Genomic DNA, 52,888 nt, shown 5'->3' on the forward strand with positions numbered 1-52,888 from the left:
CTCAAGGAAGCTAAAAACCTTGAAAAAAGGTTGGATGAATGGCTAATTAGAATAAACAGTGTAGAGAAGGCCTTAAATGACATGATGGAGCCGAAAACGATGGCACGAGAACTTCGTGATGCATGCACAAGCTTCAATAGCTGATTCGATCAAGTGGAAGAAAGGATATCAGTGATTGAAGAACAAATGAATGAAATAAAGTGAGCAGACAAGTTTCAAGAAAAAAAAGTAAAAAGAAACGAACAAAGCCTCCAAGAAATATGGGACTATGTGAAAAAACCAAATCTACATTTGATTGGTGTTCCTGAAAGTGACAGGGAGAATGGAACCAAGTTGGGAAACATCTTCAGGATATTAGCCAGGAAAACTTCCCCAACCTAGCAAGGCAGGCCAACATTCAAATTCAGGAAATACAGAGAACATCACAAAGATACTCCTTGAGAAGAGTCACCCAAAGACACATAATTCTCAGATTCACCAAGGTTGAAATGAAGGAAAGACAGCCAGAGAGAAAGGTTGGGTTACCCACAAAGGGAAGCCCATCAGACTAACAGTGGATCTCTTGGCAGAAGCCCTGCAAACAAGAAGAGATGGGGGCCAATATTCAACATTCTTAAAGAAAGGAATTTTCAATCTAGAATTTCATATCCAGCCAAACTAAGCTTCATAAGTGAAGGAGAAATAAAATCCTTTACAGAGAAGCTGAGAGATTTTGTCACCACCAGGCCTGCCCTAAAAGAGCTCCTGAAGGAAGCACTAAACATGGAAAGGAACAACTGCAACCAGCCACTGCAAAAACAGGCCAAATTGTAAAGACCATCAAGGCTAGGAAGAAACTGCATCAAGTAACAGGCAAAATAATCAGCTAACATCATAATGACAGGATCAAATTCACACATAACAATATTAGCCTGAAATGTAAATGGGCTAAATGCTCCAATCAAAAGACACAGACTGGCAAATTGGAGAGTCAAGACCCATCAGTGTGCTGTATTAAGAAGACCCATCTCATGTACAGAGACACACATAGGCTCAAAAATAAAGGGATGGAGGAAGATCTACCAAGCAAAAGGAACACAAAAAAAGGCAGGTGTTGCAATCCTAGTCTCTGAGAAAACAGACTTTAAACCAACAAAGATCAAAAGAGACAAAGAAGGCCATTACATAATGGTAAAGGGATCAATTCAACAAGAAGAGCTAATGATCCTAAATATATATGCAACCAATACAGGAGCATCCAGATTTATAAAGTAAGTCCTTAGAGACCTACAAAGAGACTTAGACTCCCACACAATAATAATGGGAGACTTTAACACCCCACTGTCAGTATTAGACAGAACAATGAGACTGAAGGTCAATAAGGATATCCAGGACCTGAACTCAGCTCTGCACCAAGCAGACCTAATAGACATCTACAGAATTCTCCATCCCAAATCAATGGAATATACATTCTTCTCAGCACCGCATCACACTTATTCTAAAATTAACCACATAATTGGAAGTAAAGCTCTCCTCAGCAAATGTAAAAGAACAGAAATCACAACAAACTGTCTTTCAGTCAACAGCGCAATCAAATTAGAACTCAGGATTAAGAAACTCACTCAAAACCACACAACTACATGGAAACTGAACACCTGTTCCTGAATGACTGCTGGGTAAATAACGAAATGAAGGCAGAAATAAAGATGTTCTTTGAAACCAATGAGAACAAAGACACAATATACCAGAATATCTGGGACACATTTACAGCAGTGAAGGGGTGGCCTGCCCCTCCACACCTGTGGGTATTCCTAGTCAGGTGGGATGAGATACTGAGAAAAGAAATAAGACACAGAGACAAAGTATAGAGAAACAATAGTGGGCCCAGGGGACCGGCACTCAGCATACCAAGGATCTGCATTGGCACCGGTCTCTGAGTTCCCTCAGTTTTTATTGATTATTATCTTCATTATTTCAGCAAAAAGGAATGTAGTAGGAGGGCAGGGTGATAATAAGGAGAAGGTCAGCAACAAACATGTGAGCAATAGAATCTATGTCATAATTAAGTTCAAGGGAAGGTACTGTGACTGGATGTGCACATAAGCCAGATTTATGTTTCTCTCCACCCAAACATTTCAGTGGAGTAAAGAATAACAAGGCAGCATTGCTGCAAACATGTCCCACCTTCCACCATAGGGTGGTTTTTCTCTCATCTCAGAGTTGAACAAATGTACAATCAGGTTTTATACCAAGACATTCAGTTCCCAGGGGCAGGCAGGAGACAGTGGCCTTCCCCATCTCAACTGCAAGAGGCTTTCCTCTTTTACTAATCCACCTCAGCACTGACCCTTTATGGGTGTTGGGCTGGGGGACAGTCAAGTCTTTCTCATCCCATGAGGCCATATTTCAGACTATCACATGGGGAGAAACCTTGGACAATACCCAACTTTCAAGGGCAGAGGCCCCTGTGGCTTTCCGCAGTGCATTGTGCCCCTGGCTTATTGAGACTAGAGAATAGCAATGACTTTTACCAAGTATACTGCTTGTAAACATTTTGTTAACAAGGCACATCCTACACAGCCCTAGATGCCTTAAACCTTGATTTCATACAACACATGTTTTTGTGAGCTCCAGGTTGGGTCAAAATGGCTGGGGCAAAGTGGCTGGGGCAAAGCTACAAATTACCAACATCTTAGCAAAACAATTATTTAAAGTACAGGTCTTTTTCAAAATGGAGTCTCTTATGTCTTTCCTTTCTACATAGACACAGTAACAGTCTGATCTCTCTTTTTTTTCCCTACATATCCCCCTTTTCTTTTTGACAAAACCTCCATCTTCATCATGGCCCATTCTCGCTGGTCGCTGTCTCTCTGGAGCTGCTGGATACACCTGTAGACTAACAATAGAGAGGACAGACATAAAAGGATTAATACAAAGTTTGCAATAGTGGAATTTCCAATGGTTTTAACCCAAGTGACAGGGTTGTGAGGCTATCAACAGCTTTTACCATTGCCTCAGTTTCTGGCACCAGATTTAACTGGGCTTTTGATGTTTCAAAAATTTGTTCCTTCAATTTTGAAATATCTAAAGTAAGATTATCTTCTCTTCCTTGTAGGTGGCATGTAACCATGTCACAGTGATGTTCAGATTTATTATAGGCTTGATGTGCAATACAAAAATCTGACGTATTCCCGTCACATTGAAACTGAAAAGATATTCCAAACTTATGAGCCTATTTCCCATCCAAATGACAGTATGGCTAAGATCATTAATTTGATTTGCCAATTTTTGATCTATTTGAGTCTGAGAATTCCACAACTTTGAGGAATTCTTTTGCCAATTATTTACATATTTTGCAGTTTGAACAGAGGAGTGTAAAGCAATTCCAGCAGCCCCAGCAGTAGCTGTGACTGCAAGAAGATATCATTGCAATCAAAGTAAAAATGAATCTTTTAGATCTAGTTAGAACTCCTTTAAATACTTCTGTTAAGATATGTATGGATGGAGAAGCCTCCCATGGTTGGTCTATGGACACAGGGATCTACACGCTCTCTTTTGCCCTTACTAACAGAATATGATGCTGCCAATTAAAAGTTGAATCAATGCAAGTAAACAATCTACAATTTTCACAGGTTATAGTTTGGGAATCTGGTTTAATAACTATGTTTCCTACAACTAGCATATAAGGTGATTTTACACAGCTTTGCAAAGGAATTGTCAGATTGGAATTTAGGTTAATAGTATAATATGGCTTCTGATTTTTTGTTCCCATAAATTGATTTCCAGACCAAATTTTAATGTAGTACGAGGCCACAGTGTGCTTCCATAATTTTGGGTGTTTAGGACTAACAACAGGACTAACTAACTTTGGTCAGGGTGATGAAATTCCCTTTTCACCCCATTTCCATGAATAGGGTAATTCTAGCCTTCTATAAACCTGGTCTAGCCTTTTAGTTAAATCACTATTATAGGCCGGATTAGTGGGCCAGACAGATGGAGCCTGTGAACATGAGTGGGTCTGGCCCGTACAATCATAATATAATTGGTCTCGAGGGGCCCAGTCTATAATAGTTTCAAATTTATTGTTTTGTAATACCACTGCAGTATTAGCTATGCATTCTTCCCAAACTAAGACTTCTGGGTCTTTTGATACTTTTGGAATTTCCTTGGGGCAAGGTTTTCCATTAGGCCTAAATTTTAATGATGTTTGATAGGAAGAGTCCTGTAAATTATTCATTTGTGACCCAAGTGACATTCCACTTACCATGTGATAAGTAAATTTACTGGTGGCACTGACAGTAGGTACTTCTACCATCCAGTTTTGGTTTGTAGGCATTAAGCATCCTGGTGCTTTTCCCAAACAAACAGGAGGATAATGATACTCAGTGGAAATGTTTATCATCATTTCTTCTTCTTCAGGTTGGGCAGGGCCACAGTCATCTGTGGGGTCTCGTACCCATGTACTATTGTTAACATATACTTCAATAGGGTTATCTCTCCATGTGACTGCCTGAATTAAGGGTGGGAAAGGCACATAGGCCCAGTAAGTATAGTTAGCTGTAGTGGCTCCTGCAGACATACAGAGACTTACCACCATTGATACAATCATTAAAGCTGCAAGCAGCGTATTCTCTGGAGTTTGTGTTACCCTTGTGTTTTTCAGGCTTTTCTCAGCTGTCAGCTTCTTTAGCTGGGCCCAGGTTGGCAGCTGCACTTTCTTGGTGGATGGCAACTTTATCTGTTTTTCTGATATTACCATTTTGTTCACCTGGTGAGCTGATGATGCTCTATTGCAGGTTTTCTGTCTCTGCAGAGGCATCTTCATTTGCATCTCTGATGGGTTTATTGTAGAACTTTAAATGTCTAGTGGGTATCCAAACAGGAAGCTGATTTTCTCCTGGTGAAACGCAAGCAAAACCTTTCCCCTATGTTATCACCTTACTTACTTTCCATGTTTTATTTTTGTTGTTTTTCCACCAAATCAGTTTTCCCTCATGTGGGCTGTTCTTTTTACCATGTTGTGCTAGAGAAGTAGTGGTCTGATTTCTATATATATTAAAAAAATTTAAAGTATAGAGTGCTAGATTAAGTTGCATCTGGGGAATGTTATACTCCTTACTGTATTTTTTCTTTTTTTGTTTAACCAATTGGGCTTTGAGTGTTCTATTAGTTCTTTCAATTATGGCCTGTCCTTGGGAATTATAAGAGATTCCTTTTCTATGTGTAATTTTCCACTGATTTAAGAATTTTTGAAATGCTTTACTACAGTATCCTGGCCCATTATCTGTTTTAATTTTTTTTGGAACTCCCATGACAGCAAAACAAGATAATAAATGTCTTTTAACATGGGAATTACTTTCTCCTGTCTGGCAGGCTGCCCACATGAAATGTGAGTAAGTACTAACTGTCACATGGACAAATGACAATTTTCCAAATGAAGGCACATGTGTGACATCCATTTGCCACAATGCATTAGGACATAAACCTCTGGGATTAACTCCTGCCTCCTGAGTGGGCAGGTGTAAGACTTGACATTAAGCACAGTGTTGTACAATATTTTTTGTCTGTTTCCATGTGATATCAAATTTATTTTTTAATCCTGTTGCATTTACATGAGTCAGGGTGTGAAGTTCTTGTGCTTCCATGAAAGCAGATGATACTGGCAAGTCAGCTTGTTCATTTGCCTTAGTTAAAGGCCCTGGTAAATTAGTATGTGCTCAAATATGAGTAATATAAAATGGGAAATTTCTTTTTCTTACAGTTTGTTGTAACAATTTAAGCAGCTGATTTAACTGATCATCCACACCATATTTGATTAGGGCTGTCTCAAGATCCTTTGTAGCCTGTACCACATATGCAGAATCTGAAACAATGTTAATAGGCTGATTAAAATCTTGTAACACTGAAATGACAGCAACCAATTCTGCTCTTTGAGCTGAGTGATATTGAGTTTCAATTACTCATTCTTTTGGCCTGGTGTAAGCCACTTTCCCTTTGCTGGAACCATCAGTAAACACCATCAGAGCATTTTCTAAAGGTTTTTGCCTGGTAATTTTAGGTAAAATTCAAGTAGTCAATTTTAAAAACTGGACTATTTTTGTTTTTGGGTAGTGATCATCAATAATTCACACAAAATCAGCAAGACCAATCTTCCATGCAGCAGAATTGATAAAGACTTGTCTAACCTGTTCCTTGTTTAAAGGGACAATGATTTTATCTGGGTCACTTCCACACAATTTTACTATTCATAGTCTTGCCTGACCAATTAATGTAGCCATTTGATCTCAGTACAATGTAAAAGTTTTAACTGTACTGTGAGGAAGGAATGACCACTCCACAAGATCTGTATTTTGAACAATAATGCCTGCTGGAGAATGTGCAGTAGCAAAAATCAAAAGTTGAAGTGGGGCTAAGTGATCTATTCTATTTTCTTGTGCTCACTGAATTTTTTCTTCAACTAACTTAATTTCTTTAGTTGCCTCTGGAGTTAATGTTCTTTTACTATTCAAGTCTGGATCCCCTTTCAAGACAGAAAACAAATTTGACATGGCATAAGTAGGAATGCCTAGAGTTGGCCAAATCCAATTAATATCTCCTAGCAATTTTTGAAAGCCATTTAATGTTCTTAATGTGTCTTTTTTTCTTTTTATTTTTTGTGGTTTTTCTTTCCTCTACCTGCATTCCCAAATAATGAAAAGGAGTGGAGGTCTGAATCTTATCAGATGCTATTGTTAAGCCTCCATTTGCAACCTCTGTCTGTAGAAATGTGTAACTGTCAATTAATTTGTCTCTTGTTTCTGCAGCACACAAAATATCATCAACATAATGAATGAGATAACAGTCTGAAAACTTGTCTCTAACTGGTTGAAGAACTTGAGCTACAAAAGTCTGACAAATAGTTGGACTATTAAGCATTCCCTGAGGCAACACTTTCCACTGAAATCTGGTGGCTGGTTCTTTATTATTTATGGCTGGTATAGTAAAAGCAAATTTTTCAAAATCTTGTTTTGCCAAAGGAATGGTAAAAAGGCAATCCTTTAGATCAACTATAATTAAAGGCCAGTCTTTGGGGATCATGGCCAGAGAGGGCAGCCCAGTTTGGAGAGGCCCCTTGGGTTGAATTACTGCATTAATGGCTCTAAAATCAGTTAGCATGTGCCATCTGCCTGATTTTTTCTGAATTACAAACAGGAGAATTCCAAGGTGAAAATGAAGGCTCAATATGTCCCTTTTCTAATTGTTCTTTTGCCGATAAGTGTAAGGCCTCCAGCTCTTGTTTTGGTAGTGGCCACTGATTTACCCATACAGGCTTTCCTGTTTTCCAAGTTAATGGAATGGGTTTTGGAGGCTCTGCAGTGGCCACTCCTAAAAAGGACATCCCTATTCCTTTTCTTTCTGGATTTCCCTTGGCCTCAATTGAGACTTTAATGCCTTCTCCATTTTTTCCTAGTCCTTTGCCAGGAGATATCCCATTTTAGTCATGATTTTTTGACTCGTGGGGCTGTATAGGGACACTGGAATAGTAATCTCTGCATGCCACTGTTCTAACAAGTCTCAGCCCTATAAATTAGTTGGAATAGAAGTAATCATAGGCTGAACTGTACTCTCTTGATTGTTAGGTCCTAAACAATGTAAAATCATGGCACTTTGATACACTTCTGAGGCGGTGCCCACACCAACGAGTCCTGTAACAGACTTTTATTAGGCCAATTTTTTGGCCATTGATTTAAGGCAATGATAGAAACACTAGCCCCAGTATCCACTAATCCTTCAAACTGCTTTCCCTGAATAGTGACTGTACACACAGGTCTATTTTCTGGGAGCTGACTAGCCCAATAAACAGCTTTTCCAGCAGGGTTGGTACTTCCAAACCCTCCTGTTCTTTCTGTTTTGCTATCCCCAATTTTAATATAAGGCAAAAGCAATAATTGAGCAATTCTATCACCTGGATTGGCACTGCAGGGAACAGTAGAGCTGATCACTAACTGAATTTCCCCTTTATAATCTGAATCAATTACCCCAGTATGAATTTGGACTCCCTTCAAACTTAGACTTGATCTTCCTAAAATAAGGCCTATGGTCCCTTCTGGCAGTGGGCCATATACCCCTGTAGGAATCTTTTGCGGGGGCTCTCCAGGGAGTAAAGAAACCATTTGAGTAGAACATAAATCTACTGCTGAGCTGTCTGCTGTGGCAGGAGATAACTGTTGTATTGTTGTAATTGGCTGATTTCCTGAAATGGTGGTATTTACTGTGGGGCCATTGTCCCTGTAAACCCTGAGGAACAAATGGCTGAATTGGGAATGCCTCACTTTGTTGCAGGGCCTGGGGCTGGCCCCTCTTCCCATTTCCCTACAATGATTGCCCATTTTTATCAAATTTAGAATGACATTTCTTAACCCAATGTTTTCCTTTCCCACATTTTGGACACAGGCCAGGTGGCTCTTTATTTTTGCTCTGTTTATTTAAGACTGAGCAATTCTTTTTTAGATGACCAATTTGACCACAATTATAACATTTTCCCCTAAATGTTTTAACTTGTCCTCCTAAAGCAACCCCCATAATTGCTTGAGCCAATAGCATTGCCTTATGCATAGCTTCTCCAGTCTTATCACAAGCCTTCACATATTCTGTAATTACATCAACTCCTGCTGAAACCTTTCCTCTTAATGGCTTTATGGCCGATTGACATTCTGGATTTGCATTTTGATAAGCCATTATTTCTACAACAACTTTTCGGGCGTTATCATCTGCAATAGATTTTTGAGCTGCATCTTGCAACCTTGCTACAAAGTCTGGATATGGCTCTTTAGAGCCTTGTCTGATTGAACTAAAAGAAGGGCAGAAAGTTCCTGGGTCTTGAATCTTTTCCCAGACCCTGAGGCAAATAGCCCTTAGTTGTTCAATAGCCTCATTTTGCATTACTGATTGTTGGTTAATAGTGCTCCAATTTGGACCTGTTCCTAGCAATTGGTCTGCATCTATATTAACAACAGGATAAGTAGCCTGATTTTTCCATACCTGTTCTTGTACTCCATCAATTCATCAGGTTTTAAACTGTAGAAACTGAGAGGGTGAAAGGGAAGATTAAGCCAAACTTTCCCAATCATAAGGAATAAGTCTATTTCCATGAGCAATGGAATCTAATAATGTTCTCATATAAGGAGAGTTGGGTCCATATTGTTTAACTCCTTCCTTCATATCTTTTAACATTTTCATGGTGAAAGATTCATATCTAGCCTCAGTTCAGACACTCCTGCTCGAATCCCTTTCCCGGCCAGTGTGGGTTGTAAAATTACCGGGAACTGCCATGCCTCAAGATCTCCCTGTTTTCTGGCTTTATCAATGATTTCATGCAGTGCACTATCTTGTCCACTAGGTGGTATTGTAGGATCAAACACCATCGCCATGGGCTGTTGATATAGTGCCCTGCTATTTGGCGCAGCATGCACCGCCTGAGATCTATACTGAACCTCTGGAGATGGCTGAGTCTCTTATGTCTTTCTTTTCTACATAGACACAGTAACAGTCTGATCTCTCTTTCTTTTCCCTACACAGCAGTGTGTAGAGGGAAATTCATAGCACTCAATGCCCACAAGAGAAAGCAGGAAAGATCTAAAATCAATAACCTAACATCTCAATTAAAAGAACTAGATAAGCAAGAGCAAACACATTCAAAAGCTGGCAGAAGGCAAGAGTAACTAAGATCAGAGCAGAACTGAAGGAAATAGAGACCCAAAAAAATGATCAAAAAACCAGTGAATCCAGGAGCTGGTTTTTTGAAAAGATCAACAAAATAGATAGACTGTTAGCAAGACTAATAAGAAGAAAAACTGGAAGAAGAAAAGCTGGAAGAATCAAATAGACACAATAAAAAATGGTAAAGGGGATACCACTACCGATCCCACAGAAATACAATCTACCATCAGAGAATACTATAAACACCTCTATGCAAATAAACTAGAAAATCTAGAAGAAATGGATAAATTCCTGGACTCATACACCCTCCAAAGACTAAACCAGGAAGAAGTTGAATCTCTGAATAGACGAATAACAGGCTCTGAAATTGAGGCAATAATTAATAGCTTACCAACCAAAAAAAGTCCAGGACCAGATGGATTCACAGCCAAATTCTACCAGAGATACAAAGAGGAGCTGGTATCATTTCTTCTGAAACTATTCCAATCAATAAAAAAAGAAAGAATCCTCCCTAACTCATTTTATGAGGCCAGCATCATCCTGATACCTAAGCCTGGCAGAGACACACGCAAAAAGAAAATTTTAGATCAATATCCCTCATGAACATCGATGCAAAAATCCTCAATAAAATACTGGCAAACAGAATCCAGCAGCACATCAAAAAGCTTATCCACCAAGATCAATTTGGCTTCATCCCTGGGATGCAAGGCTGGATCAACATATGCAAATCAATAAACATAATCCATCACATAAACAGAACCAAAGACAAAAACCACATGATTATCTCAATAGATGCAGAAAAGGCCTTTGACAAAATTCAACAGCCCTTCATGCTAAAAACTCTCAATAAATTAGGTATTGATGGAATGTATCTCAAAATAATAAGAGCTATTTATGACAAACCCACAGCCAATATCATACTGAATGGGCAAAAACTGGAAGCATTCCCTTTGAAAACTGGCACAAGACAAGGATGCCCTCTCTCACCACTCCTATTCAACATAGTGGTGGAAGTTCTGGCCAGGGCAATCAGGCAAGAGAAAGAAATAAAGTGTATTCAATTAGGAAAAGATGAAATCAAATTGTCCCTGTTTACAGATGATATGATTGTATATCTAGAAAACCCCATTGTCTCAGCCCAAAATCTCCTTAAGCTGATAAGCAACTTCAGCAAAGTTTCAGGATACAAAATCAATGTGCAAAAATCACAAGCATTCCTGTACACCAATAACAGACAAACAGGGAGCCAAATCATGAGTGAGCTCCCATTCATAATTGCTACAAAGAGAATAAAATACCTAAGAAGGAGATATAAGAACACTTTTAAACTGTTGGTGGGAGTGTAAACTAGTTCAACCATTGTGGAAGACAGTGTGGCGATTCCTCAAGGATCTAGAGCTAAAAATACCACTTGACCCAGCAATCCCATTACTGGGTATATACTCAAAGGATTATATATCATGCTACTATAAAGACACAAGCACACTTATGTTTATTGCAGCACTATTCACAATAGCAAAGACTTAGAACCAACCCAAATGTCCATCAATGATAGAATAGATTAAGAAAATGTGGCATGTATACACCATGGAATACTATGCAGCCATAAAAAAGGATGAGTTCCTGTTCTTTGCAGGGACATGGATAAAGCCAGAAACCATCATTCTCAGCAAACTATCCCAAAGACAGAAAACCAAACACCGCATGTTCTCCCTCATATGTGGGAATTGAACAATGAGAACACTTGGACACAGGGCAGGGAACATCACACACCAGGGCCTGTCAGGGGATGGGGGCTTAGGGGAGGGATAGCATTAGGAGAAATCCCTTATGTAAAGGACGAGTTGATGGGTGCAGCAAACCAACGTGGCACATGTATACGTATGTAGCAAACCTGCACATTGTGCACATGTACCCTAGAACTTAAAGTATAATTTAAAAAAAAAAATAGCCAGGCATGGTGGCTCATGCCTGTAGTCCCAGCTACTTGGGAGGCTGAGGCAGGGGAAATCACTCGAACCTGGGAGGAGGAGGTTGTAGTGAGCTGAGATCACGTCACCACAATCCAGCCTGGGTGACAGAGTGAGACTCTGTCTCAAAAAAAAAAAAAAAAAAAAAAAAAAAAAAAAAGAAAGAAAGAAAGAAAGAAAAGAAAAGAAAATATTTAAGATGGCAAATTTAATGGTATGTATTTGTTACCACAATCAAAGAAAAGGTTAAAAAGAAGTAAAGGAATGAAAGGAATGATGACAATATTATAGCAAATAGGGAATATATTTAAAAAGATAGAAATAATTAAAAACAACTAAATGGGAATGTGGAGTTGAAAAGTACAACTGAAATGAGAAATTTTTCAGAGGGAATTTATCTAGAGAGACTTCTCAATAGTAGGTTTAAACTGGCAAAAGAAAGAATCTGTGACTTGAAAATAGATTAAGATTATGCAACCTGAAGCATAGAGAAAAATTAAGAATGAAGAAAAATATACAAGGCCTCAGAGAAATGTGGGACTCAAGTGCACCAATCTACACATAATGGGCATACCAGAAGAAGAGAGAGAAAAAGGGGCCAGAAAAAATATTCAGAGAAATAATGGCAATAGCCTACACATTCATTAAGCACAATAATTCCAAGTGGTTAAATGCAGATATCCACAAATGGACACCCCATAATAAAAAATATTGGAATTCAAAAAGAAGCAGGAGATCTTGAAAGCAGAAAAGAAATATGACTCATCAGTTTCAAGAGAACCCCATTAATATAACAGCCTATTTCTCAGCAGAAACAACGGAAGCCAGAAGGTAGTGGGATGACATATTCAAGGTACACAAAGAAGAAAAAAGTGTTAACCAAGAATTTTTTAACCAGAAAAGCTAACTTTCCAACAAGAAGATGAAATATTTTCCAAGATAAAAAGTGAGAGAATTCATTGCTAACAGACCCGCCTTACTAGAAAAACTAAAGGAAATTCCTCAGGCTGAAAGCAAGTGACTCCAGATTGTAATTTGAATCCATGTGAAAAAACAAACAGCACCAGAAAGGCAATTATGTAATGGTAGAAGACAGTATAAATGTATATTTATTTTGCTTCCAACTGATTTTAAAACAACTGTATAAAATATGTGTATCTAATACATTGTTGGGTCTATAACATATGACAAAACATGACACAGACAGTCCTCAACTTACAATTGTTCAACTTACAATTTTTCAACTTTCTGTTGGTGTGAAAGTGATATACACTCCATGGAAATTGTACATTGAATTTTAAATTTTGATATTTTTGTGTGCTAGCACTGTATGCTATGATACTCTCTTGTGATGCTGGGAGGTGGCAATGAGCAGCTCCCACTTAGTCATGCAATCACAAAGGTGAACAACTGATACTATATAATATACTATATTTAATAAATTACATGAGCTATTCAACACCTTATTGTAAAATAGGCTTTGTGTTAGATGATTTTGCCTAACTGTAGGCTAATGTAAGTGTTCTGAGCATGGCTAAGGTAGGCTAGACTAAACTATGATGTTTGGTAGGTTAGGCATATTAAATGCATTTTTCACTTGATATTTTTAAATTACAATGGGTTTATCAGGATGTAACTCCATCATAAGTCAAGGAACATCTGTATATGTATAGTATATTTGCCAATAGCCACACAAAGGAGGCAGGTGACAGCAAAGCTGTATTAAGCTAAGGAAATGACTACAGATAATGAGCTAATAACTATAGCAATATATTGTTGTGTTTGTGATATTAATAGTTGTAATATGTACACAATAATGCTACTAAAGGGGGGAAAATAAATAGAGCTGTGTAGCAGTAATATTTTTCTATATCATTGGAGTTGAACTAGTATAAATCTGGATGTGATTCTGATAAGTTAAGATGTATATGGTAAAACCTAGATCAAACATACTTTATATTATGTTCACAAGAAACTCAAAATATAGTACAAGAATCATTTAAAAAATTAAAACTCTACACTAGGAAATATTCATTTAATGCAAAAGAAAGCAGTAAAGGAGGACTAGAGGAAGAAAAAAAGACAAGGCATATATAGAAAGCAAAAGTAAAGTGGCAGATGTAAATGTAACCATAGAAATAACATTAACTATGAATGAATTCAACAATCAAATCTAAAGACACAGTTTTTCTGACTAGGTTTGAAAAATGTGATTCAGCTATATGCTGTCCACCATAAACATACTTTAGATTCAAGGATACAAATAGAATAAAAGTTTAAAAATGGAAAAGATATATACAGTGCAAATAGTAACCACAAGAGAGCTGGAATACCTATACTAATACCAAACAAAATAGAAATCAAAACAAAAATATCAGTAGAGAAAAAAGACATTTTATTATGATAAAAGGGTCAGTGTTTTAAAAAATTGAACAAACTAGGAATAGAAGAGTATTTCCTCAACCTGATAAAGGTCCTCTTTGAAAAACCCATAGATGAAACCCATAGGTGAAAGGGCCTACTCTTCCCCACTAAGATCAGGAACAAGACAAGAATGTCCACTCTCATTACTTCTACTTAACATTTGTATTGGTGGTTCTAGCCAGGACAATAAGACAAGAAACAGGAATTAAAATCATGCAGATTGGGAAGGAAAAAGTAAAACTCTCTCTAGTCAAAGATGACATGATTTTGAATATAGAAAATTCTAAGGAACCCACAAAAAACCTATTATAACTAATAAAAACAAGTTCAGCAAGGTTGCAAGATATGAGATCAATATACAAAATCAATGGAATCTTTTACACTTGCAATAAACAATCTGAAAAACGAAATTAAGAAAGCATTCATTCATAATCACTTGATAAAGGAATGAATTTAACTAAAGGAAGTACAAAAACAATTAGGAAAGAAACAGGAATAGCAAGAAACAGCTATAGATTGCATGGTTCTTTCCTGCCAAAATCAATATGTTGAAATCCAATCCCCAATGTGATAGTATTTGGAAGTGGAGCATTTGGGAGACGATTAGGTGACAAGTATGGAGCCCTCATGAATGGGATTCGTGTCCTTACAAAGAAGCCCCAGAGAGCTCCCTTGTTCATTTTACCATGTGAGGACACAGCACAAAGATTATGAACCAGGAAACAGGCCCTCACCAGACACAAAGCATGCCAGTGACTTGATCTTGTTTGTTTGTTTGTTTGTTTTTGAGATGGAGTCTTACTCCATTGCCCAGGCTGGAGTGTAGTGGCATGATCCTGGCTCACTGCAACCTCCGCCTCCCAGGTTCAAGCAATTCTCTTGCCTCAGCCTCCTGAGTAGCTGGGACTACAGGCACCTACCACTATGCCTGGTTAATTTTTGTATTTTAGTAGAGATGGGGTTTCACCATGTCGGCCAGGCTGGTCTCAAACTCCTGACCTCAAGCCATCCACCCACCTTGGCCTCCCAAAGTGTTGGGATTACAGGCGTGAGCTATTGTGCCTGGACTATGACTTGATCTTGGACTTCCCAGCCTCTAGAACTGTAAGAAATAAACTTCTTTTCTTTATTAAAAAAAAAAAAGGACCAAAAAGTTTTAAAAAATGGGGTGTCTCCAAGTGAAATAAATAAATGGCCAGTGAGCACATGAAAAATCCTACACATTATTAGTCATGAGGAAAGATGCAAATCAAAACCACAGTGAGGTACCCCGTCAAATATATAAGGGTGACTGGAATAAAAAAGTAGTAAAACAATAATACCAAGTGTTGGCAAGGATAGCAAGAGAATGGTACCCTCATAAACTGCTGATGGGCATGCAACAGTTGCAGCTGCTGTGGAAAACAGTCTGGCAGTCCCTGGAATGGTTAAACGAAAAGCAGATGACACAGCAATTCCACTCCTAGATATGTAGCTAAGTGAAATGAAAATATATGTTCACAAATGAGAATACATGGACACAGGGAGGGGAACATCACACACCGGGGCCTGTCGGGGGGTGGGAGGCAAGGAGAGGGAGAGCATTAGGACAAATAACCTAATGCATGTGGGGCTTAAAACCTAAATAATGGCTTGATAGTTGCAGCAAACCACTGTGACACATGTATACCTATGTAACAAATCTGCACATTCTGCACATGTATCCCAGAACTTAAAGTAAAATAAAATAAAACAAGAAAATATATGTTCACAAAAATTTCTACATGAGTGTTTATAGCTGCATTATTCACAATGGTCAAAAGGTGGAAAGAACACACATGCCTATTGTCATCGGTGGAATTGTGTCCCCTAAAAATACATGTTGATGTACTAACCTCCAGTTTCTCAGAATGTGACCTTATTTGTAAATAGAGCCATCACATATAATCAGGTTAACATGAGGTCATTGGGGTGGGTCTTATTCCAGTCTGGCTGGTGTCCTTATTGACACCAGAGGGAATCAGGGAGACACACAGGGAGAAGAAGGCCATATGTTGACTGTGGCAGGGATTGGAGCAATGCATCCAAAACCAAGAAATCCAAACCAAGAAATTCTAAGAATTATCAGCAAATACTAAAACTGGAAGAGTCAAGGAAGATTGATCTCCTATGGGTTTCAGAAAGAGCATGGCTCTGCTAACACCTTGATTTTGAACTTCTAGCCTCCAGAACTATGAGACAATATATTTCTGTTGCTTTTGCTTTTCTTTTGTGGGTTTTTCTTTTTGTTTTTGAGACAGAGTCTCACTCTGTCACCCAGGCTGGAGTGCGTTGGCACAATCTCAGCTCACTGAAACCTCCACCTCTTGGGTTCAAGAGATTCTCCTGCCTCAGCCTCCCAAGTAGCTGGGATTACAGGCACGCACCACCATGCTGGGCTAATTTTTGTATTCTTTTAGCAGATATGGGGTTTCACTATGTTGGCCAAGCTGGTCTCAAACTCCTAAACTCAAAAGACCCACCCACCTCGGCCTCCCAAAGTGCTGGGATTACAGGTGTGAGCCACTGTGCCCAGCCCATTTCTGTTGTTTTTTTAAGCCACTAAGTTTGTGGTACTTTGTTATATGTACCTAGGTTCCCAGGCAGCCCTAGGAAGCTAATAAACCCATCCCTGGATAAACTGATAAATATCCATACAATGCAATTTCATTCAGCCACAAAGGGGAATGAAGTAGAACTTCATGCTATGACTAGCATGAACCCTTACAAAAGTGTTAGTGAAAGAAGCCAATCAGAAATGACCACATAATATATGACTCAATTTATATACAAGTCAAGAATAGAGAATCTAGGCCAGGCACGGTGGCTCATGCCTGTAATCCCAGCATTTTGGGAGGCCGAAGCAGGAGGATCATTTGAGGTCAGGAGTTCAAAACCAGCCTGGCCAACATGGCAAAATCCCATCTATACTAAAAATACAAAAATTAGCCAGGCATGGTGGTGAGTGCCTGTAATCCCAGCTACTCAGGAGGCTGAGGCAGGAGAATCTCTTGAACCCGGGAGGCAGAGGTTGCAATGAACAGAGATCATGCCATTGTACTCCAGCCTGGGCAACAGAGCGAGGTTCCATCTAAAAAAAAAAGAGAGAGAGAAAGAAAAGAAAAGAAAAGAAAAAAGAATAGAGGATCTATAAAGAAAAGTAGATTCGTGGTTGCTTAGGGCAGGGAATTGAGTGTGGGGGGAAAGCGGTAAGACAAAGGTATGAGGTTTCTTTTTGAGGTGATGAAAATGTTCTAAAATTGACCATGGTGATGGTTGCAGTACTGATTAATACACCCAAACCCATTTAATTGTACACTTTATGATCTGTAAGTTATATCAATAAAGCCTTTTTTAACAAGAAAAGAAACAGATATAAAGAAAAAAAGTTCACAGTAAAGAAAATGTCCTCTCTGACTTAGAGGTCTTGATTCTTTCTAGGAAGAAAATTGATTCATCTAGTTTCTGAGAAATGTTTACTCTAATTAAATGAATTACTTCCAGGGAATAGCAGGAGTACCAATTCTCTCTAACCTGCCTCATACCTCCTGGTGTTACCTAATCCACCTGGGCTTCCTCCATCACAGTCCTCCACATTCTACTCCGTGCTCCCTTCATCAGAGCTACGCTGGGCTATGCGGGCTGTCACTGTGAGAGATGGAGCACTCTTCCCTGCTGGGCTGTAAGCCGTATGTGGTGAGTCACTGACCTTTTCCTGGTCACCATTATGTCATTAGGTCCTTCCGTGGGCCCCTTGAAAGAACCTGATGTGTGTTGAATAATTACAATGCAATGTCTTATCTTATATCCTCAGAATTTCTAGGAACTTTTTTTTTTTTTTTTTTGAGACAGAATCTCACTCTGTCGCCAGGCTGGAGTGCAATGGCTCAATCTCGGCTCACTGCCACCTCCGCCTTCCGGGTTCAAGCGATTCTCCTGCCTCAGCTTCCCAAGTAGCTGGGACTACATGCATGTGCCACCACACCCAGCTAATTTTAGTATTTTTGGAAGAGACAGGCTTTCACCATATTGGCCAGGATGGTCTCAATCTTTTGACCTCATGATCCGCCTGCCTCAGCCTCCCAAAGTGCTGGGAATATAGGCGTGAGCCACCGCGCCAGCCTCTAGGAACTTTCTAATAGGCTTGCATCATAAATAGAAATGAAGGCTATTTTGAGGACCTATAGCTCTTCTGTGCTTTACCTAAAGAGAGATCAACAATTCTCTCTCCTGCTTAGTGTATTCTTTTTTTTTCCCTTGAGACACAGTCTTGCTCTGTCACCAGACTGGAGTGCAGTGGCGTGATCTCAGCTCACTGCAACCTCTGCCTCACGGGTTCAAGCGATTCTGCTGCCTCAGCCTCTCGAGTAGCCGGGACTACAGGCACGTGCCACCATGCCTGGCTAATTTTTTTTTTTTTTTTGGTAGAGATGGAGTTTCATCATGTTAGCCAGGCTGGTCATGAACTCCTCACCACAGGTGATCCATGCACCTTGGCCTCCCAAAGCACTGGGATTACAGGCGTGAGCCACCGTGCCCAGCCTGCTTTATGTATTCTATTTGCACATAAGATCATTTGAAAAAAGGTTTTCGCAGCTAAAAATGTTTGATGCCCATTGTACTGTGTACTTGCGAGGTGTGTTTGTAGCTCTGAGATGCTGCATTTATAGAAGGGGTGCCAAGGCTTTAATGATGTGGGTTTGTATCTTGGTGTCTGTGGTGGGCATAGGAATGTGCTGCTTGAATCTTCATTCATGGAGAACTTTCCAATCAGCTTCAATAAGGGCAGTGAGCTGAGAGTCTCCAGTTGCAGCACCATTAGGACCCACCTCAGCACGGAGCGGAACCCATGCTTTTCCAAGGAAGCCCCAGATAGTAATTAAGGACTCTGGGATCCAGGGCATGACCCTATCTGCCCAACATAAGCCATCCCCAACAGCATTTTTCTGTGGATTACGGGTCTGTTATCTCTGCCTGGTGGTCTTGGCCTGTCCCTGTCCAATCCTCCTTCCTTCCTTCTTTTCTTTCACAAGTATTGGATCTGCATCCTGGTCTGAAGACTTTTTCTGCTGCTAGTGTCGTCTGTTTCCTTCCTTTTTTGTCTTTCACATGCATTACCCTCCCCCTCCAATAAAATGATGAACCCCTAACTCCATCTAAGTCTTAGCTTCCTAGAAGATGTAATTCCCAAAATGTACATAATGGTGCTTATTGTTTGTTTGTTTGTTTGTTTTGAGACAGAGTCTCACACTGTTGCCTAGGCTGGAGTGCAGTGGCACTGTCTCGGCTCACTGCAACCTCCCCCTCCCGAGCTCAAGTGATTCTCATGCCTCAGCCTCCCCAGTAGCTGGGATTACAGGGATGCACCACCACGCCTGGCTAATTTCTTTTCTATTTTTAGTAGAGACGGGGTTTCACTGTGTTGGCCAGGCTGGTCTTGAACTCCTGGCCTCAAGTGATCTGCTCACCTTGGCCTCCCAAAGTCCTGGGATTACAGGCATGAGCCACCATGCCTGGCCGCATTTATTGTTTATTATACAAACAGTCTCAAAACTCTTTTCTGATTTTCTAAGTGCCTCCTATTGTGTGGCTCTTGATCAGAGACAAGGCTTTGCCTCCCACTACAACAGCTGAAGGAGGTATTCATTCTTCCTCACCTCACTTTGAACCCTAAGGCTTTAACATGTGGCTAGATATCTGGAACTCTTAATCATGAGGATGTGAGACAAAAACACAGACACAATCAGGAAATCATCTACAGTGGCATCAATGGGTCTAGAGTCCCATGGCAGTACCCAGGGGGTGGGTCAGGTGTTCAGTACCCAGGAGATGGGTGGTGTGGCAGCAGGTCCTACCGAATAGCTTTGAACATTACCTTGGCTGGTGGTCCCCTACCACAGCCTCTTTTTTCTACTCATATTCTTACTCTGTTTTTCCAGAATTGCTGTTAATTTTGTGAGCTAAACAATCGTCTTCCAGTAGCTAACAGCCTTTCTATTTAAAATAACCAAAGTCACTTTATATTGCTTAAAAATAGGAACCCTGGCCGGGTGCAGTGGCTCATGCCTGTAATCCCAGCACTTTGGGAGGCCGAGGCAAGTGGACCACCTGAGGTCAGGAGTTCGAGACCAGCCTGGCCAACATGGTGAAATCTCGTTTCTACTGAAAATACAAAAATTAGCTAGGTGTGGTTGTTCACGCCTGTACCCCAGCTACTTCAGGGGGCTGAGGCAGGAGAATCGCTTGAACCTGGGAGGCAGAGTTCGCAGTGAGCTGACTGTTATGGGTCCCGAGGTTCCCTGGAGGTGACAGATTGAAGAAGAAGTGATCAAAGATGAAGTGTGCACTCCTGCCTGAACTCCCACTTTCTCTCACATCCTATATACAATACCGTAGCAAACCCCACCATCTCAGGCAGTGAAATAGATTTCAAATCTACCACCTCCTGCCCAGCTTCACTGCTGCTGCTGGGTCTGAGTCAACATCACCAGTTGTAGTAGCCTGCTAATAGGTCTTTGCTTTCATATCTATCATATGATAGCTAGTGTGAGCCCTATAAAATATGTCAGTACATATCACCCTCTACTCACCATCCCTCCAAACACCTTGATCACTCTCAGGGTAAAAGCCAAAACCTCACCTTGGCCCGCAAGACCCCACACAGTCTGGCCCGCATCACCTCCCTGGCCTCATTTCCTTCACTCCTACTCTGCCTTCCTCCGCCATGCCAGCTACACCTGCTCCCTGTGGATTCCTGGATGCACACAGCCTCCTGCCTTAGGACTCTGCTGGTTTGTTTGTTTGTTTGCTTGCTTGTTTGTTTGTGACAGAGTCTTGCACTGTTGGCTGGGCTGGAGTGCAATGGCGTGATCACAGCTCACTGAAACCTCTGCCTCCCGAGTTCAAGTGATTCTCATGCCTCAGCCTCCCGAGTAGCTGGGATTACAGGCACCTGCCACCAGGCCCGGCTAACTTTTGTATTTTTCGTAGAGACAGGGGTTTCACCATGCTGGCCAGGCTGGTCTCAAACTCCTGACCTCAGGCGATCCGCCAGCCTTGGCCTCCCAAAGTGTGAGGATTACAGGTGTAAGCCACCATGCCCAGTCGCTGCTGGTTTTTGTTGTTGTTGTTGTTGTTTGGTTTTTTTGTTTTTTGTTTTTTGTTTTTTTTGAGATGGCGTCTCCCTCTGTTGCCCAGGCTGGAGTGCAGTGGCAGGATCTTGGCTCACTGCAAGCTCTGCCTCACGGGTTCACACCGCTCTCCTGCCTCAGCCTCCCAAGTAGTTGGGACTACAGGCGCCCGCCACTACAGCCAGCTAATTTTTTGTATTTTTAGTAGAGACGAGGTTTCACTGTGTTAGCCAGAATGGTCTTGATCTCCTGACCTCGTGATCCGCCCACCTCAGCCTCCCAAAGTGCTGGGATTACAGGCGTGAACCACCGCGCCTGGCCACTGCTGTTGGTTAATCATTTCTGTCAGGAACACTCCCTTCCCAGATATCTTCACAGCTTGCTTCTCCACCACCTTGTGAAACCACCCCTAACCATCCATTTACAATTCCAATCACAGAATGCATATCCCACTTACCAGCCTGCTTTTCTAATGCAGTATGTCATTTGCATATTTATTTCATGTATGCTTTATTGTCCACCTTCTTTACTAGAATGTAAGCTCCTTGAAGGCAGGAGTTTTTGTCTGTTTTGCTTACTGATGGAACCCAAGTCCCTGAAGACTACGCTGGCACTTGTTGGGTATTCAGTAAATATTGGCTGAATAAATGAAAAAGAGGGAACATTTTTGTCAGTTAATGGAGTTTGGAAGTGGAATGATACAAGGTGGGAACAACTGAGCTATCCTCAAAAATGGAGTGGGGAGGCCAAGCATGGTGGCTCATGCCTGTAATCCCAGCACTTTGGGAGGCCAAGGTGAGCAGATTGCTTGCGGCCAGGATTTCGAGACCAGCCTGGGCAAATGGCGAAAACCCATCTCTACTAAAATTACAAAAATTAGCCAGGTGCAGTGGTACGTGCCTGTAATCTCAGCTACTTGGGAGGCCGAGGCATAAAAATCACTTGAACCTGGGAGGCGGAAGTTGCAGTGAGCCTAGATGGTGCCACTGCACTCCAGCCTGGTCCACAGAGTGAGACTCCATCTCAAAACAAACAAACGGACTGGGGAGTATTTGGAATTGGGAGTTGTGCTGAGAGCAACCAGAAAGGAAGATTAGAAGAAGAAATGATGGCAGAGAAAGGTAATGAGTCAGCAAGATGGGTGAGGATGGGGCATTTTACCCAGGGGAAGTCACTGGAGGGAAGTTGGCAGAAACTGTAACTAATAACAAGTCAAGAAAGACATTTCAAGCTGTTGGCTGTGCCCTACATCGCTGTTACACACAATACACAATAAACTTGCTACGCTCAACAGACTTGAGGTCTTTGTTCAATTTTCGGGGGCTGGTAGAAATGAGAACCAAAGAGAAAGGATTTTAGACTACATTTTGGTCAAAATCAGAGCACACACAAAAAGGGACAACATAAAGACACAGGGACTGCAGTAAGAATTTGATGCAGCCAGAAACCTAAGCAACGGTGACCATGTGACCATGAAACCTGCAGGCAGAGGTGCAAATCTTGCACAGGGCGTTGCTCTTCTATGGGAGGGGAAGACATGCAGCTGTACATTCTCAGGTGACCCTGGCTGACTCTGTAATCATATTGCCTCCTCTTAGGGATGCTTGAGGATTAGTAAGATGAGGAAGAGGGGGTGCTCCTGAACACGAGAGGAGAGCTGCATTCTTCACCGCTTCCTCCTTGCCCCACAGGAGGTGGAGCTCAGCGGGCCACAAGACAGAGCTCATAAGTCGGGGGGATGTTGCCAAAGCCTGAGAGCTTGGGGGTGATATCGATGTCCGCAGGTGGCACCAGCGAGCGTAGAGAGAAGTTCTGAAGGATGGAGGTGAAGTAGAGAAAGAGTTCCATGCGGGCCATGGCCTCGCCCAGGCAGATGCGCTTTCCTGCAGGCACAGGGGAGGGCAGAAGGAAGGGTCACACCTGCACAGGTCATGGGGGTGTCGGGGGTGTCTGGACTGACCACCCCACTGAGCCTCAGCTGCCTCATCAGCTCCTCAGGGCTCATGACTGTGACTGCTTTATAAAGGGGTGTTACACAGGCTTAGTCGGTACCTATAGTTAGTGCTCAGCTAGGACCTGCTACTTCTCTGATGGCTGGGATTCCATCCCGTTCCAAGAGGGAATGGTTCTATAGGATCCATGAGTTTCAAGGTTGTGTTCATTTCAGTTACTCAAGGGTTTGTCAAATGCCTACTAGGTGCCAGACACTGGTGAGGAAAAAAAGTGAAAACTCACCCTTAATAACACTTACTGTTTATAAGCCACTCTTCCAATTGTTTGGAGGGATTAATCCCTGTTTCACAGATGGGAGCTGAAGTGACTCACCCAAGGCTCCACCATTTCTAAATGGTGGAGTGGAGTCCAAGTTCCCAACCACTGCCCTGACTCCAGGTTCCAAATGACATACACTTTTTGTTGTTGTTGTTTTTTGTTTGTTTGAGACAGGGTCTTACTCTGTCACCCAGGCTGGAGTGCAGTGGCATGATCTCGGCTCACTGCAACCTCTGCCTCCCGGGTTCAAGTGATTTTTGTGCCTCAGCCTCCTGAGTAGCTGGGATTACAAGCATCCACCACCACGCCTGGCTGATTTTTGTATTTTTAGTAGAGACAGGGTTTCACCATGTTGGCCAGGCTGGTCTCGAACTCCTGACCTCAAGTGATCCACCTGCCTCGGCCTCCCAAAGTTCTGGGATTACAGGTGTGAGCCACTGTGCCATGCCAACATACACTTAAAATGTTGCTGCATAAAGATTTTATGCCATGAGTGGGCAGATGACTGTCTGTTGGGCAAATTTGCCCTGCTGCTTGTGTTCATATAGCCTGCAAACTAGGAATGCTTTTGGCATTTTAAAATGGTTGGGGAAAAAAGACTCTTTTGTGATATATGAAGATAAAACATAATTCAAATTTCAGTGTCCGTAAACAGTTTTTCAGGCTCACACACACACTCATTCATTTACATATTGTCTATGGCCGCTTTCATAGATCAGTGGCAAAGGTTCAGAGACTATCTGGCTGGAAAAATAGAAAATATGTCTTATTTTGTTCTTAACAGCCAGTTGGTTTATGCCCTGTTTAGTGCTATTACCATCCCAACTTTTTTTTCTAATTATCAGAGTCAATCATTCTAATATTTACTAATTCTGGGATTCTAAAATGTTGTGGTTCTAAGATATAACCTTCAAATTCACATTGTGACTTGAACTTCAAATACAGATCAGTGGCTGGGGGTGGATTTAGCACATGCCTGGAGGAAGCCAGACCAGAGAAACCTACCAGAGGAAAAAGGCACAAAGGCTTCATTCTTCTTGAAGCGGCCCTGCTCATCCAGAAAGTGCTGGGGATAGAAGGCATCTGGGTAGCGGAAGTATTTGGGGTCTTTGAGGACAGAGCCAAGCAGGGGAAATACATCTGTGCCCTGGGGTGAAAATGGGGGCAGTTAGGAGAAATCAGTGTTGGGCTACAGAGGTAGGGAACCGGGGAAAGAGAGAGGAGTGCAGTGGAAGGGAGGTAATGAGGGTGCAACCCCACCTTGGGCAGAAGGTAGCCTCGAAACTGAGTGTCCCGGATGACGTTGTGGGGGACACCCATGGGCACGATATCTACTAGTCTCTGTATTTCGTGGATGACGGCATCTGTGTAGGGCATCTTGACCCGGTCATCCACCCTTGGGAGCCGGTGTTGTCCAATCACCTGGTTAATCTCTTCGTGGATCTTAGCTGGAAGGGGCCAGAAAATATAGTGGAGAACAGAGAAAAAAAAAACAAAAACAGGAGGTGTTTTTGCTAGGGAAGCCAGGGCAAATCCTGCATTCCTAGCTCCAGCAGAAAGAGATCTCAGGTGCAAGCCATGCATGTTTGCTCCCTTCTTTTTTTTTTTTTTTAAACAGCCTGTCACCCAGGCTGGAGTGCAATGGCATGATCTCGGCTCACTGCAATCTCCACCTCCCAGGTTCAAGTGATTTTTCTGCCTCAGCCTCCACAGTAACTGGGATTACAGGCACCTGCCAACCGCCCGGTTAATTTTTGTATTTTTAATAGAGATGGGGTTTCACCATGTTGGTCAAACTGGTCTTGAACTCCTGACCTCATGATCCACCCACCTCAGCCTCCCAAAGTGATGGGATTATAAGCGTGAGCCACCGCACCTGGCCTGTTTGGTCGCTTCTTTAACTTAACAGCTGACACACTGGTGGTGCTCAATTACTCATCAGACATCGGGAGACAGGCAGCTTGGAGTCTTAAACACTGCCAGGACATTTGGTCTTTACTTAAAAGCACCAAAAAGCCATGGTCCCAGATTGGCTCTCATACATGGGTTTTTTACAAAATGGGAATAAGGCATGCTAGGTGACTAGGACAGGATTGACACAAATGACAAGTGGTTATGTGACTGATTAAGATCACCACTGGTGGAGTTACTCCTCTTTGCATTTTAGGGTTTAGGGATGAGTGATTTCATCTTCTTTTTTTTTGTTTGTTTTTGTTTTTGTTTTTTTGGATATGGAGTCTTCTCACTCTGTTGGCCAGGCTAGAGTGCAGTGGCAGGATCTCAGCTCACTACAAGCTCCACCTCCCAGGTTCACACCATTCTCCTGCCTCAGCCTCCCAAGTAGCTGGGACTACAGGTGCCTGCCACTATGCCTAGATAATTTTTTAAATATTTTTAGTAGAGACAGGGTTTCACCATGTTAGCCAGGATGGTCTTGATCTCCTGACCTCGTGATCCGCCCGCCTCGGCTTCCCAAAGTGCTGGAATTACAGGCATGAGCCACTGCACCTGGCCTGTGTGACTTCACCTCTGAACTTGTGTTTCATCAACTTCAAAATGAGTGTGATAGTTGGACAAGGTCATAGAGTTGTAAACATTATATAAAGTCTGGTGTACAAGGAACTAGGACAGTGCTTGGCACACAGAAGCATCCAATAAATATTTGATTTTATTTGATTTTTTCTTTTTTCTTTTTTTAAGACAGAGTCTTGCTCTGTCCCCAGGCTGGAGTGCAGTGGTGCAATCTTGGCTCACTGCAACTTCTGCCTCCTGGGATCAAATGATTCTCATGCCTCAGCCCCCCAAGTAGCTGGGACTACAAGTGTGCGCTACCACACCTGGCTACTTTTTGCATTTTTAATAGAGAAAAGGTTTCACCATGTTGGCCAGGCTGGTCTCGAAGTCCTGGCCTCAGTGATTTGCCCATCTCTGCCTCCCAAAGTGCTGGGATTACAGGCATGAGCCACTGCACCCGGCCTGATTATTTAGACCAGTGAAAGACAACTTAGACAATGGAGGTGACACTAGAAACATTTGAGTGGAAGTGTGTTAGTGTCTCTCATCTGCACCAGGAGAAATTCTTTGGCTTGTTTTGAATTGCATTATTAAGGAGAGGGGCCAAAATTGGGAATTTTCCTTAAGCAAGTAGTGAGTTCCTCATTACTAAAGTTACCCAAATGGACCAGATCAGAAGTTATTGGAGACGGATTCTATTTAACTTTGGCAGGGTGGTTGGCTCAATAATGGCCATCAAAGATAACCACCTCCAAGTCTCTAAAACCTAGTGCCTGGAAGGCTATGTATATAAGGGTAACAAAAACACAAGAGAGACTTTGAAAATGTCAGTAAATTAAGAATCTTGAGACGAAAAGATTAGCCTGGGTTGTCGAGATTCGCCCTCAATATAATATCGTGTGTCTGTATAAGACAGAAGCGGGAGAATCAGAGTTAGAAAAAAGGACGTGAGGCTGGGCACAGTGGCTCACACCTGTAATTCCAGCATTTTGGAGGCCAAGGTGGGTGAATTACCTGAGGTCAGGAGTTTGAGACCAGCCTGGCCAACATGGTGAAACCCTGTCTCTACTAAAACTACAAAATTAGTTGGGCGTGGGGTGGCACACACCTGTAATCCCAGCTATTCGGGAGGCTAAGGCAGGAGAATCGCTTGAACCCAGGAGGCAGAGGTTGCATGAGCTGAGATCATGCCACTGCACCGCAGCCTGGGCAACAGAGGAAGACTCTGTCTCCAAAAACAAAGAAAAAGAATAAAAGATGTGATGGATGCCAGAGGCAAACAGAGGTTTGAAGAAGCTACGCTGCTGGTTTTGAAGATGGAGGACAGAGTCGTGAACCCAGGATTACAAGGAGTACAGCTTTAACACCTGGAAAAGGCAGAGAATCAGATAGTCCATTGGTGTCAGCTAGTGAAAGCCTATTTGAACTTCTGAAATTCAGAACAGAAGGATAAAAAATTTGTGTTGTTTTAGATGACTAAGGTCCTGGTAATTTGTTCCAGCAGCCACAGGCCACAGACACCATGTAGAAGATTAAGTTAAATCACCTGGCAAAGTTGGGGATTTCATGTTTCAAGTCCTGAAGTTCTAAAGGGTGAAGAGCCTGAGGCCGTGGGATTCTAGATTTTCAAGATGTCTTCTTTATGTTGGGAGGGGGAGGTACCAGATAGGCAGCTCAGGGTGGACTCACCTTCCACTTCAGGGTGCTTCATTAACAGCAAGAATCCATAGCGCAGTGTAGAGCTCACCGTCTCCGTGCCAGCAAAGAAGAGGTTCAGAGTGGTGAGGACCAAGTTCCTGAGGTTGAATTCTGTACGAGGATTATTTTTATCCTGAGAGTGAGGGGATAGTGAATGGAATCACTCTCTTCTGTCTTTATTGTCTTTTTTTTTTTTTTTTTTGACAGAGTCTCGCTCTGTCACTCAGACTGAAGTGTAGTGGCATGATCCCATCTCACTGCAACCTCCACCTCCCAGGTTCAAGTGATTCTCCTGCCTCAGCCTCCCGAGTAGCTGGAGTTACAGGCACCTGCCACCATGCCCAGCTAATTTTTTTTTTTTTTTTTTTTTTGTATTTTTAGTACAGATGGGGTTTCACCATGTTGGCCAGGCTGGTCTCAAACTTCTGATCTCAGTTGATAGGCCCACCTCAGCCTCCCAAAGTGCTGGAATTACAGGCGTGAGCCACTGCGCCTGGCCTATTGTGTTATTTTCTCACTGGCTTTATTGTCTATTGTATAAGGAGACAATAGGTGGGTAAACTAAGCATGTCTGGGAGAGGACACAGTCAGAACAAAGGTCCTGCGGCAGGAATGTGCCTGGTGTGTTAGAGGAACAGCAAGGCAGAAGCTGGGGTGGATGAGATGAAGTGAACAATAGGGAGGATGGGAGGAGAAGAATGTAGGATGCCTTGTAATATTTGAACATGTAGGGACAGTAGTGTATAGAATTTAAATTTCCAAAGGCAAAGATTCAATACTATAAAAATATAAATTTACAAATGTATAAAACTCTAAGAAATGATGATACAGAAGTATTAACCTTCTAAATTTCTATAGAAATGTAGAAATAGAGATATATCTCTATACAGATATAGAAATAGAGATATATCTGTATACAAATTCAGAAGATTAATACTTCTGTATCATTTCTTAGAGTTTTATACATTTGTAAACTTATATTTTTATGTTATTGAACCTTTAATTTAAATTTAAACTCTATGCCCTACTGTCCCTACATGTTCAAATCTTTTAACTTTAACTTAAATGTTTAACTTGAATGTTAACTTAAATTTTAAACTTCAGAAAAGTTCTAGGTTTCCGAAATTCTAAGACTCAAAACTACAGTTGTAACTCTCTGGAATGTATAAAGTGTAAGATTTTAAGTTTTCAAGTTCCTAAATTTTCCAAATTCCTAAAATTTCTAGATTCAAAGTCTGTTTTAAAGCTGTAACAATTTATACTTTTACAGTTTCTATATTCATCTGTAGATAAAAGTAAATGCTGTGAAATAATGCTTGTTTTGTTTTGTCCTCAATGCTTGCAGATTGGTTGAAAGTTGCAGGGACTAGAGGTTGAGAAGTGAGAGGGAAGGACCAGGGGAAGAAAAGGAGGTACCTGGTGCATCTTGATGAGAAAGCAGTCAATGAAGTCCCGAGGGTTTTGGGGGTCAAAGGATGCTTCATTGATCTTGACCCTGGAGGCAATGAAGTCCTTGAGCTCTTCTATCAAGTAGTAGATGCGATTGTGTCTTCCTGGCAAATACTGCATGATTCCAGAGTACATGTCATATAGCTGTGGGAATAGGCAGGGGGTTTTGTCGGTGATGGGTGCCAGAGGACAGCATGGGCTGAGTCTGGAGTTGGACAGCTGGACTCAAAGTCCAGTGCTGGGTCTAAGAATCAGGTGAGGCCCTTTTGCTTCCCAGAAGTTGGGTCCTATTGAGACAGTAGTTCCCCCTTAACCCTGTTTTACCTTCCACCATTTCAGTTACGTGCAGTCAACTGCAGTCTAAAAATATCACATATAATAAGATATTTTGAGAGAGAAAGAGTACATTCACATAACTGTTGTTAGAATATATTGTTATAATTGTTCTATTTTATTACTTATGAATGCCAGTCTCTTACTGCACTCAATTTATAAATTGATTTTTGTCATGATATGTATATATCAGAAAAACTTAGTATCTATAGAATTGGGTACTATCCACGGTTTGAGGCATCCACCGGGGGTCTTGAACATATCCCCCAGCCATGAGGGGGAACTACTGTACTCACCTCCCAGGGGTGTGGGGAGGATCAAGTGGGGTATAGGAAGGTGCTTAGTTAACTGGGGTTGGTGCATGGACAGAGAGGTGGCAGGGTGGTCACCTGCGCCCAGGGAGTGCTCATCTCAATGAAACTCTCATTGATCAACCGCAGCAGATTCAGGAACTGCTTGTCCTCATAGTCAAAGCGACTTCCGAAGACAACGGAACTGATGACGTTGGAAACGGTGCGGCTCAGCAAGAAGGTGGGGTCGATGGGGGCACCTGGCAGTGGAAATTGTTTATGTTGGAGGTAATGATCATGAATATGGGGTGTGGAGTCACAGTGATGCATCCGAGTCCCAGCTCTACTACTTAATTGCATGTGTGAGCCACTTCATTTTTGTGTTTTGGGTCTAGATTGACCAATCTGCAAATTGGTTTGGGAACCATTTCATTGACTCATGAGGATTCAATATCTTTATCCATATAAAATAATTAGCACAATACCTGGCATACAGTAAGCACTCAAGAAAAGCTAGTTGAGCTTAATCATTATTTTTTATTATTATTACTTAAATGTGTTGATGTTAGAGACTCACATATCTGGGGAAAAGTGGGATAAGGGACACATTATAAAAGTTCCTGAATTCTGTCTAGCTCTACCGAAGATTCCACTTGGGCAATTAAAAAAATCCTTCCCGGCCAGGTGCAGTGGCTCACGCCTGTAATCCCAGCACTTTGGGAGGCCAAGGCAGGCAGATCACAAAGTCAGGAGTTGGAGACCAGCCTGACCAACGTGGCGAAACCCTGTCTCTACTAAAAATACAAAAATTAGCCAAGTGTAGTGGCAGGCGCCTGTAATCCCAGCTACTCAGGAGGCTGAGGCAGGAGAATTGCTTGAACCTGGGAGGTGGAGGTTGCAGTGAGCCGAGATCGTGCCATTGCACTCCAGCCTGGGTGACAAGAGCAAGACTCTGTCTCAAAACAAAACAAAACAAAACAAAACAAAATCCTTCCCTTGCCCTCACCTACACCTTCTGTAAAACAAGATCAGTAGATCTGGAAAGAATTTCTCTAGAATAATGCACATATTCACAAATACACAATTTTATGAAAATTTCTGGGATACATGGGCATTTGAAGCTTTTATATAGACCTGTTAATCACCCATGTAGACCAGGCAAGGTGCCTTGGATGTAGAGAAAATATGTCTCTATTTCTACCTCTTATCTATTCTGTTTTTTTTTCAGCCTGTCTGTCTTTTCTCTATAGACCCCAGTGTTTCTAGACCTTATTTTTTGGTGGGACTGAACTCCTTTTAAAACATAATGAAATGAGTACAGATTTGCAAGATAAAGAGTTTCAGATTTGCAAGATAAAAACGTTCAAAAGATTTTTTTCACAACATGAATATACTTAACACTACTGAACTGGACACTTAAAATGGTCAATATGGTAACTTTTATGTTATGTATTTTTACCATAATACGGATATACAAATGTAATGAAATTTGAGCCTGTCTTCAAGAAAAGCCACAAAGTCACATGTCACCAAAATCTGCATAGGATATCAAGAGCTCACAGACATCCTGAGATCCACTGATTAAAGTTTCTAGTAAGTGGTCTCTAAGGGTCTTCCATGTTAACTGTTTTTTTTTTATTTTTAAGAGACAGTCTCACTGTGTCTCCCATACTGAAGTGCAGTGGCATGATCATAGCTCACTGCAGCCTTGAACTCCTGGGCTCAAGCAACCTCCAGCCTCAGCCCCACAAGTGGCTGACACTACAGGCATGTGCCACCATGCACAGCTCATGTAAACTCTTAATATGGAAGCTGGCCAGAAATCTTAGTGGATTCTTAATATTTTCCCTCTTCCTTTCCAGACCTTTCTCCCACCAAAGCTCATCTTCTCATGACTGAGAGCTCCATAACCACCCAGTCACCTAGTGGTCCTCCCCCTTGTGGCCCCCATACCCTTGGTCTTCCGCAACTCCTCCAGTAGGTAGCTGGCCTCCTCCTGAATTCGCTCCTCAATGCTCCGCTTTCCCATCCCGAAGTCCCGAAGGATGGTCAGGGAGAAGCGTCGGAGAATCCTCCATCGTTCTCCATTGGCCAGAGCTACACCTGCCAAGATCTCAGTCTCAGGCTTCTGCCTCCCTTCCCTTGCTGTTCAACTCTGTGCTAGACAATGATGGGGACAGATTATGAAAGCTCTAGACTCTGCTGTCAAGGAAGCCATTCTCATCCTTCAAGGCTCAATCAAGAGAGTAAGGTTCCCTCTCTGCAGGATCCTCAAAAAAAAAAAGAAAAAAAAAAGTCCAGAATGAGGTGGAGGTAAAGGGAATCAGTGTAGGAATGATAGGAGGAGATCAAAGAGTGTTTCTTACAGGAAGGAGAGGTGGAACTAGATAAATAAAAAAATAACTGAGTGAATGCATAGGAAGGTGGAGAGATGTATGGACAGAGTGCCATATAGCGTGCCATGGAATGGGGATATTAATTCTATTTTCTATGTAATACTTGGATTCTCTGGATGTGTACACATATGTGTACACAGAAGCTCACACTTGTACATTGATATACCTACAGAAAAGGAGTTACCGTGTAGTAAGAAACATTTAGAAATTACTAAATGTGTGGACTGATGAGAGTCTTATACCAATTCACTAGATCTAATGAAATTATTTTGCTTTATTGATGAATGGAAGGAAGAGTTTATGACTGAAATGACGGATGGATGGATGGACGGATGGATGGATGGATGGATGGATGGATGGATGGATGGATGGATGGAAGACTTAATAGATGGGTGGATGGTTAATGGATGAGTGGTTTGAGATAGATGGATAACGGTTGGAGAGTGGATAGATTGACAGATGTATGAATGATGAAAGCATTGATGAATGGATGGAATGATGGATAGATGAATACATAGAAAGTTAATTGACAGATGTATAGATAATAGAGTGAATGATGTTTTTATAGAAATAATAACGAATGGATTTTCTGATGAATATGGATCAATGGACAAAAGGAAGAAAAGGTAATAGAAAGATAGATAGATAGATAGATAGATAGATAGATGATAGATAGATAGATAGATAGATAGATAGACAGACAGTATGTGGTGAGTCTGCTTGGAATTGAAGGATGTGGGCAGTTAGAGATGGATGCTTGGGAGAAAGAGATCTACCTAAGTGAAGGAGGCAGAGACCTATGGGTTAGGTATGTGCATGAGTATAAGAAGATGAGAAATAAGGTTGGCTATGAGAGCTTTAGTGGGTGCATAAAGAATATGACTAATCCGCCGGGCTTGGTAGCTCATGCCTGTAGTCCCAGCACTTTAGGGGGTTGAGACGGGTGGATCACCAGAGGTTGGGAGTTTGAGACCAGCCTGTCCAACATGGAGAAACCCCGTCTCTACTAAAAATACAAAATTACCCTGCGTGGTGGTACATGCCTGTAATCCCAGCTACTCAGGAGGCTGAGGCAGGAAAATTGCTTGAACCTGGGAGGCAGAGGTTGCAGTGAGCCGAGATCGTGCCATTGCACTCCAGCCTGGGTAACAAGAGTGAAAATCCGTCTCAAAAAAAAAAAAAAAAGAGAATATCACTAATCCATTAAAATAAGAGCAGAAATAACACAGAAGACAGTTTAGAGTCAGATGGCATAGGTTCAAAATAAAGTGATCCTACCACTTACTGTGTGATATTATCTAAGCTTTATCTTAGCTTTTTTTTTCTTTTTTTTTGAGACAGAGTTTCACTCTTGTTGCCCAAATTGGGGTACAATGGCGTGATCTCGGCTCACTATAACATCTGCCTCCCAGGTTCAAGCAATTCTCCTGCCTCAGCCTCCCGAGTAGCTGGGATTACAGGCATGCGCCACCACATCCAGCTAATTTTTATTTTTAGTTTTTAGTAGAAACGAGGTTTCACCATGTTAGCCAGGCTGGTCTCGAACTCCTGACCTCAGGTGATCCGCCCACCTCAGCCTCCCAAAGTGCTGGGATTACAGGCGTGAGCCACCACGCCTGGCCTATCTTAGCTTTTTCATTGACAACATTAGTATAATGTTAACAGCTCTCCTAAGGGAGTCAATGCAATAAGTCATGCAGACTACTTACCAAAGAACCTGGCATATAGGGAGTGCATTGTAGTCATTTCTGGTTTTATGGTTTTTGTTGTTGTTGCTACCTACCATGACCTTGGAAGTTTCGCTCTGTTGAAGCCAGTTCTCCACGGCCACTGAACTCATCCGCTTGGTCTACCAAGGCTTCCTTCACTGCTTCATGTCCACATAAAACCACCACTGGCCGGGTACCCACATACACAGTGAACACAGGGCCGTATTTCTCCCTGAGCTTGGAGTGAAGGAAAACACAGTAGGAGGGGCTGATTGGAGTACCAAGCATAGGCCAATTGAGGATTTTAGAGGATGGCGATTTCAGAGGGATATAAACATGGTACTAAGGAACCAAGGTAAATCTGGGCTTGGAAGGACTACTGGGAAAGAGGCATGAAAGTCTCGGCTCCTGTCATCCTAGGCAAAAGCTCATCCCTCCCCACAAGAGTTACTGTCTGCATCTCTAAAATAATGGACCTGGATGAGATAAATTCCAAGATTCATACTTCTCTCTCTGAAATGTTAAATTTCTGGAATCTTAAGACTTCATGATACCAAGTCTCAAAGCGCTAAGACAACCTGAGTCAAAGAGTCCTTGTGTTTAAAAATATAATGTACTGTAATTCCAAAGTCCTGAGATCATGAAAATCTTATCTCAATGCACTGAGAATGTGTGTTTCCAATATTTTAGGATTCTGAAATTTCAGAATTCTAAGATTTGCAAAGTCTGTGTTTCTGAGAGTCTGTCTTTAGAAGTCATAAGGTTCTATGTGAATCTGGCTATAGGATTAGTTGCTTTTAGCCCTATTAGAGACAGACAGACTCACCTTCATGAAAGACTGAAACGTAGCGTCAGTTCGAACTTGCAGCAGGTTCCCCAAGAAAGGAATTGGTGTAGGACCTGGGGGCAGCTTTCCTGCCTTATTCATTCGTTTCCAGGCAATGAGGATGAGCAGGCAAGACAAGCAGAGTGCCAGAAAGATGGTGACAGCCCCTCCCATCTCCATGGTGCCAGGTCAACAGGTTCTGTCCTGGGCACCAGATCCTGCCTAAATAGGTCTGGGGAGATCAGCTTATACTGAAATATGAACACCCTGGGATTCAAGTTTTCCGGGTTTGAATGTCATTGGAGAAGAGATTGCTTTATATGGGAGGTGGTTATATAACCTATAATCTCCCACCTGAGTAAGGGTAGATTGAATTCACACAGGGAAATCCTCTGGGGCCATTCCCCTTTCTTCAAATTTCCAGTCTCCCTGTTCTTCTCTCTCAGCTCAACAGAATTGAACAGAATTTTTTGGTGGGGTGTAAGAGGCAGATTATTACCTTTTTAGGCTATTGATTTTAGGATCCAGACAATCTGAGTACAGGTGGCAGCTCTGTCTTTTCTTCACTGGGCAAGTCACTTAACCTCTGGGACTTGTTTCCCCATCTATCAAATAGGGAAACCATGTTGTTTTATTTTATTTTATTTTATTTTATTTTACTTTTTTGAGACAGATTATCACTCTGTCACCCAGGCTGGAGTGTAGTGGCGTGATCTCATTTCACTACAACTTCTGCCTCCCGGGTTCAAGCAATTCTCATGCCTCAGCCTCCCAAGTAGCTAGGACTACAGGTGCACACCACTATGCCCAGCTAATTTTTGTATTTTTCTAGAGATGCAGTTTCACCATGTTGGCCAGGCTAGTCTCGAACTCCTGGCCTCAAGTGACCCACCCCAATCAGCCTCCCAAAGTGCTGGAATTACAGGCGTGAGCCACCGCAGCTGTCAGACCATGTTGTTTTAGAAAGTCTTGACAGACACCAAGGAAAACTCTTTTTGTTCATAATTTAATTAAGGATAACCTTAATTAATCTGTTATTAATTTTTTTAATCAACACATAATAATTGTACATATTCGTGGGGTACAGTGTGATGTTTTTATACATATATGCAATGTATAACAATCAAATTTGGGTAATTATTATATCCATTACTGAGACATTGTCATTTCTTTGTGGTAAGAACATTCAAAATCCTCTCTTCTAACTATTTTGAAATATGCAATGTATTATTGTTAACTGTAGCCACCCTACTGTATAATGGAACACTAGAATGTTAATAAAGAAAGTAAGCTGAAGATTTAGAAAACAAGAGAAATAAATCAATTGAAAGGGTTTTGTTCAAAAGTTCTTGTTTTTTACTCAAGTTAATGTTAAATAACAATAATCAAAGATTACCTGTGTTGGTGTATCAGAACTTTGCTGTATCAAATTTAAAAAAAGAAAAAAAAGAACTTTGCTGTAGTGTGTGTCTGTGTGTGTGTGTGTGTGTGTTTTGAAAGTCTAAGGTGTAGAGATCACCTCTGAACCCGTCTCTGGAGGGGAACGTCTTCTCCAACACAATTAGTGATTGCGCTTCTTAATAATCTAAAAAGTGATTAACTACCTTTTCTGCACCAAATATTTTCAAAGCCTTATTGCCCTGAAATGAACTTCCTGGACATTATATCCTACCCTCATATACTATTTAACAAAATTCAATGTCCTTTTCATGCAACTGTATTCTCAGACTTGGAAACTGAATCCCTCAAGTTATCTATAGGTTTGGGGAATGGGATTTGGCTGGCTGAGCTGAGGCATCTTGTGTCCAGAAGTGGTGGAAATTCTGGGAAAGCTGAGTGACTCACACACAGTGCCACCTTTTGTCTCTTGGATCTGCTGCTAGAATGTCTTTCTTGGAGTAGAGACTCAGCTCAGCCCATCTCCTTTGACTCCCTTAGCTTTCACCTCCCCATCCCATCCTGATCCTCATCCCCCAGCACTTAACACCCATTCAGGACTAATCTCTTAACTATCTTGTGGTGGTGGCATGTGTGTGGTGATGGTGGTTGGTTGTGAGTCTGGTTTTCCTATTCAGACAGGAAGGGAGAGAGCAAGTACTCTTAGAACAGCTCCCTTCACCATCCCACCTCCAGACAGGAAGCCAGGAATGGAGGAACTTGAACTAAAGTTCAGCTGGAGTGCAGTGGTGTGATCTTGGCTCACTGCAACCTCCGCCCTCCGGGTGCAAGCGATTCTCCTGCCTTAGCCTCCCGAGTAGCTGGGATTACAGGCACCCGCCACCACGCCTGGCTAATTTTTGTATTTTTAGTAGAGATGGGGTTTTGCCACGTAGGCCACGCTGGTCTTGAACTCCTGACCTCAAGTGATCCATCTGCCTGGCCTCCCAAAGTTCTGGGATTACAGGCATGAGCCACTGCGCCCAACCAAATTTTTTAAATTTGTCACTTTGTGCCAGGCATGGATGGAGCTGTGTGCTTGACAAGCAGGGTGTCCTCCAATCCAAACAACCAGCTTGCAAGGAAGGGCATGTTAAATAGTCAGAGATGATTCAGGTCACCCTAAAACAAATATTCTTATAACCTGAAGTTGCTGGATAAACTTTTTTTTTTTAAACTCTGTGTAATACCTTTCATACGGCGGGGAAAGGCATTCAGATGTTTCAAGTGCTTGGAGGTATAGCTCTCATTGTCATCTGGTTTGATACATTAAATTCATATATGACTGTATTTGAGAAAAGGTTCATATTTCAGAGGCACCCAGAAGTCTCCCAATATTTGTTTTCCCTGTCTTCCATAGCAATAGAATTCTATCTAGCTACATGATTATCTAGAGTTAAAAACTACATTTCCCAAGCTCCCTTGCAGCTGCGTATGGCCATGTAGCCAAGTTCTGACCAATGAGAAGTGAGTGAAAGTGATGCATGCAACTTTCAGTTTATGCTTTTAGAGGGAGGGGCAAGGTTTCCTTTCTGAATATTTCCTCTTTCTGGCTAACTGGGATAGCAAGAGCAACAACTTAGGAAGGAGAAGCAGCAACATGGAAGGAGCCTGGGTCTTTGATATCAGTGAACGGCCTGATGAGCTCTGGGTTGCTTATGCAGAGCCATTAAGTGTAAGAAAATTAAATTTCCACCGGGCGCGGTGGCTCATACGTGGAATCCCAGCACTTTGGGAGGCCAAGGCAGGTGGATCACTGGAGGTCAGGAGTTCGAGACCAGCCTGGCCAACATGGTGAAACCACATCTCTAATAAAAATGCAAAAATTAGCCGGGCGTGGTGGCACACACCTGTAATCCCAACTACTTGGGAAGTTGAGGCAGGGGAATCGCATGAACCCGGGAGGCCGAGGTTGCAGTGAGCCCAGAAGGTGCCACTGCATTCCAGTCTGGGTGACAGAATGAGACTCCATCTTCAAAAAATAAATAAAGAAAGAAAATTAAATTTCCATCTTATGTAAGCCCCTTTAAACCGCTGTTTTGGGTCTTTGTTATAGCAGTTAACCTATATCTTAGGAAATTTGGCTTCTATGAAAAATGCTTGAAAAATCATTGAACCAAGATAAGTGCTTGTCCAGCTTCGGACATTTGCCTCCTTTTTTATTGTTGTGTCTGGGTACCACCCATATATTAATTTAATGTTTCTTTAATTGACTCTCCTTTTTAAGAACTTAAACTCATTAAGATGGAACTTGGTATTTCTCCCTTTAATGGAAAATTAGCTATTTTCTATCATAACTAGAAAATACCTGTGTATTAGTTATCTAATACTACGTAACAAAACAGCTCAACACTTAGAGGCTTAAGACAACAACGATTTGTTATTTCCCACAGTTTCTGTGTGTCAATGTAATTTAACGCCATACTCTTCTGCATCCATGGGGAAGTCTTCCTGGTAATCATACCTGCCCCCAACTTCTTTTCTGCATCTCCTTTCACTCTTAAACTCAAGCTTGGGGTTCAAGTCTAAACACAGCATGTCAGAGCTTGAAGAGGTCTCAGAAATATTATTAGTTCAGAGTTTCTCAAAAGGTATAAAATGCATAATTTGACCCAATGTATACCCATGGAGTATAAATCATCAGTTGTGAGATACTGCAAGATTCCTTGTAAGGAGGATGTATGTACAGATTTGAATATTACAGATGATGATAATAAACATATTTAACAACCAGGGCAGCACAGACATTGTCTGAAGATGGAGTAGGGTCCTGGAGGCCTCTGTAGTTGCTGAATTATGAGACTATTGCTAAGAGTGGTCCTGGAGAAGTGGCTGAATTTCCCATTTACCAACTGCTCTCGTTTGGATGTTTGTCCCTGCAAACCTCACGTTGAAATTTGATCCCCAATGTTGGAGGTGGAAACTAATGGGAAGTGTTTGGTTCATGATCCAAGAGTTACCTGATGTCCTCCTCATGGTAATGAATGGGTTCTTGCTCTATTAGTTACCATGAGAGCTGGTTGTTTAAAAGAATTTGGCCACACCCTCTCTCTCTTGCTTCTTCTCTCACTATGTGACCCCTGCACACGCTGGCTGTACTTTGCCTTCTGCTATGAGTAGAAGCAGCCTGAAGCCCTCACCAAAGCAGATGCTGGTGCCATGCTTCTTGTACAGCCGGCAGGACTGTGAGCCAAATAAATCTCTTTTTATTATAAATTACTCAGCCACAGATATTTGGTAATAACAACACTAAACAAACTAAAACACCAACCTCTATCAAAAGATGCTCTAATAGTCCAGGTGTGGTGGCTCATGCCTGTAATCCCAGCACTTTGGGAAGCAGAGATGGGTGGATTGCTTGAGGTCAGGAGTTTGAGACCAGCCTGGCCAACATGGTGAAATCCCATCTCTACTAAAAATACAAAATTAAAAAAAAATAAACTAGCTGGGCATGGTGGTGGGCGCCTGTAATCCCAGCTACTCAAGAGGCTGAGGCAGGAGAATAACTTCAATCTGGGAGACAGAGGTGGCAGTGAGCCAAGATTGCGCCACTGCACTTCAGCCTGGGCAGCAGAGCCAGACCCTGTCTCAAAAAAAAAAAAAAGGCTGTAATAACTCATAGAACCACACCTGTATACATGTGCTGAATTTTGTCCTTAGGCATTGTCCTTAAGAAGTTTCCTTCTTCCCAGGACAGGGGCTTCATCAGGGCTTGATGCAGAACATGCAGGTGAGGGGCAGGGCACAGGGAACCTGGCAGAAGAGCTGATTATTAAATGTTCGGTAATTATGTGAGCTTATTATGAAATAGTCATTACTAATTAAATTATGCAAACTTAAAATGGAATATATTATACTTTTAAAAGAAGGTAATAAATACTCAAGGCTGATCACATCCTAATTATTTTACTAGAGTTTACCATTATCTGTGCTATTGAAATTGTTTATGTCTATTTGTGTCTGTATGGTGAAAATACTATATGATGGTATGGTTTTGCACATCTCTTCCCAACTCCATGTTCAGTGACACCACCTTGGCCGGTTGTTTGAAATTGGCCATAGTGAATGCATGCACAGCACAGCAATCAGAAAACTCTACAAATGAGGTCTTTTTTGGCTAAGAGCCAGCTGACAAACATTTACCAGCACACCCCTGTGGGTGCTTTTCCAAAGCTGAAGATCTGGGCTTGGGATGATGTCAGCAGGTGCCCAAGGGAGAGTGGGGGAAGTTTTTCAGGAACTCAACTGATATCAAGAGGAATTCCATGTGGGTTGGGATCCCTGTGGAAGTCTCCACCTCCCTTTGAGCAAAGGAGATGGAAAAGAAAGCTAGGTTGGAGTTCAGCTGGCTGTAGTGTTCATGTCTTGGATAATGGCACGCAGGGAGCATCCTATGACTTTGGAGACTGACAGACATGAAGACCATAGAAAAAGTAAGCCTCCCTCTGTGAGCCTTTTTTCAATCTGTGTTTGGGGGATCATAACAATAGTACCTTCTGTGTAGCGTTGTTCAGGGTTGGTGATAATGTGCATCGAAGGCCCTTAGCACAGACTTTGCTTGGCACATGCTCAACCAGTGGAAGGCTTTTAGCATGATTAAATGGTTGTAAAATGGAATGATCCTAAGAGTCCCTGAAAATGAGGCCTTGGACACTATCTGTGTCTCAGTTTCCCTATCTGGAAAATGGGACAAATCGTTGTACTGATCTTCTGAGGTATTTGGGACAATTCAATGAATTATGACACAGAGCAAGCGTTTAATAAGTATTTGCTAATATGAAAATTAGAGTTCTGCTGGGATCAGGAAAAGCTGAGTGGAGAAAGGATATTCACCCCCCTCACCATCAAAACCTGAGCAAATCTGTTGGTTTCCTCTTGGCTGCAGTAGAAGGGAGGGTAGCTAGAACTGGACATTTTCTTCTAAGGAGGCAAGATAAGTGTGTCCTGGAGATCTTCATGGGTAGTCTAAGAAGACCCATTATGGGCAGTGTTTTATGGGATGGTTCCAGGACTGAGCTAAACAGCCTCCCCAAGCTGGCATTTTCCTAAGATTAAGCTATTCTCAGAATCTATTGTTCTAATGTTGGGGGATTCCAGAATTCTGTGATTTTAAGTTTTCAATACTATGTGGATTCTTCCAGTTGGGAGAGGGGTGCAGCTTTAGGAAAGTAAGGAGCTGAGGAGGGAGAGGCAGTCTCACCAACATCCACCTCCTCCTGGATGTTTTCATCAGGAGCAAAAAGGTAAAGCTAGTGCACAGTTTTGGTTGCTCTAGGTCCCAACGCAAAACAAATGTGTGGAGACCTAGGAACCAAATTTTAGGGGCTTGAAGGTGGTACCTGGATCATTCTTCTCTTGGGGAGTGCCATCATTTCCAAGAGGCTGAAGAAGAGATTTGGAGCCAACAAACAAGACATAGAATTTATTGAAGACATATATATGGTGGTCCCAGAGCGGCCACCTGGACAGGAAAACCACTAACGTGTGTAAAAAGCATGTGGTTTATATGGGATTGTCACTTAGCAACCTCCACCTAGCAACCTCCATTTAGCCCAAAACAAAGAGCCTTGATCCCTTGTATGGCCTGCATTACAGCAAATGGGCCAGGGGTTCAGATGTCCTTCGTAGATAGAGTGAATCTCCGGGTTGGCCACTCCCTTATTTCTTAGCTCAGAAATCCCAGCTTACATTCTTCCTAGACCATTCTCAGGGTATGCTTGAGATATTGCTGTCAAGTATGTCTTCCATACATAGGGCTGATGGGCTCTTTCCTTTGGCTAAGAAAAATTATTCAAAACATGGCAATAAGGTAAAATTGATTATGGGATGTTTTAAAGTCAAGTTAATCATATTTTCTAACAAGCCCACTTAAAGGTAATTTCAGTCCAAAATGGAATGTCTCCTTGTTTTCACAATTAGTTAGTGTCTAAGCTTTTTTAACTTTTATTTTAGCTTCAGGGATACATATACAGGATTTATTATATAGGTACGTTGCATGTCATGGGGTTTGGTGCACAGATTATTTCATCATGCAGGTAATAAGCACAGTACCCAATAGGTAGTTTTTTGATCCTCACCGTCCTACCACCTTTAACCCTCAAATAGGTCCCAGTGTTCTGTTGTTCCCATCTTTGTGTCCATATGTTCTCAACGCTTAGCTCCCACTTACAAGTGAAAACAAGAAGTATTTGGTGTTTTGCTCCTGTGTTACTTTGCTTGGGATAAAGGCCTCTAGTTTCATCCATGTTGCTGCAAAGGACATGATCTCATTCTTTTTATGGCAGTGTAGTGCTCCGTGGTGCATATGTGCCACATTTTCTTTATCCAGTCTACCATTGATAAGCATTTAGGTTGATTCCATGTGTTTGCTGTTGTGAATAGTGCTGCAATGAATATACAGCACTATTTATGTATTTTTATGGTAGAATGATTTATATTCCTATGAGTATAGACCCAGTAATGGGATTGCTGGGTCAAATGGTAATTCTGTTTTAGATTCTTTGAGAAACTGCCAAACTACTTTCCACAATGGCTAAATTAATTTCCATTCCCACCAGCAGGTATAAGCGTTCCTTTTTCTCTACAACCTTGCCAGCATCTGTTATTTTTTGACATTTTAATAATAGCCATTCTGGCTGGGCACGGTGGCTCATGCCTGTAATCCCAGCACTTTGGGAGGCCAAGGTGGGTGGGTCTTTTGAGGTCAGGAGTTTGAAACCAGCCTGGCCAACATGATGAAACCCCTCCTCTACTAAAAGTACAAAAATTAGCTGGGCGTGGTGGTGGGTGCCTGTCATCCCAGCTATTAGGGCGGCTGACGCAGGAGAATCGCTTGAATCCGGGAGACAGAGGTTGCAGTGAGCCAGCTGAGATCATGCCACTGCACTCCAGCCTAGGTGCCAGAGCAAGACTCTGTCTCAAATAATAATAATAATAATAGTCATTCTAACTAGTGTGAGATGGTATCTCATTGTGATTTTCGTTTGCATTTCTCTAATGACTAGTGGTGTTAATCATTTTCATATGCTTATTGGCCACATGTATGTCTTCTTTCAAAAAATATTCATATCCTTTTCCCACTTTTTAATGGGGTTGTTTCTTTTCATGTAAATTTGTTTAAGTTTCTTATAGATTCCGGATATTAGATCTTTCTCAGATTCATGATTTGCAAATATTTTCTCCCATTCTGTAGGTTGTCTGTTTACTCTGCTGATAGTTTCTTTTGCAGTGCAGAATCTCATTAGTTTAATTAGGTCCCACTTGTTAATTTTTGCTTTGTTGCAATTGCTTTTGGCAACTTCATCATGAAATCTTTGCCAGGTCCTATGTTCAGAATGGTATTTATTCCCTAGGTTATCTTCCAGGATTTTTATGATTTTAGATTTTACATTTAAGTCTTTGATCCATCTTGAGCTGATTTTTGTATATGGTGTAAGGAAGGAGTCCAATTTCAATCTTTTGCATTTGGATAGCCAGTTATCTCAGCACCATTTGTTGAATAGGGAGTCATTTCCCCATTGCTCATTTTTGTTGTCTTTATCAAAGGTCAGATGGCTGTAGGCATGTGGCATTGTTTCTTGGCCCTATTCTGTTCCATTTATCTATGTGTGTGTTTTTGTACCAGTACCATGCTGTTTTGGTAACTGTAGCCTTGTTGTACAGTTTGAAGTTGGGTAATGTGATGCCTCCATCTTTGTTCTTTTTGCTTAGGATTGTCTTGGCTATTCAGACTCTTTGTTGGTTTCACATGAATTTTTAAATACTTTTTCTAATTCTGTGAAGAATGTCATTAGTAGCTTCATACAAATAGCATTGAATCTGTAAATTACTTTGGGCAGTGTGGTGGTTTTAACAATACTGATTCTTCCTATCCATGAACATGGAATGTTTCTCCATTGGTGTCATCTCTGATTTCTTTCAGCAGTATTTCATAATTCTCATTGTAGAGCTCTTTCACCTCTTTGATTAACTATATTCCTGGATATTTTATTCTTTTGTGGCTATTGTGAATGGTATTGCAGTCTTGATTTGGCTATCAGGTTGGATGTTGTTGGTGTATGGAAATGTTACTTGCTTTTATACATTGATTTTGTACCCTGAAACTTTGCTGAAGTTGTTTATAAGATCAAGCAGATTTTGAGCAGAGACTAGGGGGTTTTATACTTATAGAATCATATCTGCAAACAGGGATAATTTGACTTCCTCTTTTCCTGTGTGTATCCCCCTTTTTTTTTTCCTTTTGCATGATTGATTTGGCTAGGACTTCCAGTACTATGTCGAATAGGAGTGGTGAGACAGAATCCTTGTCTTGTTCTGGTTCTCAAAGAGAATACTTCCAGCTTTTGCCTGTTTAGAATGATGTTCACTATGGGTTTGTCATGAATGGCTCTTATGATTTTGATGTATGTTCCTTCAATGCCTAGTTTGTTGAGGATTTTTAATATGAAGGGATGTTGAATTTTATGAAAAGGCTTTTCTGCAACTATTGACAAGATCATATGGCTTTTGTTTTTAGTTCTGTTTATATGATGAATCACATTTACTGATTTGCATATGTTGAACCAACTTTGTATCACAGAGATAAAGCCTATCTAATTGTGATGGACTAGCTTTTTAATATGCTGCTGGATTCCGTTTGCTAGTATTTTGTTGAGGATTTTGGCATCTATATTCAGCAAGGATATTGGCCTGGAGTTTTCTTTTTTTGGTTGTGTCTCTGCCAGGTTTGGGTATCAGAATGGTGCTGGCTTCATAGAATGAGCTGGGGATGAGTCCTTCCTCCTCATTTTTTTGGAATAGTTTCCACAGAAATGGTACTAACTCTTATACATCTGGTCGCATTCAGCTGTGAATCCATCTGGTCCTGGGCTTTTTCTGGTTGGTAGGATTTTATTACTGATTCCATTTCAGAACTTGTTATTGGTCTGGTCAGGGATTTAATTTCTTCCTGGTTCAATCTTGGGAGGTTGTATGTTTTCAGGAATTTACCCATTTCTTCTAGGTTTTCTAGATTGTGTGCATAGAGATGTTCACAGTAGTCTCTGTGAATTTTTTTTTTGTATTTCAGTGTGTCGCATGGTGAAATTCCCTTTGTCATTATGGTTGTGTTTATTTGAGGATCTTCTCTCTTTTTTCTTTATTATTCTCGCTAGTAGTCTATCTATCTTATTTATTCTTTCAAATAACCAATTGCTGGACTCATTGATCTTTTGTGCAAATATTGTGAAAAGTAGTGTGACGATTCCTCAAAGAACTAAAACAAGAACTACCATTCAACCCAGCAATTCCACTACTAGGTATATACTGAAAGGAATGTAAATAATTCTACCATAAAGACACACGCACATGTATGTTCACTGCAGCACTATTCACAATAGCAAATACATGGAATCAACCTAAATGACCAAAATGGTGGACTGGATAAAGAAAATGTGGTACATATACACCATAGAATACTGTGCAGCCATAAAAAAAAAAAGAACAAGATCATGCCCTTTGCAGGAACATGGATGAAGCTGGAGGCCATTATCTTTAGCAAACTAATGCAGGAACAGAAAACTAAATACTGCATGTTCTCACTTAGAAGTGGTAGCTAAATGATGAGGACACATGGACACATAGAGGGGAACAACAGACACTGGGGCCTCCCTGAGGGTGGAGGGTGGGAGCAGGAAGATGATCAGGAAAAAGAACTGGTGGGTACTAGGCTTAATACTTTGGTGATGAAATGATCTGCACAACAAACCTCCATGACATGAGTTTACCTGTATAACAAACCTGCACATGTACCCCTGAACTTAAAATTAAATAAAATAAAATAACATTTCATAATTTTTTTTAAAACAGAAAACATGTTCATTCCCTGGCAACTCCACCAAAAAAAAAAAGGAAAGAAAACATGGTTATATATACGATGGAATATTATTCAGCCATAAAAAAAAGAATGAAATCCTATCATCTGCAGGAACATGGGTGGACCTGGAGGACATTATATTAAGTGAAATAAGCCAGGCACAGAAAGACAAATATCACACATTCTCACTCATAATGGGAGTTAAAAAACTGATCTCATGAAAGTGGAAAGTAGAATGTTGGTTAGTAGAAGCTGTAATCCCTAGCAAGCTTCAACAGGGGAGCCAATGCTTTCAGTCAGGGGGTGGCACCACGTGTCTTCAAGATGAAAAGACTTTTGGGGACAAACATGCTACTTTCACCAAGTACATAAGCTTTCTGCTTGTCATACTTAGGATTGAACATTGCACATCGTTCAGAAGTACATCCTACTCAGATCTTGGGACAGTATGATCCCCCCATTTTGGGCATTTCCCTCATTTTTGGTTTGCATTGGGTTGCTGCTAGGAGAACCAAATGTCTGGCAGCTTCTTAGTCCCTTCAAAAAAAAATGTGCAGCTTCAGCCAGGCACAGTGGCTCATGCCTGTAATCCCATCACTTTGGGAGGCCAAGGTGGGCAGATCACCTGAGGTCAGGAGTTTGCCACCAGCCTAGTCAACATGGAAAAATTCCATCTCTACAAAAATAAAAAAATTAGCCAGGTGTTGTGGCTTGTGCCTGGAGATACAGTGCAGTCTCTTGTCATCCACTGCTTCCTTATTAGAGAGGGTAGAACCAACACTAGCTAACGTCATGGGCCATATGGGATAAGCCCATCTTAACAATTTTTTTTTCTTTTTTTTGAGATGGAGTTTTGCTCTTGTTGCCCCAGGCTGGAGTGCAGTGGCCCAATCTCAGCTCACTGCAACTTCCACCGCTGCCCACCCTCCCTCCTCCCGCCCCTGGGTTCAAACGATTCTCCTGCCTCAGCCTTCCTAGTAGCTGGGACTACAAGTGTGTGCCACCACACCCGGCTAATTTTTGTATTTTCAGTAGAGACGGGGTTTCACTATATTGGCCAGGCTGGTCTTGAACTCCTGACCTCAAGTGATCCGTGAGCCTCAGCCTCCCAAAGTGCTGGGCGTACAGGTGTGAGCCACTGTACCCAGTCACAGATGCAGATTTCTTACATGCATATATTGCATCATGGCAAAGTCTAGGCTATTAGCGTCCCCAGCACCCAAATAGTAAACGCTGTACCCAACAGGTAATTTTTCAAGCCTCACCCCCTCCCTCCCACCCACCTTTCGAAGTCTACAATGTCTCTTGTTCCACTCTATGTCCAAGGGTATCCATGGTTTAGCTTCCATTTATAATTGAGAACATGCGTTCTTTGACTTTCTGGTTTGACTTCTTTCACTTAGGGTAATGGTCTCCAGTTCCATCCATGTTGCTACAAAAGACATGATTTCATTCTTTTTTATGGCTGAGTAGTATTCTATGTTATACATGTGCCACGTTTTCTTTATCCAAACCTCTGTTGATGGGCTTAGATGGATTCCATAGCTTTGCTATTATGAATACTGCTACAATAAACATACAAGTGTAGGTGTCCTTGTTATAAAATGATTTCTTTCTTTTTTTCTTTCTTTTTTTGAGGTCCAGTCTCACTCTGTCGCCCAAGCTGGAGTGTGCAGTGGCATGATCTCGGCTCACTGCAACCTCTGCCTCCCTGGTTCAAGCGATTCTCCTGCCTCAGCCTCCCGAGTAGCTGGGTCTACAGGCGTGTGCCACCATGCCAGGCTAATTTTTTGTATTTTTAGTAGAGACACGGTTTCACCATGTTAGCCAGGCTGTTCTTGAACTCCTGACCTCAGGCGATCCGCCCTTCTCGACATCCCAAAGTGCTGGGATTACAAGGCATTAGCCATCACACGTGGCCTAAAATGATTTATTTCTTTTGCTGTGAAGAAACTCTTTTAGTTTAAGTCCCATTTGTCTATTTTTTCTTTTATTGCATTTGTTTTCGAGGACTTCATCATAAATTCTTTGCCTAGGCCAGTGTCCAAAAGAATTTTTCCTAGGTTTTCTTCTAAAATTTTTATAGTTTCAGGTCTTAGATTTAGGTCTTTAATCCATCTTGAGTTCATCTTTGTATATGGTGAGAAATACCAGTCCAGTTTCATTCTTCAGCAAATGATTATCCAATCTTCCCGGAAATATTTATTGAATAGGATGTCCTTTCCTCAGTGTATATTTTTGTTGACTTTGTCAAAGATTAGTTGGTTGTAGGCAGGTGGCTTTATTTTTGGGTTTTCTATTCTGTTCCATTGATATATGTGTCTATTTTTATACCAGTACGATGCTGTTTTGGTTACTATAGGCTTGAAGTATAATTTGAAGTCAGGTAATGTAATGCCTCCAGCTTTGTTCTTTTTGCTTGGAATTGCTTAAACTATTTGAGCTCTTTTCTGATTCTATATGAATTTTAGGATTGCTTTCTCTAATTCTGTGAAAAATGACGGTGTTTTGATAGAGACTGCATTGAATCTATAGATTGCTTTGGACTGTATGTTCATGTTAATGATATTGATTCCTCAAATCCATGAGCATGGGATATTTTTCCATTTGTTTACGTCATCTACAATTTTTTTCATCGGTGTTTTATAGGTCTTCTTATAGAGATCTTTCATCTTCCTGGTTAAATATATTCTTAAGTATTTTATTTTCTTTGTAGCTATTGCAAATATATTGCCTCCTTGATTTGGTCCTTGGCTAGATCGTTACTGGTGTGTGGAAATGCTACTGATTTTTGTACATTAATTTTGTATCCCAAAACTTTACTGAATTCATTTCCCAAATCTAAGAGTTGTTTTTAGAGTCCTTAGGATTTTCTAGGTATAAGATCATATCATCAGCAAACAGGGATAATTTGACTTCCTCTTTTCTAATTTGGATGCCCTCCATTTTTGTCTCTTGCCTGACTGCTCTGGCTAGGACTTCCAGTACTGTGTTGAATGAGTGGTGAAAGTGGCATTCTTGTCTTCTTCTAGTTCTTAAAGGGAATGCTTTCAACTTTTCACCATTAAATGTTATGTTTGCTGTGGGCTTGTCATATGTAGCCTTTATTATGTTGACGTATGTTGCTTCCATGCCTAGTTTGTTGAGGATTTTTATCATGAAGAAATGCTGATTTTTATTGAATACTTTTTCTGCATCTATTGAGATAATCATATGGCTTTTGTCCTTCATTCTGTTGATGGAATGTATCACATTATGGATTTGCATATGTTGAACCATTCTTGGATCCCAGGTTAAATCCGACTCAATCGTAGTGTATGATCTTTTTGATGTGCTGTTGGATTTGATTTGCTAGTATTTTGCTGAGGCTTTTTGTATCTATGTGATTCAGGGATATTGATCTGTAGTTTTCTTTTTTGTTGTGTTCTTGTCTGATTTTGTTATCAGAATGATACTGGCCTCGTAGAATCAGTTAGGGAGAATTCCCTCCTCCTTAATTTTTTGGAATAGTTTTACAAGGATTGGTATTAGTTCTTCTTTGTATACTTGGTAGGATTCATCTGTGAATCTATCTGGTCCTGGAATTTATTTTCTTGAAAGATTTTTTTTTGAGGCAGAGTTTCACTCTGTCACCCAGGCTGGAGTGCAGTGACATGATCTCGATTCACTGCAACCTCCACCTCCTGGGTTCAAGTGATTCTGCTGCCTCAGCCTCCCAAGTAGCTGGGATTACAGGCGTGCGCCACCACACCCAGCTAATTTTTGTATTTTTAGTACAGATGGGGTTTCACTGCATTGACCAGGCAGGTCTCGAACTCCTGACCTCAAGTGATCCACACACCTCGGCCTCCCAAAGTGCTGGGATTACAGGCATGAGCCACCACACCCGGCCTTCTTGGGAGACTTTTAATTGCTGATTCAATCTTGCTATTCATTATTGATCTGTTCAAGAGTTCTACTTCCTGGTTCAATCTTGATAGACTGTAACTGTCCAGAAATTTATCCATTTCCTCTAGGTTTTCTAGTTTGTGAGGGTATAGCTGTACATAATGTTCTCTCATGATGTTTTGTGCTTCTATCCTATCAGTTGTAATGTCCCATTCTTCATTACTGATTGTTTTTATTTTTATTTTCTCTTCTTTCCTGGGTTAGTCTAGCTAGTGGTTTATTAATTTTAACTTTTTGAAGAACCAATTTTTGTTTTGTTGATCTTTTTATTGTTTTTGTGGTTTCTATTTCATTTGGTTCTGCTCTGATCTTTGTTATTTCTTTGGCTAACTTTGGGTTTGGTTTGTTCTTTTTCTAGTTCCTTGAGGTGTGACATTGGTTGTTAATTTGTGAACTTTCTACTGTTTTTTGAGATGGAGTCTCACTCTGTCACCCAGGCAGGAGTGCAGTGGCGCAAACTCGGCTCACCGCAATCTCTGCCTCCCAGGTTCAAGTCATTCTCCCACCTCAGCCTCCCGAATAGCTGAGATTACAGGCATGCACCAACATGCCTTGCTAATTTTTGTATTTTTTAGTAGAGACAGGGTTTCTTCATACTGGCCAGGCTGGTCTCGAACTCCTGACCTCAAGTGATCCACCACCTCAAGTGCTGGGATTATAGCTGTGAGCCACCATGCCTGGCCCTTTCTACTTTTTTGATGTAGGCATTCAGTGCTATAAATTTCCCTATTAGTACTGCTTTTGCTGTATCCCACAGACTTTTGTGTGTTGTGTTTTCATTTTTATTCATTTCAAAATTTTTTTAGATTTCCAGCTTAATTTCTTTGTTGACCTGGTGATCTTTCAAGAGCATGCTGTTTAATGCCCATGTATTTATACCATTTCCAAAGTTCTTCCTAGTATTGATGGAATGGAATCGTTTTCTAGCTTTATCCACTGTGGTCTGAGACGATACTTGATATAATTTTGATTTTTAAAAAATTTGTTAAGGTATGTTTCATGTCTTAATATATGGTCTATCTTGGAGAATATACCATGTGCTGATGAAAAGAATGTATATTCTGTAGTTGTTGGGTAAAATGTTTTATAAGTGTCTGTTGAGTCCATTGGGCTAAAGTCCAATTTAAGTCTGTGTTTGTTCATTTTTGCATCACTAGAAAGGAACACCCAAGGCTTAGTAATTTATAAAGAAAAGTGGTTTAATCAGCTCACAGTTCTGCAGGCAGAACACGAAGCATGGCACTGGCATCTGCTACTGATAAGGGTCTCAGGAAGCTTACAATCATGGTGGAAGGCAATGGAGGAGCCAGTGTATCACATTGGCAAGAGATGGAAGGGGGTGGTCCCAGACTCTTTTAAACAACCAGATCTCATTTAAACTGAGTGAGAACCCACTCATCACCAAGGGGATGGCACTAAACCATTCATGAGGGATCTGCCCCTGTGATCTGATACCTCCCTCTAGGCCCTACCTCCAACATTGGGGATCACATGTCAACATAAGATATGGAGGGGACACACATCCAAAGCATATGAAAGGCTAATGTTTCTTTGCTAATTTTGTCTCTCAATGATCTGTTTAGTATATGAGTGGGATATTGAAGTTCCCCACTATTATTGTATTCTGTATATCTCATTCTTTAGGTCTAGTTCTATTTGTTTGTAAATTTAGGGGTTGTGATGTTCGGTGCATATATATTCAGCACTGTTATATTCTCTTGCTAAATTGATTCCTTTATCATTATATAATGACCTTCTTTGTTTTGTTTTTATTTTTAATGTTTTCGATTTAAAATCTGTTTTAACTGGTATAAGACATAGCTATTCCTGCTTGTTTGGTTTTTGTTTGCATGGAATATCTTTTTCCATCTATGTACTTTCAGTCTATATGTGTCTTTACAGGTAAAGTGAGTTTCTTATAGGCAGCATATAGTTGCATCATGGTTTGTGTGTGTGTGTGTGTGTGTGTGTGTGTGTGTTTTGAGATGGAGTTTTGCTCTTGTTGCCCAGGCTGGAGGAGTGCAATGGCACAATCTCGACTCACTGCAACCTCTGCCTCCTGGGTTCAAGCAATTCTCCTGCCTTAGCCTCCCAGGTAGCTGGGATTACAGGCATATGCCATCACACCCAGCTAATTTTTGTATTTTAAGTAGAGACAGGGTTTCTCCATGTTGGTCAGGCTGGTCTCGAGCTCCCAACCTCAGGTGATCCACTCGCCTTGGCCTCCCAAAGTGCTGGGCATCATGTTGTTTAAAGTATTCTGCCAATACATATCTTGTAAGTGGAGCATTTAATCCATTTATTCAAGGTTAATATTGATATGCAAGGCTTTATTCTTGTCATATTGTTAATTGTTTTTAAGTTGTTTTATATAACAAATTATTTGTTTCTTTCTTTTTCTCTTTTTGTTATTGTGGTTTGATGAGATTCTCCCATGTTGCCATTTGATTCTTTTCTCTTCCTCATTTATGAGGTTGTTTTTACAAGAAATGTGAGTTTTATTTTTCTGTGTGTTTTCATGACGCTGAGTGTTGACCTTTCATTTCCATATTTAGGACCCATTTGAGCATCTCCCATAGGAACAGGCTAGTGTTGACAAGTTCACTCACCATTTGCTTGTCTGGAAAAGGTTTTATTTCTCCTTCATTTATGAAGCTTATTCTGCCAGAACATAAAATTTTTGGCTGACAGTACTTTTCTTTCAGCAGTTTGAAATGCCATTCTCTTCTCTTCTAGCCTGTAAGGTTTCCACTGAAAAGCCTGCTGTTAGTCTCATGAGTTTTCTTAATAGGTAACTAGATGCTTTTCTCTTGCTAATTTTAAAATTCTTTCTTTCTTCTTGACTTTAGATTTTCTAAATATACTATTATGTGAAGTTCTTTTTGCAATGTATTTTCTAGGGCTTTGTATCTGGATGTCTAACTCTCTTGCTAGATGTGGAAGT

General features: G+C 41.2%; 1 protein-coding gene and 1 pseudogene across 1 annotated transcript; both read right to left on the bottom strand.

The window, feature by feature from the left end:
• Positions 1-2,735: 2,735 nt before the first annotated feature.
• LOC134738803 (endogenous retrovirus group K member 113 Env polyprotein-like) lies at positions 2,736-9,389 on the bottom strand (annotated as a pseudogene).
• A 13,532-nt stretch (positions 9,390-22,921) lies between these two features.
• LOC129021131 (cytochrome P450 2G1) lies at positions 22,922-34,886 on the bottom strand. The gene is made up of 9 exons (XM_054466174.2): positions 34,707-34,886; positions 33,955-34,117; positions 31,729-31,878; positions 29,875-30,035; positions 29,120-29,296; positions 27,695-27,836; positions 24,752-24,939; positions 24,497-24,638; positions 22,922-23,103 (listed from the first exon to the last, which is right to left on the bottom strand). Exons 1-9 carry the CDS (start codon positions 34,884-34,886, stop codon positions 22,922-22,924), a joined length of 1,485 nt encoding a protein of 494 aa, XP_054322149.1.
• Between the last annotated feature and the right edge of the window lie 18,002 nt (positions 34,887-52,888).

This window comes from Pongo pygmaeus, chromosome 20 (assembly GCF_028885625.2).
Source record: "Pongo pygmaeus isolate AG05252 chromosome 20, NHGRI_mPonPyg2-v2.0_pri, whole genome shotgun sequence".
In the NCBI taxonomy this organism is placed as follows: domain Eukaryota; kingdom Metazoa; phylum Chordata; class Mammalia; order Primates; family Hominidae; genus Pongo; species Pongo pygmaeus.

What these genes read in the sequence shown, in the direction of transcription:
- LOC129021131 (XM_054466174.2), bottom strand. Translation starts at nt 34,886, where the DNA reads ATGGAGATGGGAGGGGCTGTCACCATCTTTCTGGCACTCTGCTTGTCT. An exon ending in CGTTTCAGTCTTTCATGAAG is followed by an intron (nt 34,118 to 34,706) that starts GTGAGTCTGTCT and finishes CTTCACTCCAAG; the next exon opens with CTCAGGGAGAAATACGGCCC. An exon ending in GAAGCACCCTGAAGTGGAAG is followed by an intron (nt 24,940 to 27,694) that starts GTGAGTCCACCC and finishes GGCCCCTTCCAG; the next exon opens with CTAAGATCCACGAAGAGATT.